This window comes from Homalodisca vitripennis, chromosome 4, assembly GCF_021130785.1.
Source record: "Homalodisca vitripennis isolate AUS2020 chromosome 4, UT_GWSS_2.1, whole genome shotgun sequence".
Lineage (NCBI taxonomy): Eukaryota > Metazoa > Arthropoda > Insecta > Hemiptera > Cicadellidae > Homalodisca > Homalodisca vitripennis.
Window position 1 is genome coordinate 155264569 of NC_060210.1, and position 72089 is coordinate 155336657.

Consider the following 72089-nt stretch of genomic DNA (forward strand, 5'->3'; position numbering starts at 1 on the left):
CCATCCTGAAAAATCTCTCCGGCAGTAACCTGTACTTGTATGACTAAGTATAATTATTGGTTTCCTGAACTTCTTGTCCAAAGTAAACAAAAAAAAGAGAGAAAGACAGTCCATAGTGTTACACAATAAAGGTGCGTTACACGACACATGCAGTATCGCAAACGTTGAGCGGACACTAGGAAAAACTTGTATCGCCATACCCCGCACGCTGGAGCTTATGCGTTTGAATAAAGATAGTATAGAATGTTGATGGAGGGAGAGGTAGTATTATTTTTGCATGTTTAGCCTTGCTTATTTTATGTTTTTACACCAGAAGAAGAACTTGCAGTTTTATTTTTTTAAACATATAATAATTTCAAATGTCCAAAATCCTGACGAAATAATTTTATTTTTAGTACACTCAATGAAACTACGTAGAACTTAAACAGCTGTGTGCCGAATTCTAAAAATATAAGGGAAATGGGCAGTCTTAAATTTTAGACAAATGTGAACACATTTGAATAAGAAAGCAGTAAATATAACAGAATAAACAGATCTGACAGTTACACAAAGGTAACGTAGGGAACACCATTGTACCTTCCACTATTCATCTTTTACTGTGCGCCGCTTTAATAATTGTATGGAATAAGATTTTGCTGGTTTCAGTGGTGAACATAACTAACGCTTTAAGTGTGTTTGTTGCATCAAACCAACAACTCTCCGTACCACATACAGAAATATTCTTAACAGAAATTCTTCAAATAACCCACTATAAATACATGAGAAAGTACATAGGTAAGAGAACAAATTAGCTAGAGTTTCTCATTCATCAACATTTTGTTAATGGACCTGTACTTGAGATTGCGTATGTGATGTGTATGATATCAGTGATGATTTATAGAGAATGAACCTCAGATAGTTGTAAATGAACGAGCATTAATTTAAGAATACACACAGACATACTAACGGATACAGCACTGCATGATAGTAAATAAGTTTAAATGCGTATTAACTAAATCTTCTATATAGCCACAATCAAAAATAAGAGCGTAATATTGTATGTGGTTTATCATTGTTCTTTAAAACTGTTTCACTACAGTCAGTTCTTAAAAAGCGATAACAATTTTAAGAATTAATGTCAGAATTGGTAGAATTATACCGCACTTTCTAAGTCATAATATAGGACAAGTGGACACACAAACCCCGAGACAAGTCTGGTCGTGTCAGGCGAATTGTTGACAGGCGAGGCGGTGCGGTGCGGGAGACAAACTTCCCTGTTGGTTTGCAAAGTTGTGAAGTTGAGTCACTCACCGCACCGTTTCTTCACAGTTACTTATTTATTGCAAAACAGTTACCTCTCACTTCAAACTCGCGATTCAAGAATACTTATGTAATATAGCATATCAGTTAACAGCCAGCTGCAGTAAAACCATCTTTGGGTTTTACCCTATATATTAAATATGTAACATTTACGTCCTAATTGTTAGTTGTAGAGTTATGGAATGTGTTCAATTTTTAAAATTTACTTTATAGCGTTTAAAACATTTTATAATCTTTCTTCTAAGACTTATTCTATTTGAACGTTTAACTGCGAAACTACACCATAATTTGAGATTTTATTTAAGAGTAAGAAATACACATACTGCAATTAAAAAAGCGTTAAGGGGAGAAGGTCTCTACATGGTTTTACATGCGTTTAAATGGAAAAACAATACACATTTCATGTACCTGCTAGGCAACACCTACCAGGTTTATACAGATGAATTTCTTACATGTTGAGAACACTTGAAGTTAAGTAAGTACCCATTTTCATTAAGAAATTTCAAAAAATAAAAAAGTATAAAAATGAATTTATTTTTGGAAAAAAATGAAGTTTTAATGATATACATTTTTTTCGATGATAGTCACTACAAAAATTAACTATTTTGGTTACACAGGTACCTATAAACACATGTAATACAAAAAATGTCAAGCCAGTAGCTTACTACAAAGCTGAAATACAGGTAGGTACATAAGTGCTCAAAATAACAAGTTTCGGAAAAAACTGTACTCTCGGAAAGAAAAGAGTACTTCAAAACTCCATATTGTGACTCTTTCTCCTGCTCCTGGTTTTCTTTCGTCCTTTTAATTTGTCTTTTTTCACTCTAGCTTCTTTGGTAATTTCTTTCGAGGCTTCTCAGCTTTTTTACTCTTATTCCATAAATTTTACGCAATCCATTGCATGTACTTTCTCCTGCTTCTACACTTATGTTCTCACTCTTTTAGGACTTTTCGGCCAAATTACATGATTTAGACTCTCATTTGAATTATTTTGTCGTTCCATGAAGACGTTTTTTAAGAGTTCATCTTTTGAGAGGTCTCTAAATATTTGTTTTATATGGAGCATTACTGCTGCTGGCACTGAGTTTTTGTGTGAATAAACTTCACCAGTTGCCTTTTTCTTTTGGTATTTACACCAAGAATCAAGTCCTATTGGGTACAGTTCATGTTGCAGCTTTTCATCACTTGATAACTTGTGGAAATAAAAGCACCCATATAGATTTTTTCGTAGCTTCTAAATCATTTACATTTCTTCTAATAGCTAAGTCAAAATATGGTTGTAAAAGATAAATTTGGGCATAAGTTAGCCTACCCTTTCCTGATAAGCCCTTTCCATCTTCTAGTACGATGCCTTTAGACTTAGCTTTGAGGCGACGTAGTCTGGAATCCATCCTTTTCTGAATGTGGCCAATGCACTCCAACTTCTCAACTTCTATGTCATCACCATAAGGTTTTGCTTTTTTTACAGTGTCAACAGCAGACACTGTAGACACTATTGACACCCAACTTTTTATAACCCGAGAATTTGACATACTGTACCTTTCTTATGTCTTACGACCTTTTAAAACATATTCAATATGCCTACAGACGTCACTGGAACCTTGGTTACTGTTTACACATCCTGTATGGGCTTTATTGGGATTTTTAATGCATTTCTGGTAGTATATAGATAAAATATCTGTATCTAACACTTTGTGTCAAATGAAGTGGCAGTGACAATTCCGTTTGTCAAGACGTTGAAAAGAGATATCTGACCGCGCTTCTGCCATGTCCCATCAAATATAGCAGCGATTATGTTACTTCCAGAGTTTTCTTCAATTGCTTCTTTGGCAGCTTTGGTCATTGATTCTTCAGCTTCAGGTTGAAGAAAACCAACCAAGGCTTCCATGTGAGTAACAAACTTTAATTGCGGTGCTCGAAGGTTCATAACGGCAGAACAAATGTGTGACCCGGCTAGGCCTACCCCTACGCATCGCGTACACAAATCTAAGGTTTTGAATTTTGGAAGTCATTTGAGACTTCTTTTCCTTACAATTACTAAACTCTAAAACCAAACAAGTGGCTAACTTTTCTTTTCTCTTCCTTTTTTAGAAACTGAAAGAGTATTTTTCACTGTTGCAAAATTTTCATTCAGTAGATAATGAAATTAATTATGTAACAAACTCTAAATCAACAACTATATTCACAGTTGAACCAACATTCACATTTATACTCTCACTAGGCATATCTAAGTAACTAATTTTTTTCTTTGAAGAACTGGATGGTGTGTGTTTGGGTAGGCCTGGAACTTTGAGAGATCGGTGTAATCTTAGTCTTGTTAACAACACGGGAAGAAATTGTACTGATTTCCTGTAAATTATCTTTTCTTCTTATAACTTACTGAACGTGGCATTTTTCTGTCACTAAAACACTATTCACTATCAGTAAATCACTATTTACCACCAAATAAACAAAGTACAAGGTATTTCAAATAAATCAGTTAGGATACGAGAGTAAACATAAAAAGAAGTCAAACCAAGACAAAACAGAAGTGTTGTTATACTCACTAGAATACAGCTGTTTAGAACCAAGCAAAAAAGCATAGAGTATAAAATATTTTATTAGTAATGTTACAGAAGACCATAACTAAACACTTTGTAGCGCTGATTAGTTTACCACTTCCAAACTCAGTGTAAGACGTTACAAAAAAATTAAGTAAAAATCAGTCGGTAATATTTATGTACTGTGTTATATATCATTGTTTTCGTGAAGAAAAAAGAAATTTATTAGTGTAAACAAAATAAAAAAGTTTATTTTTCAGGTTTTTGAAGACCTTCTTCCCTTAAAACATCATATTTTTAATGAGTCATCTTTCTAAACTCTATGAACAAATACGCGTTGGAGGTTTAACATTCTTCTAATAGCACTAAAATGAAGATAAAACACAGAACAGCCAAAAGAGGTGGCGCTAGTAAGCTGCGGCCGCGCATCAGAGCCTGCAGTGTAAAATTGGGCTAACTCTGTAATTCGTCTTAACTCCGTAAATGTGTTACAATACAGAGTATAAACCTAAGCTCTGCATACCTTTATGTCGTGTTATAAAGTACCTTTTTCTCATAACTACTTCTTCGAACACAAACCCAAATGGAGGACTTTGGAGGCAACTCAAAACTGTCAATCGGTAAGCACCGACTCTTCGTTTGAAAATCACTGATAAAAGAAAAGTAACAACGCAAACTAAACCCAATAAAAATCGCAGTCAATTGAAATTTTTATAAGTCAGAATTAACTACTTACTAACTAACCATAAGTAACCTTTTAGAGCAGCTGAAGTTTTTTAATTTTAAGGACCACTCAGTGACTTCTCACCTTTAAGGTAATCATAAAAGGTTACAAACTAGGAAAAGTGAGATTATATAATATTGTAACCCGCATTTATTATTGCTACCAATTAAGGAATAGAAAAGATATCTCATAAAAATGTCCTAAAAATGTTATGAATTAATTCTTGAAGTAGGTAGGCTGACTTTCCTTACCAGCAACACGTTTAACAAGAAATGTTCAAATTGCTTGAACTCGGGTGATCCGAGGTCGACTTCCTGCGACTTTGGTCTTATCTGGTGGACCAATATAAATATTTAGAAGTAATAATTAATAGATCATAAACTTTCTTGGCGTCCACAGGTTCTAAATGAAATATCGAAACTTAATATACGGGTTCACACAGCTAAGTCAGGTGTTGACCGTGGATCAGTGCAGGCCTGTTTACTTTGCCTACGTGTGGTCAGTGTTGCGGTATGGTATCCTGGCATGGGGAGGAGCGTCAGCTTATGTTTTAGAACCACTTGCGGGCGCACAGATGTCACTTATAAAAACTGTATTAGAGAAATATTGTAGATATTCTACTGCAGCTCTATTTACTGATTACTTATTTACTCTATTAAACTTTGTAACTTGTAAAGTGTATGATTTTTTGAAATTTTTCATTTATTATTATTTATTATCATTTTATTTATAATTTTAATCATTAATCATTTTATTCATTATTAAGTATTATGTATGATCGGTTACGAAAAATCCAAATTTCAGATACGTAAAAATGTAACAAAATGTAATACTAATTTGGAGCTTTTATCCCGGGCTTGGCCGATACTCTCCAATATCAGGAAACGTCGGTCTGTCCAAACATGTCTGCTCATAATAACGGATACTTTTTTGAAGGACAATGAACTTCAAATATCAATAAGAGAATATGGTTTTATCAAAAAGTATATAAAATTTTGTAATATTTGTATAATCCTTTTCTTGATTATTGTTTAAGTACCATAATATTCATATAGCTTGCAAATATTAATATAAAACACGTATTTAAAAACTTAAATATCAACAAACATTTCATTTTTATAAAGTAGGGTTTTAAATTGCTTATTTTATGTTGGCTGAGCGTTAACGGAACATATAAACCCGTGTGGCAAAATATCTTGTCTGTTCAGGTGATATTTCAAGAATCCCTTGAGAGAGAATGGAAATTTAGACTAGACATATTTATTTACCATAATGTATGAAGAAACCCATTCATTTGCAACATTATTATAGATACGCCAAAGCAGGTAAGAACATTGCAAACGGTGCTTGAGTAGAATACGAATGTAAACATCTTAACTTTTATATTCTGAACAGTAATATCAAGACAATGAAAAGATAGAGAATTGCATACAAGTAAGACAGTATCACTCTAAAAATCTCATCATCTATTACAATATGAGAAAGTTTAAAATTCACCTCTTTGGTAGGAGTTGATTTGCCATCTTCTTTCTTACATTCATTTTACAACTAGAATAAAATGTTCAATGAATAACAAATCCCATATATCTATACCATACGAAGCAAAATTGTTTGAGAGATGGTTTTAAATAATAGGCTAATAACAAAAATAATATTAATTTCTTTTAATTATATTAATCTAGGTAGCAGGTATTAAGTAATTTAATAGATTGCCCTGAGCTATTTTAAAGCCAGTCATCGAATAATTCATTACCCTGTACATTAGTTTTCCTCAGTATCGGGGGTATATCAACTCATTATTGATTAAATGTTATCTGCCATGGGCATTGATAATTTATTCACCAAGTTATCCTCAGTTATTATACTACAGTCTTTCGAATTGTAATATCCATATCCTGGGAAATAGACTCTTTTATTTCAATTCTAACCAGTTTTTCAGACTTATGTTATTAGCAATGTACCTAATGCTTTATTAAACGGAAAAATTTATTTTATAACTTTTAATAATGTTAGGTGATTTAAGGATAAAATTACAAAAAACCCATTTTTTTTCTTGAAACCAATGGAGATATAACATAACTTAAATACAAATAAGTTTGTTTTAAATTTACTTTTAATTGTGTGTTTAACAAGGTACAGAAAATGTTTACTTTATAATTTTTAGAAAGGAATGTCGTTAAAGGTTCCTTCAATGAACGATGGAGTTACAGTAAAATATGGTATAAAAGTGTTCCTTTAAATTTGTAGCAAAACATAAGGGTTCAAATATCTTCAAAATGAGGTGTAACACGAGCTATTTTAACATTTGACAATTTTCCATAAATCGACACTTTTCCAAATGCATTAAATGAAAATTATTTGAAAAAACTGAGTTGTTTGAGGTCGAACATGACGTGAAGTTAGATTTGAAACTGGGTATATTTTAGTTTGTTTGGCCGATACAGAGTATTAACCGTATGTCCCCTATATTGTATAGTCTAGTTGAATAAAAGTAGACATTAAAATGTTATTATTGGAAATATAATATTTTTGGTTGAATGTATTGATGTGTAGCAAGACAAGCGTGTTAACCTTTCCATAATAATAATAATTGTATTGACTTTTCTATACTGAAAGACATTTTTGTCAGACAGCCAAGGTTGAACCCTGGAAAACCTTTTTCTGTAAATTAGAATGACTACATAAGATTTGGATCTCGTCTAATTTTATTAAGAGTTACAACTAAGAAAAAATTATTATACAGAGTATTCAGCCTGTTCGACGAGAATAACAATACTCTCTGTTTTTTGAGAAGTCGTTCCTATATAACTACATAATTTAGAGACATTCCAAATATTAAATTAAAAATCTCATCAGATCTGACTTATTCTACACTACAATACATGTAATCTTGTGTGGTTAAACACAGAAGTTGTGTATGCGTATATGATGTGTTGATACAAAAAGTGTCATTCTTTACAAATTCATAATACAGTTTCCATGTAAGCCTTTCAACATTAACAAAGAGCCTGTTTTAGCGTGGTTCCGCATTGTGTTTCGGATATCATTGTTTACAGCCTGCAATTTTATTGATTCTATTATGGAACTAATGGGAAAACGAGAGGATGATAGTTGAGCAGTTTGCCACTAGATGCCAGCAGCTACCACGCCCTTGTCGCACTGATTAGTACTGCACTCATGCGGGCGTTTCATGAACAACGTATTGCCGATGTAAAAACCGCATTAAAATAAGGAAAAGTGTTATATGTAAATTCAGAGCATTGCATTCAAGAAAGTTAGTAAGGAAACATAATTTCAGAATATTTTCCGTTCAATAAATTCTTGTCGTCACTAATCCGTCTAACTCGACGCAATAATAATTTTAAAAAGGTTTTATTTATTTTATAAGGTTTTCAAAGTAGTTTCGCTGAACAAAATAGGTACAGTTGGAACAAACGTAAATGGTTACGTATGTTTATATGGTGTATCTTAATGTGAATAGTTCGGATAAATATGTTTACTAAAAATATCACAGATTTAAAAATGCAAAAATCATTCATTACACATAAATAAATAAAATAAAATTTGTTGGTTTTATTTGAGTGATAATCTCCAACATCACTAAACATGCCAATTACTTGTATTTAAAACCTTTTTCAAGGTGTGTTTATTGCTGCAAGTTTGCTTTCTAATAGACATAATCATTAAGCCTTTATGCAGTAAAATAGCATTTATTATTTGGTACCTTAAGGAGATAAGGACCTCTCTAAAATAATCTACAGAAGTTAATTAGGCATATTCATTAAGATGAGATGTTTTGCGAAAATTTTTATTTAAAAAAACTAATTATAGACATAAGCGGTTCACGCAGATAACTGATGTAGAAGAAAAGAAATTCTACAAGACTTAGTTTGATTTTCTGGTTGTTGATTGGTTTATTAGAAACCTATATTAAAATAACAGTATAATGTCTTTGATTGACTATGATTACACAAACATGTCACTACTTAAGTACTGAATAAATTTAACTTATGGCAAAATTATATAGATAATACTTATTTTTTGTGTGGATCTTTCTAAAGTGGCATATAAGATAATCATGATTATTCCTGTTAAATCAATCCTAAACTGAACGAGTCTTTCGGTAAATTTCGGATCCGTTAGTCTATTCGATCCCAGATTTCAACTTTTATCTCAGAGGCTATCTAAAAAAGATTCGCTTCTTTACATTTTGAGATTTTTATATATATATATATTATATTTTTTATTCATAGCCCCTAGCCGAATAAAATACAAAATATTTTTGAGAACACACACTATTTCATGCTCCGCAGGTACAAGTTGTTTTTACAACTTTTAATCTTTTTGATAGGTTTGTGGACTGTACTAAATGCTTGTAGTCTTTATCCATAGTTACACTTATACAGATCAACATCAATTGTATCAGAATTTTTAATTTTTTAACCTTTAAAACATATTGTTCTGGAATGCTTAAGTTTCAAATCCTGAATTGGTATGTAACTTTTAAGTACGTTTCATGTTATTCTTTTATTATTTCACGGTTATGAATCGGTCATAAAATGTGATTAGTAATAACATGTAGGCCAGACTCTTTCTTTGTGTCAAGTAATTTGGGTCCTGGATTGTTATTGTATAAATTATCTGGGCTAACTTTTTTAATAAATAATGGATGTACTTTAGATTTTGTTTCGTTTTAAACTTTAATTTTTGGCTCTAATACTATTATATTTTCTTTTGATCGATAATCTAAATCTGGGAATGTCCCTTTTGCTATAAGTTTGGTAACACATTATGTTACATCAAGTTTATTCTCTACGTTAAGATCAGAACTACACGGCTTATATTTCTATCATTAACCGGTAGTTATACATGGTTTTCCACGCAATTTCCAAAATCGAAAAACGTAGCCTTCTTAGTAAAAGCATTTTTGTTGTAATATGAATATATGATGGAGGCCTATGCTATTTCCAAACATAATTAGGCAATAATTTACCAGGTATACACGGTTATAAGATTAAATGGTTAAATAAATTTATTGGTTCACATTTCAGATTGTATGCGTGTGGTGCAACGAATTTCTGATTTGAAGTAATTTCTTATGTGTTTGCCTTGTTGCCCCGATCAAGAAAACGTATACCAATAAAAAACCAACTTCGATCAAAAAATTTCTTTCGGCTCTTGTAATTTACTTCCGGTTTAAGGTATTTCCAGCTCTATGAATAGAGTTTGCCTTGTTGTCCCGATAAAGAAAATATACACCTACGTCTTTTTAACTATACCTTGAAAGTGTCTTAATCCGGCCGTTTCTATTCCTTTCCGGTTTAATTTATCCACAGTTCTACAGCTGAGTTCCCGTTGTCTCACCTAACAAGAAAATACATACCGGTACTTACAATGTACAAACATACAAATATACAAAATACAATAATAAATTATATAATTATATATATATATACATGCATATTGTATATTGTAATATGTATACAATATGTATTTGTATGTTATACAAATATGTGTGTTTTTTTTACATGGGAAATTCATACTTATGTAGGTATCGGAAACAAACATGCATTTAAAAATTATCTACTACTGGTCTACATTTTTTTTGTGGTATAATTAATTTTGGATATAACCCGATCAAGAAAGTATATGAAAGTTTTAAAAGCCTATTGAGGTGAAAAAACATTTATTTGCTACACTGTATTCTGCTTCCGGTATAAAGGAAAAGTGAAAAATCTTCGATTATAAGTTCATTTAACATGTCAAAATAATCGTTTTGAAACATTTGGTTTACATAGTATTACTTCTTGGTCTGTAGTCTGATAAATAATGGATCGGTCCGGCATGTTATTATTCATCCCCCTCTTTTTCTTAAGCTGCTAAAAATACCTAACCAGTTTCGCGTACCTTATGTACACATAGCAGGTACAGTACGCCCTGGCGGTCGTGAGGTAGTCCTCATATATGCAATGCTAATTTTAATCGGTCGTCCTGAAACTATTTTTAATCGGATTTGCACAATCTTTGTATCATTTTACTCTGTAGGTAATTTCTTATGAATCCAGTGATTACTTTTTAAAGTGGACTTACATAATATTTTTTCACCTATGGAGCGGGTCAGGCGACAACGAAAAATCTAAGCTGGATGGAGCACCCGCCCCCTTTATAACAGCGCTTAAATGGCATTTCCAGATCATTAGGCGGATTAAATCCGACCTTTACGAAAGTAATTTTGTATACAGTAACTTTGAAATTTGCATTATACTACTGATCCATCTATGTATATTTCATATTTTTTTAACTTATTTTTTGAAAATATTAACAAATATTGTGTTCCTGGCCCTTAAGTGAACTTAACTGAAAGTAACACCAGCTGTTTAGTATAGGTGAAATTCGAAGTGATTTATAAATATATTATTTATTTTCCGACTTTTAAATATACCAGGAAACTTTTCAGATTTTTTCTCTTCGTGAAAAGCTTACTCGTACTTCAAGCAGTAGTAAAACAAAGAATTAGTCGAATTGGTTCCAGCATTTATCGAAATTAGTGCTCATAAACACATTTTACGCTTAATTTTTTAGTTATAAGATTACTAAAGTTGCATATTAAAACTGCATCATTAGTAAATTTTCACCACTTCGAAATAAATTATAAATTACTTGTTTACTAAAAAGCTGTTTTTTTACAGTTTTGTGACGTATCAATTATCCGCCACTGTAATCAGGTTAGTTGGTGCAACTATGTGGACTTAGGTAGCCAACAATGACAAAATCAACAAGGACAGTGTGACGTATATATTATGTATGGTTCGGTCGTTAAGACGACCCTAAGTGGTTTTCAACTGACTTGTCAAGTTCTATAAAAGTAAAAAGCGTTAAGCATATAACAAGTTAAGGTGCAATCTATTTTTGTCTGGGAAATGGTGTTTTATTCAAACTCATAATTCTTTTAAAATATTTTCTCTGAAGAGTAAAACGTTTTATCACTTCATGAGGAATGACAGCCATTTAAAAAAAAAATTTAGGCAACTGTTTAGTCAAGCAAAAAAATGGCTAAAGATAAAAAAAAAGAATTTTTCCCGTGTAAATAATAGCTACAGAGAATGTCATATTTTTTATGAATGTATAACTTAAGGAAAACTATATTTTTTTACTTAATAAAATCAAAAAAGTTAGAAACGTTGAATATTTTTTTTTTTGAATAATTTGTATAAATAAGTAACATTTATACGTAGGTATTTTTAAAAGTTCACTGCCTCATCTTCAGCAGTTTATCCGTGGGTCTGATTATGAGATTGCCCCTGAATTATGCTTCGAGGAATTCCAAACAAGTGACCGTGCGCAACGAAAATACGGTAATATTAGTATTATTATTGTACATTACAGATATAGCTGGCCCGTTTCAATACTTGGCTACATTCGTTAGGTACAAATCACTCAATGCCACTCACTATTTAAGTGTCAAATAAAAACACAGATCGCCGCTTCATTGGCAAACTAAATTGGAGAACAACGCCATCAATGTTGAACTACCGTTCTATGTTTTACTGCCAGTCCTGCCAACATCGGAGATGTGCATGAAACCACCGCCACTGCGTCACAAGTATGTTGAACTGACGATCATACTGCTTTTAGCACTGAGACGGGAATTTTATACTTCAGCACGCTTTAACATTGTTTATTTTTGGTAGTAGAATAATGTGAAATATCTCTTTTTTTGGCTGTGCCTATCACTCAAGGAGCTTAAAATGCTATTTTTGTATGTCTCTAATATGATTGCCCGCTCAATGTCTGGGAAACAAACTGACCTTTAGACAGAAATTTTCATGAAGCTTCATTTCTATTTGAGGAATATTTAGTTCAATGGTGGTATATGTAACTCCATGAGTTTTGGTTGAGCGTTAGCGAACATTTTTCACATTGATCTTACGGATAACTACGGTGGCAACGAATAAATCAACATGTGATATTTGGTTGGGTAGTCTTAAGGATTTTGATTTCGGTTCCTTCGATATTCCGTAGTATCAGTTTATTTGTTTAGAGACGATATAGAGTTCGATGATGGTGCATGCTCCTCTGATCATGGTAGGATTAGGGTAAGTGTTAGCAAAGTCTATAACTCAGGGTGATATTTTTAGAATTAATGAGCTATACGATTAAAATTATATATATTTCCTTACGCTATCACTAAGGATTCTGTAAAAATTACCCTCTTCTGTTTATTTGCCTGTATATCTGCCTATGTGCCTATTTTCTGCTCGATATCGAATACATTGAACTGAGGACGTCATTTCTACTCAGGTGACGCGACATCGTGTTTCATAATGGGCATGTCTTTCTATGGAATTCACGCTGGATATCTCGAGAACGAAACTTCATTTCTACATAAACAAGAATGGGTTCGATGAAGTTGCATGTATATCCGTGTTACTTCACTAAGCGTCAGTGAAGTCATTACAATTTTGCATAACATTTACGTAGACAAGACACAATTATATGATGGTGAATGTCCAACCCTTGAATTTGGCTGCCTATTACTTGGTAGTCTGACAGATTTATCTTCTTTCTGCTTGGGGGCTGTAAATATTTTCTTTCTCTATGGTTACCTGTCTGTTCCTAGGACATCGTGAGTATGAAGTGAACTATAGACTTGAAATATACTATTACTTGGTAGTCTGACAAATTTATCTTCTTTCTGCTTGGGGGCTGTAAATATTTTCTTTCTCTATGGTTACCTGTCTGTTCCTAGGACATCGTGAGTATGAAGTGAACTATAGACTTGAAATATACTATTACTTGGTAGTCTGACAGATTTATCTTCTTTCTGCTTGGGGGCTGTAAATATTTTCTTTCTCTATGGTTACCTGTCTGTTCCCAGGACATCGTGAGTATGAAGTGAACTATAGACTTGAAATTTTGCGTGCAACTTCAGCGAAGCTTGTTATACGACACGTAATTTGACTGCATTGTATAAATTGTAAAAACGCTTTTTCATTTTTCAACACTTTTAGTAGTTAATTATATAACAAAATCAACCAAATATTTATTTTTTTATTGCTTTTTATGTAAGAATTACAAAAGATTGACCCTAAGCCAAAAAAAGGTATGCAGTGTAACATTATTCTTATTAATTTGGCGCATAACTTGTTCTGTTGTAAAATTACTTTGCGTATTTTTCACCATATACTGATTTCTATTTGCTAAACCTAATATATTAAGTTTCTGGAACCTGAGGAAGAGGATATATTTAAATTCTCGAAACGTTGTGCTATATTCTTACGAAGTATGACAAATATGCGTAATCATGTAACCTTTCAAATCAATCACCTTCAAATTAAACGTTATACACAATATTCCTGTTGTTTTCCAACGCTGATTCTTTGGCTAACCGATGAGGCCAGTTTAATATTATCTATATTGATATCCCAAAGGCATTTTCCAGCCCTTCTCAACCCTTTTTTTTGAATTTCCAGATAATGGAATTTTTCTGGTCTTGTTCTCAGAAAATCTTTCTCTGGCTTATTCCTTGTTAAGGGCTGTTACCTACGGTTAAATGGTATTCTGAGAATTTTTCAACTAGGTAGGATAGTTCTTCAGCAGCGTCGCATCATGTATACATTTCTAGTTGGACAACTCTTGTGCAAACTTCCTCAGTCTTTTATATTATCAATAGCTGAATCAATAGTATTACTTGTTTCGTTTGGGTTTTGAAATTTCATTTCTAATGTGTGAACTTATGCATACAATGCTTATTGCCTTGTTATCTTTTGTTCTCAATGGCACGACATCAGTCTCGTGATGCTGATGACGCTATGATATGTTCTATAACCGAAGCTGAAGATTGCACTACAATCAACTATTTAATCTGGGGTAAGCTGAATAATATTAATTCTCTGATTATCGGAAAAATTTTCATAGCTATCTTTATTTCTAAAAGTAATACCTTCACCTTTCCCACGTTTGGAGTGTGAAGGAATAATGAAAACTATATCCTCCAGATTGGTCCTGCCTCCAAGAATTCCAAGCAGATCTTCTCTGAATATGGTACTCAAAATCGAAGAAATTAACTATGGAAGAATGTTAAGGAGTTATCTGGAAATATATTGAATGCTAGGTTCTCAACAATACAGATTATTCTCTGATACCTCACACGATCTGGGATTATACAATTTTTAAAATTTATACTTTACAGAAGCTCAAAAGTTTACAGAATTGTTTGAGTAGATCCGTAATAAGATTACTTTATTCTTTCAGTCATTCATCTCGATCATGAATTTATGTAATTTTTTCTTCAGTCACTATTTTCCTTTTTTACTGTTTTCGCAATGATAAAACCACATTGGTTCGCTTATCTTGCTGTTGTTCTGATTTTTTATCAGAAAGAATAATTTTACCACTAACCTAGGTTTGACCTAATCTTGGAATATCTCCCAACTTATTCAAATCCTGAATTCTCTATCCGGCGTTATATCGGTAGAATGCTCCTCAATAAGTAACCGTTATAACTCATTTTTCCAGTTTTTTTGAGCATGTAGTTTACGGCTTGATATCTATTCTGGTCTTGTGCATTAGCCACTGGGCAGTTATATGGGGTGTAGATTCTCGTCACCCTAACGTCGCCCCCCTTTAAGTAAGTCAACTTGTTTATAAAGATTTAAGTCTTCGCGTTGTACCTAAGGATTAAAATAAATTTTCATGTTTACAAGCAGGACTTATACCTTAATTCTAATATGACGAATTAAATGTAACTGTAATAGTGCCATTTAATACGGTAATTTCCTTTTTTTTAATTTAAATCTTAAACCGGTTTATATGAAGGAGGAGAGGGAGGAAAGCAGAGCATTTTTATGCAAAAACCACTTGCACGTTATCATTATTTTAGTAGATACCGTGTATTTAAGGTAACCGAATAAATGAGATCGGTACCCAGCATGAGTCAGTAGTGTCAAGATGAGACGTAATTAAAATAATAAAAGTCAAATAAAGTAGATAGGGCAGTTTTTATCTCTGATAACTAAATACTAATACGACAGTTTGAGTAGAGCAGAGTTTTTGAAAGCCAAACCTTTGGAACTAAAAGATATGGAACTGAGCCGACAAAGTGATGCCCCATCCGTCCACCCACTAGAACAGAACACCACCATGTACAATAAAATTAAAATAACATATTAAACTTTTATAGTCTCGTTTAACGTGTTTTTCAAAATAACTTATTTGTCAATACTAATCGGCAAATCAAAATCGTGAGTTTAAGCTGATGTTAAAATGATTATTTCGCTTTCAACTCAGGGCTAGCACGTAAACGCAACTCGCCACACAGATAGCGTTTATTTGTTGAAAGGGTAGTATTTGGGTTCCGCGCGCTCAGCTAAATTCCTCCGTCTGTACAAGGGCTACCATTGACGAGGAGTAGGGGCTGGCTTACTACTGCTGAATGAGACAGGTTAAGAAAACTTTGACGGCGTTTACAAACAATTTATTTAATTTATCTTTTATAAATAGTAATTGCTGCTGCCTCAGATAAGTACCCTCTCTTTCCTCTATAGTACACTGGATTATAACAAGAAGGTTGACCAGCTCATCCCTAGTTCACTTAATATTATTTGCGTTTGGAACTGGTTTAATTTAGAAGATGAATGCCATATCACACCCGTTATTCTGTAACGTAAGATGCTTGTAATGAAAAAAGAACATGGATTTAATCAATACAGAGAATGGTTGTTACTGAAGGTAGGTTTTTATCATTCAAGAAGATTTTTATAGAAGGGAAATTTTCAATAAATAGGATGAAGTGAGTACAGATGTTGCTGGGGTACACACAGAAACTTTATTTGATGGTGCGAGTGATCAGTTTTGGCATTATCTAGGGTATAAACGTTGACTGTCTACAGTGAACAATCTAAATAGTAGTGAGTCTGAGAGTGAGAAAAATATATGACTTCATAATAAAGAAAATCTCCAGAAACGGATTTAATTACGGGAATAAAATATCTACCCTCACCGGAACTGTATATTATGTATTTAACTTAAGTAAACTGTTACATTAGGGCTGTAAATCTGAGTATAAGGATTGTGAGGGGAGTAATAAGCATTATAAATAAGTGTGATTAACCACTCTGTAGAGTGAAAGCTGGCAAAGAATGTGAACAATATTTAATCATCAGCCGTAAAAGTACAAAACGCTTGTACTGTATATAGGGTTCAACAACGTGACAAAGAGAGTAAAATAGAAAATTTATATCATTTATTGCATGGACGTAATGAGCCAAAGAGAATTAAGCTAAAAACAATAATTAATGTATTGCTGAGATAAAAAGACATTTGTAGAAAGCACGTTAATATATCTGCGTTAATATACAAGGCATATAATATTTAAGATACTACGTATATCTTTGCCTATACTATTTATTTGTAAAATTACTAGAACAGCTCAAGAATGTTGGAACAGTGGTAGTGTTAGGTAGGTGTTATGCAGATGTTGTAGTATGCTTAGCTCATGAACGTTGGAACAATGCTAGTGTCAGGTAAGAGTTATGCAGATGTTGTAGTAAGCTTGTGCCTTCATTAAATTATAATTGGTAATTGTATACCGCACTTCATTAATATTAAATATAATATGTCATATAAGTGCTTTGTTTGAAGGTTATTTTTGACAATGGAAGGATTTTGAAAGAAACAGGATTTTTTCGGGGTGAAGTAGAGATCAGATTGCAGATCTCGAAAAGTAGTGTTACTGATTTCTTGTTTCACTGAACGATGGCAAACGTCCGGAAAAATCCTGTTTCTTTCATATAAGTGGCATGTGCTTGAGTGCGGAACATCTAAGCTAATGCGAGTAATGCCAGAGATCTACAGGAATAACGCCTAAAACTATAAACTGAAATTTAATTTCATCTTGAAATATTTCTCCTAACCAAAAGAATCAAATCCTTAACTTGAATAACAAACTTATTCACAACAACGCAACAATTAAAGTATACTTTAGTAGAAGCTACTGCAGAGTAGATTCCCAGTTTTATTTAAGGAAAATCTTCTTTTGTGTAGATTTAATTTCCTGAGGCAATTTCTAAACGAGTTGGCAGCAGTATTGTAGTCGACAGGAAGCTCACTGCTGGTGATAAGTAGGTTATACATAGGTCGACCCGCATGCGGTTATACATATGTTATACATGGACTGCGGCTCCATCCATTACCCCACTCCGGCTGAAACTGGTGGAAACACCATCTTTAGAGTTGTACTACGTAAGTTCCAGTACTAGACATTTCCGCATAAGTTGCCCTGCATAGTGCTACTGCGTGTGATGCACTGTTAAGTGGTGCTGCAAAATATTGCTGGTAATACATGGTGTTGATAATGTGATACTGCATGAGTTGCTCTGCAGGGTGCTACTGCGTGTGATGCACTGTTAAGTGGTGCTGCATAATATTACTGGTAATACATGGTGTTGATAATGTGATACTGGATGAGTTGCCCTTCAGAGTGCTACTGCGTGTGATGCACTGTTAAGTGGTGCTGCATAATATTGCTGGTAATACATGGTGTCGATAATGTGATACTACATGAGTTGCCCTGCAGAGTGCTACTGCGTGTGATGCACTGTTAAGTGGTGCTGCATAATATTGCTGGTAATACATGGTGTTGATAATGTGATACTGCATGAATTTCCCTGCAGAGTGCTACTGCGTGTGATGCACTGTTAAGTAGTATTGCATAATATTGCTGGTAATACATGGTGTTGATAATGTGATACTGCATGGGTTGCCCTGCAGAGTGCTATTGCGTGTGATGCACTGTTAAGTAGTACTGCATAATATTGCTGGTAATACATGGTGTTGGTAATGTGATACTACATGAGTTGCCCTGCAGAGTGCTACTGCGTGTGATGCACTGTTAAGTAGTACTGCATAATATTGCTGGTAATACATGGTGTTGATAATGTGATACTGGATGAGTTGCACTGCAGAGTGCTACTGCGTGTGATGCACTGTTAAATAGTACTGCATAATATTGCTGGTAATACATGGTGTTCATAATGTGATACTACATGAGTTGCCCTGCAGAGTGCTACTGCGTGTGATGCACTGTTAAGTAGTACTGCATAATATTGCTGGTAATACATGGTGTTGATAATGTGATACTGCATGGGTTGCCCTGCAGAGTGCTACTGCGTGTGATGCACTGTTAAGTAGTACTGCATAATATTGCTGGTAATACATGGTGTTGATAATGTGATACTACATGAGTTGCCCTGCAGAGTGCTACTGCGTGTGATGCACTGTTAAGTGGTGCTGCATAATATTGCTGGTAATACATGGTGTTGATAATGTGATACTGCATGAGTTGCGACGATAAAGACTTCTAAATGTGAACAATGATTTTGATAGAGCATATAGTAAATCCCCGTTGTCACGTCCTGTCATGTGCATTATAGAGGAGTTGTCATATATATTCTTAAGTTTATGAATAATAAATATAGACTGTTTGGACTCGTTGCAACCTATAGTGTCGCGGTAATCTCATCGTACCAGCGATCAGTGCAGAATCCGTGCAACGGTTGCATTGTTGCGAGAGTTCCAGTGGTACCTGCTACTTTGCAGTTCCAGACTACGAGCGTCACGTCGTGACGAGGCAGTTACAATTGCAACATCCTAATCATACTTTTTTAATGGTTTAATTCTACTTAAGTAATACCATGACTTAACAACCTTGATCAATAACCACCAACAAACAAAGGAAACCAATTGTTGACTACTCTATCAAAAATGGGTTACGTTTTAACAAACATACAGTTCGAACTTCAATTCGAGGCTAGAGGCTATGTTTGATAAGTCTATTTAACGACCTAAAGTTTTCACCGTCATTTTTTTCGACACTTTGAAAACTATGTGTTACTAGATGAGATTATTAACAAAAACCTTTTATTCGTCTCCTACAAATCCTAATTTTTGTGGAGTACTATTAAAATTACAATTAAACAGCTAAAATTACAGGCCTTAAGTTAAACTCATGCAACATAATGCCCAATATTAAAATGAAAATTTTAGCTTAATATAAATGATTCCTACTTTGGAAAAAGTGGTAGAAACTGATTTTCTTTTTGTGGCGTTAGTTTTGTATTATATTAAAATGCTTAATTTGAGGCATTTCTCGATGGTGCATTCCATTATATTTATCTAAGTTATCGTCACTCCCAATTTATGATGAAAGTGAGGTTATGTAAAAGGCATCTTAAACAACCTTAAGTCACATTATACATATCTGAAAAGACATTTTGAAAATTTTCAGCCATTAAAAACTAATCTGGGAATGGGGTTTTTGGCTTACCTCGCATTTACTAATTAATAGTGCAATACTAGATTAGTTATGTGAAGGCTATTCTGATTATATTTGAAAGAACATATAAGCGTGACAAAAGAACAATAAATACCGACAAATTAAGATCAATATAACAAACATTTGTGCAATAGTAGTAAAGTAAAAATTAAATGCAAATAACTATTAACATAGTTTATTAATAGTTAAGAGCATCTCACACATTCAAAACATTAGCAAATTATGAAGAAGCTAAAACATCTTAAAGGTGAAACAATTTATTATTACATTGTAAGATTATGTAGCAAGATAGTACGAGAGTCTACGAGGAGTTAACAGATGTGAACTGCGTGAACCAGGGCAGAAGACCGCACTGCATAGTAATTGATAAAGCAAACTAGAAAAGTAAATTACCTCCTTCACTAGTTTCTGCAGGGAGAACAAACCATTCATCTTAAACCGTTTTGTTGGAAGAAGTTCTAAGACATCCAACAGTCTATAGTAGGCTAATATGGTTTATATATTAAAGTGTCGATAAACTATTTTATATCACATGTGGTTACGTAACATATCTTCTATATTCAAGTATAAATGATGTTGAATATAAAAATAATAGTATTAGAGCTTTTATACAACAAACTTTACTCCGGAATAATATTAGGGTGAAGCCTTTTGTAACAATTCTATTAGCAGGGCTTTGTGTGTCTGCCTTAGCGTCAATAAATGTATTCGAAAAGTAATTGTTTAAAGGTTTCATAATAAAATTCACCCTTCTTTGCGTTCAGTTCCTCGTACCATCCTTGGGTATCTCTACTCCAGTGATATGCAGTGTGTGTGTGTGTGTGTGTGTGTGTGTGTGTGTGTGTGTGTGTGTGTGTGTGTATGTGTGCGCGCGCGCGTGCGTGCGTGCGTGCGTGCGTGCGTGCGTGCGTGCGTGCGTGCGTGCGTGCGTGCGTGCGTGCGTGCGTGCGTGCGTGCGTGCGTGCGTGCGTGCGTGCGTGCGTGCGTGCGTGCGTGCGCGTGTGTGTGTGTGTGTGTGTGTGTGTGTGTGTGTGTGTGTGTGTGTGTGTGTGTGTGTGTGTGTGTGTGTGTGTGTGTGTGTGTGTGTGTGTGTGTGTGTGTGTGTGTGTGTGTGTGTGTGTGTGTGAACTTTACTGCAGTGGTATCTCACTGTATTTCTGAATACATTGGCAACTCTAACATGTAACGTCAAGGTGAAAAATCAACTAAGTGGCAGAAATTCTGCATGTGGTCAGTCAAGCCTCCAAATTTCTTAATTCTTTTCTGTTGTGTATATATCTTTAAAAAGTATGTTTCTTTTACTATATATTAAAATGAGTTTTTACGTAATTAATTTTCTTAAGTGAATGTAGGGTCCCAATGTAATTGAGCAGAGGTTAAAATTATAATCAACAGAAAAAATCATTATCTTGCAGGATTAAATTACATTATGGCTTATTAGCTGGAAAAGATCTAATCTAATGTATTAAAGTTAACATAGCTACTAATAGCATAGTATGAATTCATTTGTTTTAACTTTATATATATATATATATAATAAATTCACCGCTGATATGACAATCTCAGATCTCTAAGTGGAAATATTAAAAACTTAGCATTTACATCGAATGGTTGGGTGAACGTCAAAAGATGAGAGATCAGATGAAAAAGATAGATAGTAAATGAAAGATTTATATACGTATATAAATACGCTGAATTAAATCTTCTCTCCCCAAATCTTTCACGTATTATCTATCACTTTCTCTATCTGCTCTCTCATCTTTTGACGTTCACCCAACCATTCGATGTAAATGCTCAGTTTTTTAATGTTTCCACTTAGACATATGAGATTTTCATATCAGCAGTGAATTTATTAAACCATGTTTACTGATCGTAAACATATGCGGTGTGTTCAAGGGAATTGTTAAGTTTCGCGGGTTTCGAGAGTACAATTTTCAAGATTTTTCTTATTAGATATATTAGGTATATAAGATTTTTCTTATACTCATGCTCCTGAAGTATAGTAACATTTCCAGCTGTATTCATTGTTTACTTTTTCAGTGGCAGCTGCTAATGTTAAATGTTTTAATGAAGCCAGTGATTTTCGTTTTTTATGGATCAAAGAATTTGTATCAAGTTTTGTGTGAAATATACAATAAAGTGTAACAAAGTGAAGGAAATGTTAACAAAAGCCTAAGGTAAGTCTGCTATGACTAAAACAAGGGTTTACAGGGGTATAAGCATTTCAAATATGGCCGTGAAAATATTGAAGGTGACGAAGGCTCCGGAAGCCCCAGCACATCAACAACCGATGGAAATGTGAAAAAATTAAAGAAATGGTTATGAACGACCGTTGTATTACGATCAGAGAAGTCGCTAATAGTTTTGGAATATTAACTGGCTCATTAAAATAACTTGTTTGAATGTTTTTTTGTATGAAATTTATGGCAGCAATATTTGTTCCAAAATTATTGGATTTTGAACAAAACAGCGGCACATGGAAGTTGCTCAGGAATCACTTAATGCAGTCAACGGTGATGCAGACTTACTGAAACGTGTCATAACAGATTACGAAACATCGGTTTACAGATATGACATCGAAACTAAGGCTTAATAATCCAGCATTCAGGATCACAAACACCAAAAAAGGCTCAGCAAGTGCAGTCGAACATGAAAGTTATGCTCACTACGTTCTTCGTTTTAAATGGCATGAATTCTTGCCACAAGGTCAAACGGTCAATAAGGTGTATTGCCTGCAAGTTCAAAGCCGTGCGTGATGCAATCCGAAAAAATATCCAGATTTGTGGCAAAATAATTCATGCTTCTTATACCATGACAATGCACCTGTTCATACTTCATTGCTTGTTCTTGAATTGTTTACCTAAAACAGTACTATAACGATGTGAACCCTATCCTACATATTCTTCAGATATGGCTTCGTGTGACTTTTTTATTTCAAAAAATAAACAGGGCCGTTGTTTTACAAGCATAAACGACATAAAAAGTCTATCACTGAAAGAGATAAAGGTTCTCCCAAAGGTCGAGTGTGACAAATTTGTCGAGTATTGGATGGAGCGCTGGCACAAATGCATAATATCTAATGGGACCATTTTGAAGGTGACGACATAATTGTAGAAGAATAAATAAATATTTGTTTCAAAAAACTAAAATTTCCGTTACTTTTAGAACATACCTTGTACTTTGAAATTAAATCTTAAAATACAGATAAATTTTAGCTTAACATCGGAAGACACCACTGCTTCCTTAGGAAATACTGAATCAACCCATTTACATTTATCTCATTTAACTATGTAGCGCCGCTGAGCTGCCAACATTGTCTAAGGACCTGACCTTTAACAAGAAAGTTCTTGTTGCTTTATATTGGCTGGCTGATTCTACTAACCATAGTAATCTTGTAGAATTTAGCACGTGGAACTGCACATTAATATTTCATAACTTTTCTGCTGCTCTCTAATCGTCCACAATTCCGATTGAATATTCGTCAAATTAGTAATATATAATTTCCCAGTTAATATCAATGCTAAATTGCCATTTCACTTCCTAGTTGTAACTTTCCTGGTGGTAAATATGTGGTGGTAGGTAGTGGTAGCATAGTGACTTCCTTCTCCAACATCCTAACGCACCCGGCCTCCCAGCTTCATTCCTACGATGAAAAAAACACTTCTAGTAAAAAACACTCTCTCGTGGAGTATCCTTCTTAATTCTGTCACTTTGGTCTCAAAGCTGCACGGTCAAATCATAACCAGAAATGCTACAACAACATTCTCAATAATTTATTAGCACTTAACCTCGTCAAATCCTTATTCTTGTTTCCAGCATATAAACGCATAACATTTCACAAAGGAACTTATTCTGTTCCTAGATCGTCTCAAAAGCAATCAAGTAGTAAATATGAAAATGTAACATTTTATAACCATCCTATATGCACATAACGTAGCTATGATGGGAAGAGTTGATTTAATACGAAATTGAATTTAGCTCCCCGTTTCACCAGGTTTCCAGGCTAAATAAACATAGAGAAGGCCACACGTCAACATGTGTTCTGTTCCTATATTGTCTCGAAAGCGATCAAGTAGCGAATATGATGTGAACACTGAACATTTTATTACCATCCCACACATACATAACTCAGCTATGGTGGGAAGGGTTGATTCAATACGAATGTTGAGTTCGGCTCCATTTCACCTTCCTCTCAGTGCAGTGTCTGAACTCTTATTCTCTCAGACTTCCCATATAACTCCAAATAAACAGTTACTTACAATAAACTCCCCTAATTCAATTTCTCATGCTGTGGTATAATGCATGCCATTATGGTACGTAATCGCATTAATCTAAAACGCCTAATCCACTTCCCAAAACAAGTGCTCTATAACGTATTCCTCTCAACAGAGCTAATACGGATCATCAAATCCTACTGAAACTTATTTAAAACATTCAAGTGATAATCACACCTTAAAGCATATCTCTCCCAGGCTCAACCATAGCGTACATTTAAACAACTTTGATACAGATATGAGTTTCTACCATACAAAGGAAAGTGTATGTATAACTTTGCTCTCTCCCTCCAACCAAACAATGTTGTATTAGAGGCCTTACTCCCTTTTGCTGTTAGGTACCACACTCAACCCATCCACCTGGTCATTACTGTTTAGTAAAGAAAACATACATTAGTATAGTAAATTTAGTGTACATCCCGAACTAAACATATAATATTTTATTAACAAGTGTTAAATGGCATCTAATAATTACCATAAAAGTACTTAATTCTATATAATTTTGCATTTATCTGTCTCCCAGGTTTACTGCGCATCTTGTTCAATAATTTGTTCAAGTGATAGATCCTTTATTTTCTAATTTAAGATTCTGACATAACACGCCTTCAATTATTATTTTCTCTGTTTTATTTCACTCCTATTTCGGTAGCAACAATGTAATTTTTTTCTCCTTCGGCCTAACTGTTGCTTTTTTACAAATATTCCTCGTAGTCTCAGTGGCCTAATTTCGGTACTCCCTAAGTGGTACATGTTTCTAAAACCAGTAAACACTTTTACGGTCGGTGGCCAGGTCCCGATATACTACTACTTGAATATTTATTTAAAACAAAACACTCCAATAATATCTATATATATATAAAAATGAAACTGTTCGTGTGTAACAGCATCACTCACAAACGGCTGGAACGGATTCGCCTAATTTTTTTTTTAATTTGTTCGTCTTGATCTGTAGAAGGTTATAGGATACTTTTTATCCCTTTCCCGATTCAGGATTCCGCCCCACTGGTTACAGAAATACCCGTAAGAAATGCATTGCAGCAAACATATGTTATTAAGTGAAAGAGTCTTTTCAAATTTTAATCAGCTGTTCTTTGTAAACATATATAATGCGACAAAAAATTGTTGTTATTTTTGACAGTAAACTAAGTAAACATAAATATTTTTGACGTTTCTATGTAAAACAAACATTTTTTGACATTTACAACGTGTCACAAATGTCAAATTTTTGATAAACGTGATTTGATGTCTTTTTTACAATTTCCAAAGAACAGTGTTATTTTCCATCAGTAAAGAGGTTTAAAAAAATAGGCAAGTATTTTTTGTTTTCTCATGTAAATATTCTTTGAAAGAATGTTTTTCTCAACATTTTTTTTTACAGAATTCCTTTGAGCAGTTTTTTTGACGAATTTTATTGGAAAATAACATAATGCCGCCAAGAAAAAAAAGTGCTTTAAGCCGTCACACAGCGCACGTGCGATAGCAACAAAACGAATTCGTAATAATCAAAAGCAACGACCAGCGCGCAAAGGGTAAACGAATTGAATCGAATACGAACATCAGCATCAAGAATGATGCTGTCGCAAGAAGAAAGAGAAACATCAAATTTGAATGATTAGATTGAGAAATGCAAAGTAATCGAGCGGTTGCAAACAGATCAGGCGATGCACGACTTCAACATGACATGTATAAACAAGCTTTTAATTACGATCCTTCAGCAGACTACAATCAACACCCAAAAAATGAATATCGGTCACATGAATGTAACTTGCCCACATTGCCATGCACGGAAATTTCCAAACGAGGCACTAGGAATGTGTTGCAGCAACGGGAAGGGTATCTGCTACCACTTCAAGAACCTCCTGAGCCACTTTTGTCTTTAACATCGGAACAACTCCCGACTCTAAACGTTTTCTACAGGATATACGAAAGTACAACTCTTGCTTTCAGATGACATCTTTTGGGGCAACCAAAGTAAAACACATGCGGGATACATGCCTACGTTTAAAATTCAAGGACAGGTTTATCATCAAGCCGGGTCATTATTACCTGAACCCAATCAAGATCCACGATTTTTTACAAATATATTTTACGGAAATAACGACATTCAATTGATCAACGGTGTGGAAATATTCCAGGAGTCGACCGCAAAATCGTAGATTCATTACAACAGATGCTACAAGAAAAAAACAATTTGGTTAGAATGTTCAAAAATGCTTTACAACGAATGCCAAGCGATGAATATTAAATTGTTATCAGAGCAGACAAAACACCAACAGGAGAGCACGAAAGACGTTTTAATGCCCCAATCTGATGAGTTGCAGTTATAATTGTCGGCAATGAATTTGATAAACGGGATATTGTTCTCTAACAAAAACGGAGTAATTTGTTGCAGCGCATTTCAGAAACTCACCGTTCTTATGATGCTCTACAATACCCGTTACTTTTTGGGAAGGCGAAGATGGATACTTTCAACAATTTCTTCAGATTGAATGCAGTGACACAATGCCGCTACAAATAAAAGGTTTCAAGCAATGAATTACTACGCTTATCGTATAATGGGAGAGAGGGGAATATACTCATCGGTACGGTTGCGGACGACTGTTTCACAACAATTCTTGGTGGACATGTATGCAAAAATTGAAAGTGAACGTTTATCATTTCTGCGATGGAATCAGAAAAGACTGCAGAAGAATATATTTCACCTTAGGACGCAATATCGAGATGCAAATGCAGAAGATATTGGAAAAATCGTCATTTTACCTTCGTCATTTACCGGCAGTCCTAGACATATGAATATACAATGCTATGACGTATGTCAGAAGTTACGGTCGCCGGATTTATTTATAACTTTCACGTGGGCAATCCAAAATGGGTTGGAAATTGAGTCCCTCTGCTTCCTGGACAGACTGCGGGAGACACAGCATGATCTGACAGCAAGAGTTTTTAAACAAAAACTAACAAAACTGATGGATGCAATAGTCAAATTGAGAATATACGGGGAAGTTAGATGCTTCATGTATACTATTGAATGGCAAAAAGAAAGTAGGTTTACCACATGCACACATTCTATTCTATTTGGTTGAAAGAAAAAATTCATCCGGACCAATCATAGACAAGATTATATCAGCCGAAATACCAGACAAAGAAGAAGATCCTCTTTTATTTAACATAATCACTTCAAGCATGAATTCACGGCCCTTGCGGAAATTTAAATCCACATCCCTCCTGCATGAAAGATCGACAGTGCACGAAAGATAATCCACGCTCTTTTTTGCCGAAACTCAAACTTGCGACAATTGTCTATCCACAGTATAAAAGAAGAAACCAGAAGACGGAGGACGATGTATGCAAGGCAAGATCAAACAAAGAGAAGTGCAAATTGACAAAACCGTTGGGTGGTACCATACACTCCCTTTCAAAAACCTTCCAGGCACATACTAAACGTAGAATAGCAACTCTGTCAAATCGATCAAATACATATGCAAATATAAACAAAGGCAGCAGCGATATGGCAATGTTTGGAGTCAGTAACGACAATGATGAAATAAGTTTATATCAGATGGGACGATACATTTTCAAGTAATGAGGCAGTTTGGAGAATTCTGAGTTTTCCAATACACGATCGCCATCCCACAGTTGTCCACCTCGCAGTGCATCTGGAAAACGGCCCAAAGAATTACGTTTACACCCCAGAATGCGGCTTCAATTGGCAGCCGATCCGCCACATAACTACCTTGACTGCCTTCTTCAAATTATGCACCGAAGACCCCGTTCGCAAAGACACTGTTATATCCTGAAGGTTCCACAATACTATACGTGGAACATATCGAAAAAACAATTTTATCAAAGGAAACAAGGTGTTAAAGTACCTGGAACAACGCAACGAAGCTCAATTGATGCTCTAGCCGAGTATACACAGTACATCCTAACAAACGCCGAAATTTTTTACTTGCGAATGCTTTTGCATGTTGTAAAAAGGGCCGACATCTTTCGAACATATACGCACTGTTGAACAAACGATAAGGTTTGTTCCACATATCGACAAGCGTGCCAGAAATTGACTTCTACTTGCGAATGATGATCAACATTGGGATACGGCATTGTTCCGAAGCAGCCTGCAATATCTATGCCCTGTCAGATGCGTCTTCTATTCTCAATTATTTTAACAACCTGTGCTCCTCCGATCCAATGGCTTTGTGGGAAAAAACATCGCGATTCTCTTAGCGAAGATTATTTATTGCAACTGCGTAGAACTGCGAACAACTTCGATTTGAAATGTCAGATATTCTTTACAACAAGAAGCGTTAAAAATACTTCGAGCAATGTCTGTCCATCGTCAACAAACCTCTTCAGGAATTAGGACTCCTTTCACCACCAAGAGACGACATTGACATAGTGGATACTGAATGTTGTACGCGAGAACCAACTACAATCGATATGAACTACATAGATTTTGTAGAGACTAACGTACCTCTTTGGTAGGACAGCAAAGAACGTCATATAACATAATGTATGCGATCGAATTTCAACTCAAAAAGGGAGGGTATATTCCTTTCTCGTACCTCAGGGGGAACAGGAAAAACGTTCCTCATTAACTCATACTTGCACAAGTGCGAAAGAATGGCGATATTCGCAACTCACTTGCTGTTGCGTCCTCTGGAATAGCCGCAACTCTTTTTGGCAGGAGGAAAAACTGCGCATTCACAGCGCTAAAATTACCGTTGGATTTTGTGTGCAAATGATACGCCAATTTGCAACATCAAGAAAAATTCTTGGACAAGCCACTGTTCTAAAAAACATGCAAGGTTATAATTTTGGGACGAAATGCACGATGGCAAACAAATGTAGCTCTGCAACATCAAGCTTCTGGTTTGGATGCAAGGTTATAGGACTCTGCAATGGCAACCCTGAGGGGAGTCAAGAAGAAGCAACAATGGGAGGAGCACTCTTGCTACTAGCTGGAGACTTTCGTCAAACTCTTCCTGTTATTCCAAGAGGAACTCCAGCAGATGAACTTAATGCGTGTCTCAAGTTATCATATTTATGGAGGCGAGTTCAGATATTGACGCTCACAACAAACATGCGGTGTTCGCCTCCAAAGTGATGCGCGCCTCAGCAAGAATTTTCGGAACGGCTTTTGCAAATTGGAAATGGAACCTTCATGAATTCGCCAGGCAATTACTCCATAACATTTCCAGAGGACTTTCTGCAATTTGGCTGAATCAATCAATGATGTTGTTAACAGTGTTTTTCAAGACATTGCCACTAATTACAAAAATCACGGATGGCTTAGAGAAGAGCGATTCTAGCACCACGGACCAACAAACGATCAAGTAACTAAATCTAAAAACATATCTATTCAAGACAAGCTACCGGGAGCTGTGACGACGTACAAGTCCATCGACACCGTCATTGATCCAGAACAAGCTGTACACTACCTGTGGAGTTTTTTAAACTCACTTGAACCATCAGGAATGCCGTCACATCAATTACTCTTGAAAGTAGGATCACCGATAATGATGTTGAGAAACTTACGACCACCAAAATTGTGCAAACGGCACTCGACTAACCGTCCAAAAATTTACATCCAAATATCATTTGAAGCAACGATTTTGTCGGGAACATCTGCCGGGGAAGATGTCTTCATCCCTCGCATCCCCTTTAATTCCATCCGACTTGCCATTTGAATTTAAGAGACTTCAGTTCCCCGTTCGACTTGCGTTCGCAATGAACGATTAATAAGGCACAAGGACAATCACTTAACGTCGCAGGAATCCATCTGGAACCCTCATGTTTCTCGCCACGGTCAATTATACGGTCGCTTGCTCAAGAGAAAACCCGAAGAACCTTTATATTTATGCTCCAAATAATACAACTACATAACGTTGTTTACCAAAACGCATTAAAATAAACAAAATAAACTAATAATATATCATTTTATGATATGCTACGATGTATTAGTAGAGCAATAAATTAATTGGAAAAACGTATAATAAAATTAGTATTTCTTTTCGATGCTTGATTGATGTAGCCCTCTCTACTGCCACGCGAGCGGAGCCGCGGGTTTAGGCTAGGAGGTTTAATATTTCTGTGAGGCCTTTCGTACTCAATGAGCACATCATCAGACCCTCATAGGGCCTTACAGAAATAAAAACGTATATTATTGGAGTGTTTGTTTTAAATTAATAACTAATCTCCAATAAGATGAGAGCTTCTAGAATATATCTACTACTTGAAATTTCAGGTTTTACTAAAATACTTTGTTTAGATCACTGATATTAACATCAGAACATATGTTTACAAAATATGTAACCGCGTTATAATTACTCGTTTTAAACTACTTAGGGCATTATTATTTTACCGATTGTATTTTTAGCTCAGACAAAAAAATAAATAATTGATTAAGGGATAAATAAAACATACATGTAACAGTAAGTATTTTCATAAAATCGAAGTTCAAAAGGAAACATTGCCAAATTTAATATCAAATGAGATTACAATACCTTGCGTGTATTGTATTGTGTTATCATACACTAGCTTTACATACTTGAATTTAGTTTTCAATTAAATTGTGATTCGAGCTCGAATTACCAGATATTTCAAAGGTATGAAGGTATTTAATATAGACTAATTAAATTAGTCTTATAGTTTACATAAATAACCATTCGGCTGTTCTATGAACGTAATTATAATGTATTTGAATATTTAACACTCACAGTTTATGATAACCATTGCTAAAAAAGTGTACTATATGTATATTTATGTATAATATGTATAATGATATACAACATGTATTTTAATTCATACGGTTTATATAGGTATAGGTGTTGTATAGTATAATCCACGAAATAAAATTGTACAAAACTTTTAAAATGTTAGTCTGCTTCACGCTACTTCCGCAGTTCTTGTGCTCAAAGTGCTCAGAATATGTTTGAAGTTATCAATCGCTCGAGTAGTCCGCTCCGTTCCCACAGCTGTTGTAGTTTATGAATGACAGTGATCCTGTGTGCGCGTGCGCGTGTGCGCCAGCTGATAGTCTCGCTACTGCTGTCACCGTCAGTCTAGTGCGCGCCCCGGCCCGACAGTGTGCTAGCATGTCGTCTACATAGTGCCCTCTGCCACGACCACGACACTCGCGATCTTGCTGGACGCACGATGTTGTCTGAGGTACTAACACTCCTGGATTCGTGCACATCACGTTCAAAATTAAAAGAGCCCTAGGGCTTATTATAAGTCAAAATATTTAGATATTTTAGTGCATTAATTTCAAAACAATCCAAAACATAAATTAGGCTACTATGCATTAAAGGCAATAAGTGCAAGTCAATACTTTTAACTGTCTTGTTTAATAGTGCGCTTACATCATTGTCTCTACAGATCACTAACAATGGTCTTAATGTTAAAAATAAGTTAAATACATAGATATTGCCAAAATGTTTACTACGAATTTTGTAATATTAATAAATTATAATGAATTATGAAGTGTTTAAAAATCAGTATGCAATCACTGTCTAAACTTAGATATCTTGTGATCAATCCAATTTTTGTAATAATTTATTATGCATAGTACAAATTTGAAACGTGTTGTTAGTAGAGGATAACAAACGTAGTTAACTACTAATATAGTAGGTACCGATATATTGTATAATTTAATTTAACAGATGTTTGTTACACTTATATTATATAGATACCTTCGAATCAGGTACAAATAGTCCGCTCCGCTACAAAAACCTTGGTTAATTTCGATTTGGAGGCGTCCTAGTATCTAAGCCAAAAAGATAAATGAAGACTAAAACTGCTTTCGTCGCTTAACTGCACGAAATGCGTGGGAAATAATTAAATTAAATGCATTAAATTAGGATTTCATTGACAGATTGTTTGTTTACGTTAAGCCATACACATTTTAGATATCTAATTCGGCTTTTGCGGTGTACAGTACTTTAGTGCTGCAGGTCCGGTCAACTCTCAACAAACAGACTTACCAGTGCCGCATAACTAATCCTCAAGTCACAAACAATACGGCTTCGTAACAACCACGCCGTGCCAAGTGTACATTACTGATAGTGGAGACATCTAACAACTACTTTAGTGCTGCAGGTCCGGTCAACTCTCAACAAACAGACTTACCAGTGCCGCATAACTAATCCTCAAGTCACAAACAATACGGCTTCGTAACAACCACGCCGTGCCAAGTGTACATTACCTGATAGTGGAGACATCTAACAACTACTTTAGTGCTGCAGGTCCGGTCAACTCTCAACAAACAGACTTACCACTGCCGCATAACTAATCCTCAAGTCACAAACAATACGGCTTCGTAACAACCACGCCGTGCCAAGTGTACATTACTGATAGTGGAGACATCTAACAACTACTTTAGTGCTGCAGGTCCGGTCAACTCTCAACAAACAGACTTACCACTGCCGCATAACTAATCCTCAAGTCACAAACAATACGGCTTCGTAACAACCACGCCGTGCCAAGTGTACATTACTGATAGTGGAGACATCTAACAACTACTTTAGTGCTGCAGGTCCGGTCAACTCTCAACAAACAGACTTACCACTGCCGCATAACTAATCCTCAAGTCACAAACAATACGGCTTCGTAACAACCACGCCGTGCCAAGTGTACATTACTGATAGTGGAGACATCTAACAACTACTTTAGTGCTGCAGGTCCGGTCAACTCTCAACAAACAGACTTACCAGTGCCGCATAACTAATCCTCAAGTCACAAACAATACGGCTCCGTAACAACCACGCCGTGCCAAGTGTACATTACTGATAGTGGAGACATCTAACAACTACTTTAGTGCTGCAGGTCCGGTCAACTCTCAACAAACAGACTTACCACTGCCGCATAACTAATCCTCAAGTCACAAACAATACGGCTCCGTAACAACCACGCCGTGCCAAGTGTACATTACTGATAGTGGAGACATCTAACAACTACTTTAGTGCTGCAGGTCCGGTCAACTCTCAACAAACAGACTTACCACTGCCGCATAACTAATCCTCAAGTCACAAACAATACGGCTTCGTAACAACCACGCCGTGCCAAGTGTACATTACTGATAGTGGAGACATCTAACAACTACTTTAGTGCTGCAGGTCCGGTCAACTCTCAACAAACAGACTTACCACTGCCGCATAACTAATCCTCAAGTCACAAACAATACGGCTTCGTAACAACCACGCCGTGCCAAGTGTACATTACTGATAGTGGAGACATCTAACAACTACTTTAGTGCTGCAGGTCCGGTCAACTCTCAACAAACAGACTTACCACTGCCGCATAACTAATCCTCAAGTCACAAACAATACGGCTTCGTAACAACCACGCCGTGCCAAGTGTACATTACTGATAGTGGAGACATCTAACAACTACTTTACTTAAATATACAAATCATAAAATAAAAATGACGTCATCGATTTTCAAATTAATTCACATAATACACCACATTTTCGTAATAAGTGTTATCTATATGTGACAAAAAATATAATATATTCCTAATAAATTATTAAAATAGTTTTAAAACTGTGCTTGCATATAGTGTGTTTGGTTTATTAAAATATATTACAATTATAAATTTGGAGGTTACCAGTATATATCATGTCTGAAGAACTGAACAAATGTTTTCAATTACAATTCATGGAAAATAATGTTGAATCTCCAGAAAACGGTATCGATTTCTCGTTAGCGAATACTCGATCAATGTGTTTTAAAATTAAGCCCGAACAATTCAGTTGGCAGCCGCTGCACTGCTACCCTCGAACCGCATAAATCAAGTTGCTGACGCACGACTTAGAGAGCAGGTGTGCCGGCACAAGGGACAATAAAAGCTCCATAAAAAGCTGTCACTGGTTCTTCGCAGATCGCTATAAACTGTCCCCGCAGATCGACAATATTTCACTCTTTCTCGCTAGATTCAGTATCCACATTACGTTCTACGTGGTACGTGTACCAAGGCCTGTTCTGAGATCTGGAATAATGTTACAGTTAATATTTAAAGAACCTGTCATCTGAAATTACTTCTACGAGTTTCCTAAGTCCGATTAGTTTTGTCCCAATCATACGACTATGGGTCAAAGAACACTGATGCAAGTCTATCTTTTCATTCTTATTCTCTGAAAATCTTAATTTGTTTTATAAAGCTGGAGTGATTAAGACAGCACTTTAATTCTTAGGTAGTTCACACACCGCTAGACCATAGATGGGCGTTTTAAACCTCCTAGCCGCTATATTTCAATATATAAGCTAAACTTTACCAATATAAAAAAGAGACCTTTGAAATTGCTCAATCAATAAATGCATATAACGTAGTATGCAGTGATACTTTAATTTTTGAAGTGAGGCAAACAATAAGAAAGTTACAATACGTTGCATCTCATTTTGAGTGTTTTACATCCTTAGTAAACAAAATAAAACAGTGTAAAATTGTACAAGCTGTATTTCAATTAAAACACTCTCTGTAATTAAACACCTTTTAGACCTTTATATGAACAATATAGACCAAAAAACTGATACTTTACTATGAATAAATATTAATAAACATAAATCCAAATCAGTTTTAATTTTGTCACAGTTAACTAATTATCTGCTTTTAAGTTATGAAAATCAACTAATAATGGTTAATCTTTATATTACTGCTATTATTATATATGCCTTGCTCATTATCAGGTTTTACCTGTACTTGTTTGGAATCTTTTATTGGTTTCAAAATAAAATTAGATATTTTAAACTAATAGTTTTTTATTCTTTTCACGCGCCCAACATGATAGCTAGACAAAAACAAAAACAAGAAAATTAACGCTCATTTGTATTTTTTTATAAATTTGGATTAAGACGCTTTAAATATAGGACTAGAATTCCAAAACAATATATAACGGAAAACTTTGATTTTCTCAAAACGGAAACTTTGTTAACCTCGTCAAAGAAGAGCATTAATAATAGCATTCTTGCTACGTCACGTTCTAAGTTCAGTGAAGACGATAACAATATTAGTTACATGCCTACTAACTCGGGTTGGCATCTTCTCGAACCATCGCTTTTATACTCGTTTCACCTGAGCTTACACTAATGAAAGAGGCGAAATATCGGTTGCTATGCCGACTGTAAAATCCTATTTTACAATGAAAACATTCTTGCAACTAAATACGTTTTTATCTGTTTCTTGTTTTTCCATGTTTACAAATATACAGACAATGGGCGTCGTCCTCATCCAGTGATACTATCTATGGGGAATGTTTCTTAAACTACATCTGATTTCGTGGAATCAATTAAACAATCAATTCGTTCTTTCTTCCTTCAATTTGAAACAATGTAAATTACTGTTAAATCAATTGTTTAAACATTTACGTATATGCATATTTTCCAAGTAGTAGATCCTACTGACATTGGTCATGTCACTTATACAATGGATTTTATGTTTTTTTAAACGCAATATGTTATGCTGAGACTATATGTATTATCTAGTGAATACAGAAATGTTCCTTAAAAATGTCCAGGAAATGTCCAGGAATTCCCCACAAAAAAACGTAAAATTCCGAGTTAGAGTAAATATTAGCAGACAACAACGACTCGTTGCGTTGCTTTATATGTTTGAAATTTGAAACTAATACAGCTGCGAAATACGACAACTGGCTTCATATTAGTGACATAGTCAACTTAGTTCAGCGGTGAGATAAGGCAGACCACCGCATGCAGCCAACAGCCAACATGGCAGTAACACTAGACAGGTTCACCTAGCTAGCTGCTTTAGACACATTGTCGCCACACTGTAACCAAGGAATTCAAGTTGGGTTCGGAAGTTTAAGAGGATTAAACAAAGTTTATATCTTATTATATCAAAAATAACAAATTAGGATTAACCATCCATCCACTGCTAATTCAAGTATTTACAACTTATTTAGGTCAAAATCAAATCTTGTGGTTTCTTTTGGTGAAAAACTAATTTTTACCTTTTTATACTTTAAAAACATCCATATACATTATTTATCATTTCTATTCATTGGCTCATTGCAGTAAAGGGCAGCTTAGTGAGCGAAAAGAAAAAAAATTATTAATGTAACAAAAATGCGTCAGTGGATGTTTAAGAAATCACAAGTTTCCATCGAAAGAATTCAAAAGTAATATTATACAAAATAATCAATGTTTTATTCAAGGAGAGGCCGATCCCCTTTTAAGCCTTATTCTGCCCTCATGGGCCGCTGGCCTGTGCGAGGATCTTATCAAACAGGATAAGGGGGAGATTCGATACAGTACGAGGTCAATGGTACTGATACAGAGTACAACGATTACAGGCAGGATTTGAACCTGCGCTATCTCTAACACAGACAGACACAAAGTCCAGCGTTTTAGACCGCTCGGCCATCGGCGCTCCCAATTTAAATTTGTGGTAATGTAATATCAGATTAATATTAATCAATGGCTGACATTGATGTACTTTTCTACAAAACATATTAATAGTAGCATTAGCAATAATATTATTTGTAAACTATACGGTATAAAATAAATAAATAACATTGTGTACAAAAGACCGCGAATACTTGTAGCTGAGAAGAAGTAAACAGCTGCCCGCTTCACTCTGTAACCTTTCTGCCAACACGTACCTATTAAACACGTGTCAACTTGATTGGCGCAATTAAAAATTAATCAAGGCTTTATTTACTCTGCAGCGGCAGACCCTGTTACACCCTTCCCACACTACTGGATCATTACATTTTAAAATCCATCTTACCTGTCGGAACCAATAAGGAAAACAAATTTTAGAGATTTCAGTAATTAATATTCTTGTATTTTTTTTTTAATCCTACATAAGTGTGTGTTTGATGAAACGCGTGTTTGTGAGCTCATAACTTGGCAATATGACTTTCCTGACAGGGAGAACGGTATTACACAAATTAAAATCGGTCTTGACCGTTTTAACTCGCTAACCGTTTTAGAAACGTTCTTAGTTAAGGCTACGCATGAGTACGTCCAGGAGTGTTAGAACAAGTGTGTGTATGTCAGCTGATGTCTCGGTTGCGCGGGGACAAAGCTAAGCGCCTGGAGGAGGAGCGCCTTGCAGCCCTAGCTGCGGTCCGTGACCGCTCCAAGTCGTTGTGTGTGACGTCACTACTGAGACCCGGCTACGACCCCGCTACCATCGCCGCCAGAGATCTCAATCTACACGCGCTGCAGAGAAGAAGAGCTTCGTCTGCTATGTGAGTACCTAGTGTTGGCCTTCGGGTTTGAACACTGTTGTCGTGTTTGTTTGTTTTTTTGTTCTCTCAGGTCAAGAAACTTATAAATTGCACTTAGTCCTATAAGAACGTTAGCGCTGCTTCCGGAGTGACAGGATATTCAGGATAGGTAATGTTAGGGGGTAGGGGCCGCCTTCTATCGAGATCCATGAGGAATAATTAGGGCACTAAATCTCAAAGTTTTGTCTCCCCGAAAGAAGGGGAGGCCAGCTCTGAACCAGCCTCTCCAGTAAAAGTAGGCAGGGGGTGGCATACCCTTGTTGAGATTAGCAAGAACCTCTGAGATTAAGGAACAAACCCCACCAACTCAACTGTCATCTCCCGCAGTAGAGTAGACCTACCGAATTGCCCGTGAACCCCAGAATCTCGATATTTGTGGTTAGTGATGTGCGGCTCCTACACATTCATAAGGTTGCCCAGATTTAAGTGACACGTCGGTTTTTGCTATGCCCAGTGGCAGGTTCAACTGGAAGGTATAAACCAGCCAGAATTGATCCCTTCTGGGTTCTGTTATCGTGTTATATAAAATACAAAAATCAGCTGTCGATTTTCGTTATGAACTGCTAGATCCTAAAACTGTTTCTATTAATTATTCTATATTGTTACACTTTTACAGATTTATCAAAGGAACTACCCATGTCAAACGTCTTTCAGATATACGGACTTGAAAGTGGTCAACCGGGCTTGGAACTTTTATTACAGAAACTACATAATTATATGCAAATGAGTTTCTAATATTTGATCGCTCTCTCAGGCATTTCTGATCAGATCTCGAGAGATGTTTTTCGCTCGTCTCCCCGTCCTGATGGCCGGAGTCATTAGTGTCAGGCTGTTCGGAAAGAAATACTTTCCAATATTGTGCAAACAATCATAAAGACTGTTTTTCTTGCATAGTTATTTCGCGAGTTAATTTATCATAGCAAAAATGTTCGGGAAAGCTAACAGATTTTTACCAGAACAACAGTATTATACACATCTAAAATTATTGTTTTAACAAAATTATATATTGATATTGGTTTTACCATAAATAAATATATATATATATATATATATATATATATATATATATACCAGTTGCTTAATTTATGAACAAACACTCCAATAATTGAGAAATTTTTATTTTTGTGAGGCCTTTCGTGTGCAAAGAACACATCATCAGACCCACATAACTGAAATAAAGTAAAGTATATATAAAATTTATATATAGCAAGTTATATTCCCCCCCCACCCACCCCCACTATTAACTTTGTTATGAATAGAGGTGGATTGATTTACTTTTGGGGATGGATGTTTATATGACCAACTGAGGAGTTTTTAATGTACTGTATGAACATTTTTGACCCCCCCCCCCCCCTCCCAAATTTGAATGTGTCTCACATACTAACTGGTAAGCAACAAGAGATAATATGGGAAATACATTTATAGGTATTCCCAGACTTCCTACTGGGCTTCGGCCAGACAAAAAACATAATAAATGCTATATTATTCATGGTTTATGATGTTTGTTGATTCTTGTAGTTACTTGTTTTATGATTTGGTGTCGTAAGTTCTCAAAATAACTAGTGAGTAATGTTTTATCTGCCTTACAATAACTTTAAATGCAACTTGAATTGTGGGGGTTTTATAAAACAATTAAAACTTTAATAGCCCACCAAATAGGATAGAATAACGTTAGAGACCTCTAGATTCTGTCATTCTTTTTTTTATAATACCTTTAAAACAAGGTTGCTAGGGGTTCCCGTTTAAAATTTTTCATTTAACCTCATAATATTCCATTTTGGGGAGAGGAGTTAAAACTTTTCATACCTAACAAAACTCCTCAGTTAGGCACATTAACATCCCCAAAAGTAAATCACTCCATCTGTATTAATAAAAAAGTTAATAGTGGGGGGGGGGAGGAATAGAACTTTTAAGACACCTGTACCTGGTATATTTTAAATATATATATATATATATATATATATATATATATATATATATATATTTCCAATTTTGTTTTTCCCTGTTATTTCAGCTAAAAATTGAATTTCACAAATTCCTTCTTTTAAGGAAACGATAAAAATTTGCAGAAACTGAAAATCTGTTTCACATCGTCGCATCTGGGGGTTGCAGTAGAAATTGGGGTCCGCGGTGGTCGTGTCGGGGGAGTTTATTACGGCTGTAAAATAATATGCCTATAAACCTAAATAGACTCAGAAAGATTAATATTTTGAAGCGTATATACAAGTATACTGCTTTCCAATCTAGGAAGTTGCTAGAAGTAACAAATGACTGAACCTCATTTGATCTCCACTAAAATCAATAGTTAGTGTTAAAAAATAACCACGTTGGCAAGGTTTATGCCAGGATCATGCTTTAAATATAATTTAAGCACAGATACGGTTAACGTAGATATGCTTACAATTGGAGTGAGAGAGAGGGAGTAACAATAAAGTGAAAATATATGAAGAAGAAGCTTGAACTCAATTGTAATATTAAATATTGGTTTTCATTTAGTCGAACCGTGGGCATTAAACTGATCCGATTTCTCATGGAATTCTCTCGTTTCCATTGAAATCCGGTTAAGTACTGAATGTGGTTAATTCAACATAGCCACTCATTTAGGCTGGATACAAACACAACAAATTAGTGACCGAAACCGGTGAAGCATGACGTGGACGTGTTTGTTGAGTGAATTCTTTGATCGTGTATTTTATGTATTGTGATTTTTAATCATAAATTGTACTGGATATTTTTAATTACTGTATAGATCTAGCAATAATATTTGTTGTTAACACCTTCACTATACTAAGTTATCACACGACATGTAGTCTAACACTACAGAGCGCGTACCATAGCGTCTGCCGCAGTGAATGTGTTAAAGCTACAGTATAGTTTATACGAATGAACATAACAAGTGGGATGAAGATGTCTGAAGTCGTAATTAAAAATACTCGAAATTACAAAGTGTACACGCAAGCTTAATTGTGGCAAGAAACATACACGCACCACTTATAAGCCTTAAATAAAAAAAATAACTTTGCCACCATGTAGCAAAATAGAAGAAGGACGAACTCAAATGTTATATTGGGATGAGCCTATTGGATGCAATGTTCTTTAGAATAATGCTTACGGAACGTAAACTTTAGTAATTTACTTCCTTGAACATTGACATCGACACACACTAAGAAGAGGGTAGATTTGGCTCGACATTGACTTTAGACGTCAGAGCCCTGTAGTTAAATTATCAAAATAATCCAAAAGAGAAGATACAAGAAAAGGGAATCGAAACTCTCTAAGAAAGAAATAACTTGCCTAAAACAAAATCGCGACGGAATTAGCCATTTATCGTGACAACTTACAATTACGACAACGTTTTATCGCAAGAAGGACAATACCGCAACGTATATCCATTCAAATCTGGCATATAAAAGATTATAACCTGACATTTACTGTATAATACATTTAAAACAAATGTCTCTCATGAAAGGGCGAAATTGTAACGAACATTTTTAATTTTACTTGCAGATAAGGCGCGTGAGGTCCTTCCCGGTAGACTTATTACGCTCGTACTACGAATGCTAATCAGGTTATCATTCCGCCAAGAATTTAGTTCCAAGAACATCGGAAAAAATAATTTAACAAGTAACGAGTAATAGGGTAGCGAATATATTATGTATTGTACGTAATGTAAATAAATAACTGCACAAACTACTTTTATATGCTAAAACATGTGAAAACGACGCAAAATTTTGAAATCTGTTTCATCTAATTATTACCAGATGATTTGATCTGACAAGAACAGGTGTGCAATCCAAATAATTTATTATCCATATCGATCTAAACGGCCAAATGTCAACAAGGCTATTAACATTTTTTAATTGATTTCTTAGTCCTTTGTGCAGGACTTAATGAGCAGGGTTTAATTTTGGTAGCTTCGACCATAAATATATAATTAGCTCGTTTCCAAACCGTGTTTACATCTTGTATATATAAAGTATTAAAACAATCAAATTATGTAATGTGAACTCGTTTTGACTACGTTGTGAACGGAGAACATTCATTAAAGTATGTTGGCTCTATAACGATGTGTTTTGATTACGCTTTATCAGAGTGATAAACGGATATTAACGCAATAAACCACCCTCTGTTGTAGCGCTATCTTGCTGATTACGTACTGTGGTTTGCAGCGATGAACCAAAATATATATATATATATTCAGAACAGACCATTCTTTTAGAGTGCATTACTGGTAACCCGGAAACCAACTTAAATATTGTTATTTAGGAAACATACATAGAACTTGTTATATTTCGCGACTATCATTATTCAATAAGTATCGTACGTATATACTGCTTTCATCTCATTATTTCCTTTTAAGAATAACAAAAATGTTAAGTGAACGTAATAATAAGTAATGCAGAAATAATTGATTCAGTTTACTTGAAAACCAAGAAATACTTAAGTAGGATACAGATTGGACTCTTATTAAGCTTTACATGTGGAAATGCAATTTTTTAATGATAAAGTCTTTTAATTATTACAAAATGCGTTCAAATTCTCCGGAAACATTGTGTTGATGAATACAGTTGCGGGTTTTCTGAAATGTTCCCATTTATAATTAAAGGTGTTTAGGTTAAGAATATTATGCGTATCTCTCATAAATCGTGAAAAGATATTTTCCGAAACGGTCTTTGGTGAATGACATGGGTAAATAAATACGTGGAGAATGTAACTGTATTCCATACAGCTTAAACACGTTACGTATGTAGCGAGGATTAATCAGTTAGGACCAGCATGCCAGGACATGTCATGACGTCATATGCCCACATGACACAACTTGTTCATGGCCCTAACAGCTGATGTGCGCAATGTTACTCCATCTAACATCGCCCTCATCAACCTAAGTATTGCACAATTACTGTTCTATGTGTCTGTACGTGCCTAAATAACCAGAGTGCTTTAGCTAAAACAATTGATTTTTTGTAAATATTTCGGGCAGAAAATTATTGTAAAATAATAACATTTTTCAAGGTAGAACATTATTGTAATATAAGAACGTGTACGTTAGGTAGTGAAGTATTGTAATATGTCAACGTGTATTTCTAGTAGAAAATTATTGTAATACTAATATATACCCTCTGCGTGGCCCACAATTTATATGCAACATTTCGTGTATTTGACTGAATAGTTGCCACAATGTCAGCAACACGACTTACTTTAGACCAATGTGGAGGAACTCCAAAACCAAAGTTTATAGCTTTCTGAATGAAAGCAGTTATCATATATACGATAGAGTCCTATGAAATTTCTGACTTGGTTTTAGTCATTGTATCATGCATCAGGTATCTATTTTCAGTTTTCCTGGTTAAGAGGATCAGAGGTTAAGCGGGGAAGTAATTCTTATTCCAGATTTTGCGTGTTTAATAGCATTTTTTGTTCGAATTAGTTATATTCCGACGCCAAGTTGGATTTTGCTATTTTATCCAAGAAACTATATTTATAGCACAGAGCAGCTTCTGAAACAAATGTCCCAATCACTGCTGGAGATCGTAAGCATCAGTGTATTACAGCATAAACTTTAGTGCTAGAGGAGAATGGTATAGTGCTGAAGTTTAGTTAATGGAATCAAGCCGATAACATGGAAGTGAACAGTTGCAAATATTTACGTGGTTAGCGGACTTTGAGGATGGACGGCAAGTCTAGTTAAGTGAAGCGCCTAGGAAGGGTCGTCAGTCAATGACCTGGGGCGTCTCAGGTTTTGCAGTGGAGGAGGGCCCTCACGGGAAGACCTGGCCCTGTTGTAGTCATATTTGTAGACTGTTGTATTGTAGACGGTTGTCTAATTGGCCAATCCGAGGAATCAGTTGAGTCAAAGAGGTGCCAAGTTTGTTCCTTGATGTAGTCGCCCAACTTCGGGAGGCCAAGTGAGCGCATTTTTACACTATTCCAAACAAACAAAGGGTACCAGGTTGGTAACAGCAGTTGCTGAAAAGGTTAAAATAAGAAGTATTGTTTCCATAATAAGAAGTATTGTTTCCATAATAAGAAGTATTGTTTCTATCAAACGTACTCTTTGCCTTAACACTACAAATGGAAATAGTGGTTAAATTAATTATTCACATGATCTTGCTGTCTTAAAACAACGTTTACACAAAACAGTGAAATTACATTTATCAGGATCTTTCAAATTCACTTTGCAACTTTAGAGACCATGATGGGACTTTCGCTACTTTAGAGACCGTGCGGCGTAACTCGGAAGGATTTTTGAAATATCCATCCCAGGAACCCTAAATATGTTCATATAAATTTTCAGAACATTCGGTTCAATAATTTACAAGTGAAAGCAAAACAAACAAACGAAGTCACTTTTGCATTTATAATATTAGGATAGCAACGTTTATTCCAGGTAAAAAGTTTTGTAATATAAGAACGTATACTTTAGGTAGTGGCGTAGTTAGTATTGTAATATGACTACATGTATTTCTAGTAGAAAATTATTGTAACATAACAACGTGGATTGCAACGGTGTCTAATTGGTTAATTCAAGGCATTCATTTCCACCTGACACCTCCGCTGACCATTAAGAGCTGTGCATTTTTTACTTTTATTTAGTCATAGTAAATTTACTAATGGCGTTATAGTTATTTTTAATAAAAAGTTAACAACGTAGTCTACCAATTATCTTAGTAATATTTTAAGATAAGCTGTAAAGTATGAAACTTTTTTATTTCGTTTTAGAATTCAAACATGCTACGTTTTTTGTAGTTAATAATTTAACTGAAGTATTGGCTCTTAATACTATCCCATTTTATTAAAACTTGCTTCTGGCAATGGTTGGAAATTTGAAGTGGATAACAACATAAAAGGGGAAAACAAGCCGTGAAATCCTGCCAATAATATAACGAGATAAGTTTATGTCCGCGTGACAAAGAATGATTCACTGACATCTGCACATTTTTCATTGAGTCTAACAACTCCCAGCTGAGCACAGTTGCTTCTATACAGAAGTTTCGTTATTCGGTTTTCTTACTTGAACAAGTTACTTTTCTACGGATATTGTAATATTTAAAATTGTCCTTTCTTATCTGATAAATGTCTGAGTAACATACTTCCTACAATAGTTTATTACATTTACACAAATTCAATATAAACGTAACAAAGACAAAATCAAGCCTATAGAAATACAAATAAATCGTTAATTATTTTGAAACGTAAAAGTACAAAGCACGTTGAGTTTTACATTGTCGAAATCACATTCACAATCACTATTGAACGCCAACGGCACAAACCCAACATCTGATGCTGAAGTGTTCCGTCAAGACCCACTCACCTGTCGAAGCTACTTCTAGAGGAAGCTTAGTATTACAAGTCGTTCCTCTTTGTTGCGTATCGCCAATGCCACATTGTCCATGCCTTGGTTTCATTTTTTTCAGCACTGAATAAATTAATCTGTTTCCCAAAAGAAATTTCCGAAAAATGGAATCCAATTAACTCCCCATATTACTACCAAAGCACCAATATTCCGATGTGTTTCAATTGGCTTTTCACGTTCACATTTCTAAAATCCCTACGGGCGCCAATAGTGGTACACTCCGAACTGCCGAAACTCACGACGTGAGCCATTGGTGGCGCACACTTCTTTACGGCCATATTTATTTTAGAATTACATCGTGATTTATCGTAGTGAATTCAATATCTTAATAACTAAATGGTTAAAAAGTTGTGATCCACCGGTGACGCACGTTCTATATATATAGTGTATGAAAGGTGTGAAGTTAAACCTTTTTTAATTAAAGTATTTAAAGAGTTCTTGATTTAAGCTTCATAAAATGCATTTTTATGTAAAACTGTTCTTTCTACAAAATAACTACCTCGTTTTCAGTATATACCTGTATTATATTGGTGGTAGTTAGTATGATACAATTTTCGAGAATCTACCTTCGGTAGGGTACATCGGAATCAGAGTGGACATGTTAAGATTATGACATTAATGTATAAACAAAGTTTTTGTATAGACAGTATAATAAATACGCATATATTTGTGAATAACAATAATTGTTGAGTAACAATAAAGCTGTAGGTACATATAATTTTAAATTACTCAATGCATTACTGTATATATTTTGTACGTCGTTGAACATCTTGACATATAAAGGCATTTGTACGCTTCAGTTATTTTCTTAACAAAAATATAAAGAAAACGCCGAAATGTTTCATATTTCTCTCCCACAAACATAAGTAACACTACCGTTGCCCAGCAACGGTGTCGAGTCATGTTTTCTCCCTCGTGTTTCTTACGCCTGTTTATTCCTTTTACTTAGGTTACAAAACACACGTCTAATATTCAACACAGTAAACTATGTATTTGGTAACGAGAAAGAAAAGTATGAAGTTTCCATTTTCAATCATACATATTGTAACCAACTATATTATATGACACACAGATGTCTTTCTCTATATAACATCCCATTATGTATGAATTTTTCACCTAATACAGTATTGAAAGCTTGAGAGTGGTCAAACTGACACAGCAACATTACATTTCCTTAGATCCATGGGTAACCGGATATCATCTGTAACTCAATTTCTGTACTGTTATACTGGTGAATGTTGGGAATCCTTTTCGATTGCAGATATATATATATATATATATATATATATATATATATATATATATATATATATATATATATATATATATATATATATATATATATATATATATATCATCAGCATGAGTTGTATTGATAACGAGGCCGTTGACTGCATGCATGTCATCAAACTGCATTATGGCCTAAATTGAAATAGGTGACATGCATGCTTCTTGGCGATCTGGCTCATATTAAAATTAATTACAGGTCATTAATTACTTGTAATTTAATATCCACTGAAATATTTATAATAATAATATTGATTTATTTAAAAAAATAAATATAAATACTCGTAATAAGAAATGTTTACAATTAATTTAATTTTAAATTTAAATAGAGGAATACGGTAATTGTTGTTTTTTGTTCTAAAAGGGGATTTTTGTGTTACAATAAATATTTATTTGTACATTAAAAAGGTTTATAGCACTCAAAATATATGTACATATTTAAAGATTGAGCACCTGAATAAACGTTGTTATCACATAAATTGAATCGTCATTATAAGTTATTTATAATTACAATGTAAAGACAATAGAAGAAAATACCTTTTTAATACACCTCGTTGTTTTCCAATTGATTATGGTGGCCAAAGAGTATAAAAATCGTTTAGTAAGGGGAACAACAGACATGTAAAAGTTGGAGGTTGCGTAACATAAATTCATTTCCTTGACAAACACGTTACCACTGTGCGTGAGTGCGACTCAATAACAGTAGACAATCTGAGAATTGAAGTTTACAGCCTCCCTCTGGAAGAAATGAACAGAGATAAACAACATTATCGGTGTTAAATGTGTCACTGAAATAAGACAGTCAAGAATCGCAGCTATCTGTGATAACGCCTCCCTACGCTTGTTTGTGTTCTACTTCTATACATTCTCTGTATATGTAACACAATGATTGATTGTACACGGAACGAATTTTTATAAAGAAAAGGGTAATGGAGCATTTGAAATATTTATGTCAAAAAATATTATCGTAATTATTTAAAAGTATTGTTTAAAAGTACTTATTGTTTAAAAGTAAGCCAAAGAGAATGCGATATTGAATTTTTAAACGTTTAATTACATTTTATTCAAATCCTTTAAATAGACAGCCATTTATGAATACTGGAAAAATAGGAAAATTATAACAATATTCTACAACAACGTTTTACACTGTTTACATACAATATGGCTAGATTGAACTATTTGTTTTATTTATACAAAGTCTTTACGAAATAATATTAAAAATAATGTTACTTGCTTAAACTATGTTAATTACACGTCATTCCCTGAGGAAATCATGTACATACTATGAATATTTTACAGTTAACTTCTGTAGATTTGATTTACAAAATTACAAAATTGCCTTAATATTTAACCTTTAATACAGGAATTCCTCGAAATGTTATGATCCATGCACTCATTCTCATTAAAACCATCAACAACTCATCTGATTATGGCGAATTAACAATATGTAATTTGATGATGTGTACACAATTTCTATATTCACTAATAATTGAGGGCGGAATTTGTTGGTCAAGTCCCTATTGATGCATGTTATCGATTGCCCATTACATCTAACCGAACAACCAGCGTACCTGGTCAGATGATGACGTCATCAACTGTGTTTCTGGAATCAGTAAGTGCATCAAAATCGTTCCCATACCATATCTCATGATAAACACGTACACCGAGAACATAAAATTCCTAAAATAAGCAACTACATAGAAGATTCCAAACTCATCGCTTCTAACCATTGATCAATATATGTTCATTTTATTTTGGGATGGATTAAATATTTTAATTGACATTTACCATTGAGTACTCTAAAACTTTAATTGGCAATAAAATGAGATTTAATTAAAAAATATATGGTATGGTATTTTCTCTGTAAAGTTTAAGTCTGTAACACCATGTGTAAAGAGTAAAGGAAATTAATTTGTTTGGAGCGATGACACCTCAACTTCTTGCATGGCATCCATATTAATTTACTATCAATAGTATCTATATGAAAATATAATGTAGCTAGTGTATGAAATTTTAGTTTGTCTACATTTGCTTTTTTAATCTCCTTGGTGAAACTAACAAGACATTTTCTCGAATTTACACTGTTCAGTGATAAAAGAAATCACTGAATTACTTAACTCTGATAAATTTCAGAATATATTCTGGTATCCTTCCATTGCAAAAAAAACGAACTTTAAACTGAGAAATATGCATCTTTTACTAAAGTGAATGTTATATTTTCCAATATCCTGCCAGTATTTTTAAATTGTTTGGAATTGTTGTCTTAAAATCAGCATTAACATTGTGATATTCTCTTATGTACCACGTATTATACCCTTGTCACTATGTATCAAGGAAATAACTGTTCAGACCCATTAGGATTAATCTCTGGCTGCTTCATATCTGCCAGTAGAAAATATACTTGGTAGAGTAAAAACGATGAGTGACTTAAATTTTGCCAAATTCAATGGATGCCCAGGAACCATACGTTACCTCACATTAAGGAGCAAATAGCACTAGCTCACATAACTGCGGCTGACGCCTTACGGCGGCGAGCAGTAGGGAGAGCAGACGGTCTCTACTGGGATGCTAAACTTTGGGAATATTATATACCCCAGTCTCCCCTTCCCGCTTGTCTGGAAACAGAGCTGGCCTACTCATCTTCAAAGGAGAAATGACTGGAGGTAGAACCCATAATCTCTCCTCTCGGGATCATGACCGAAGGTGGTCCTTTACTTCAACCTTACGCACCTCGAGGGGCCCCTCAAAAAGGCCTTTTAGAACTAAATGCACAGAGGGGTTTCCTTACGTTCATGTAAAAGGACTCATATTATAATAAATTTCTGTGCGTCATTCAGTTACAATAAACTATATCATATTAATGTGTCAGGATTTCTGGAACAATCATTAAAATTCATTCGTTGTTTCCGATTTGTAAATGCTTTGCTGTCATGCTGTGAAATGTATTGTGATGTGTGGTATTATAATAAAAAGATTGTTTAAAATAGAGTTGATTAATAATAATTATTTATTGTAGAAAAGAGCATGAACGTGTATTTGAAATGTCTGTTAAGTTTTATTTCTGTATCAGCTTTTGTTCATCTTAACCTCAACACATAAAAGTTATTTTTCACACATTTGCTCTTCAACTGACCCGGTTTTAAGTAGCGCATGATACTTGACCCTCCCTTTGTCATGTGGGTTTCCTTAATCTGATCTAAAGTGCATGTTGATTAACAATACAATGCCAGCTCAAGTTAATAAAGATTAGTTAATACTAATAAAGATATTACTCGTATTTTGTTCTCTTTCTCAGGGTAAGTTCATAGCCAAACATAATATTGCAATTTAACTTATTTCTTTGTTATTTCCACAGCTTATCAATTACTATAATTTTCAGTAAAACATTTTTTTACTTTTTAACAAAATTTTAACTAACGATTTTACACAACAATTTCCCTTCATAAAGATTCTAGCCACTTAAATGTTCCTGTGCACGCAGAAATTTTTAGATACTAATTTTAGATCAGTTAAGATGAAAATCATTTATACAAAGGAAAATTGTATCCTAAAGAGAAAAGATTTAGCAACCAATAAAATCTGTCAAATAATAAGAAACTGGACACGTGCCTGTTTTAATAACAGCCCTAGATAATCAGGTTATTACATTTAGATAACGTATTTATGATTATTAAACCAAATTTTAACAAAAAATGAACAGAATAAAGTAAGCACCTAGGTATAAGAAGCTCAATAGATCAACTGGCAACAATTGAACACGTGTCTGTATTGAAAACATGACTACAGCTAGGTACATTTCCATTTCGATAGTGAATGATTATGGATTTAAAACCACTTAAGGAACTATGTGAGCGCACAATGCAAGCAATCAGTCCGGTTTATTCAGGCAAACAGCCAGGAACGTTGGACACGTGTCCACAACAACGACGCGACTCGACCGGACGGTGGTAACGTTAGGCTGTTTGATTTTCGTATCAATGTTTTAGTAACAAGGATATGGCCTAAGCTTGTTACACACAGCTGGCGATTATGTCAGATTGTTATATTTCGTAATGATAGTGTTCAATAATAAGTTAGAAACTACTCAAGGCGTACGTGCAACAGATAAAATGTACATAGGGAAAACAAATAACCACAAATAATCGATATGGTTCAGTCAGGCTAATAGCTAAGAGAATTTAAGACGCGGGCAATAATAATGATGCTAAGGTTAAATTTGTTACATTTTTGTTCTTGTAGTGTTTGACAGATGTTTAATTTGTACTTAAAAAATAAGTACGAGTATAACCTGTCATATAATTTAATCGACAAATGAAAAAGAGTTTTATAATTTAGCAGCATGATGCAAACGTTCAAAATCTTGTTATAAAACATTAAAATTTGTATCATCTATGTTTAATTTATTTCAAACTATGAGAACAATTAAAATGCGCTAAATGAGTTATATAGTACATCAGTAATGGAATTTGAGATATTGAAGATGGCTTTATTCAAACAGCTAAGCCCTGTGTAAAATGCCCTAGTTTCTGTAACACGATGGTCTTGACAGAACATTGAGAAAACAGAATGCTTACCTCTTAAAGAAACTGAACTAACATTCACTGAGAAGACAGATTTTTAAAGAAGGAACCCATAATGCATGCCTTATAAATAATGGAGGAAGGAAGTTGATTCCAAACACACTGCCTTCGTGTCAGTAGGTGTTTGAGGACATCCATTAACTTAAAATAAGTTTGTGCAGGTAACAAACAACTCAAGTTTAAACATTAAGCAAAAAGAAATAATGGTAGTATGTCTTAGACATATAAACAGAAAGTACTACACAATTTTATGAGAATATTCAAAATAATTTCGGACAGCTATGGAAAGAGTTTACATATTGAAATGGGCAAAATATTGCCGTGTGACTTAAAGGTCTCGTAATATTCTGCCTCTAGAGCAAATTTGAGAACACGTAGAGTTGGAGATTTGGTTAGTATTGGTAAACAAATTACCCATAAATGGAGCATAAAGTAGACGATGTACTCATCATTATATCATCCCATTATCTAAACCTAAACATTCCTCCCCTAGTATTTAATCCCTAAGATTAGATAATTTTTCTCTACGATTCAGATCATGAATATTGTTACTGTACATGTAATATAATCCCACGATGTAAACTGGAGTTCGTTTGCCATATTTTCTCAAGACAATTATAAGCGAAGACTGTTGCTGCTATAGGAAAACGTGCATCATCAGGATTTATCGAAGTGACTCGTTTGAAGTTTTGAGATTGACTTCTCTGCAACATGACAATTATTCTTCTGGGAGAATGAATAGATTCTGTACCCAACAGTGGTTTTTAATTTTGCTCGTGAACCAAACCAAGATCGTATTCCATTATAACCCGACCCATGCACTGCAGAGTATATTGTATGTTAAAAACCCGTAAATAAAACTATAATAATAATAATAATATAATAATAATAATTCTTTATTGCAGTAAAACAATTAACAAAATTGCATTGCAAGCGTCATTTCAACATTTGGATTTAAAAATCTATAAACTAAAACCTATCTTAACATAGGCACAGTTAATTCCACATACTAATGTGTGAACCTAACAATATATTGTATTTTGCATGTTTTGGATATCAGAAAAGGATAAATAGAATAATAATAATAAAATATTAATTTTCATCCCAGCGGCCCATCGTAAACTCATCAACGGAGTAAAATGCCTTTGACAACAAAAAGTGTCTTAATCGAGATTTGAATTGTTTGGGTTCATTAATTCGTTTGAGATCTCCAGGGAGCTTATTGATTAACCTGACACCCATTTGAGATGGTAAGTGTTCGAACATAGCCGTTCTATGCTGTTCTGTCCTGAAATTATATATTAACTATTATAAACATTGTAACACAAGAGATACACCAAGGTTAATGAGACTCATATACGTCAGTTACGAATTACATATGTCATTAATTTTGAAAGCAAAAAGTTGTAGTTTTAGTTAATATAATTACATAAGTGTTTCAATTATTTTGTGGGAGAACGTTTTACGTTCATGAAATGAATTCCAGAGTTTCCAATGTCCATGAATTCAATGTATGACTTTATTAATAGCAAGTATTAATAAAAACTCTCGATAACAGGGTTTTGGACATTAGCCATTTTTATATGATACATAAGTAGATCTCAACGTTTTTAGAACTAAAATCTTGCCCTTCTTCAGGTGTCAAAAAGCTCAAAACATGCAACGATAGCAGATGTTCGAAGTCCAGTTTATTGTAAAAGAAGTTTTTACCTCAGAAGTTATACACAAAGAATAACCCATTGTTACGAATGTTTTAAATATTTGGAGTGCAAAAAATACATGTGGTTTGTTATTTTTTAAACATGGGAGATTTTTCACAACGTATACTATTTGTTACAATTGACACGTTTTTTGTTGTTTATAAATACTAAGAGAGCACACAGCACGTGTTTTTAGATACGAGGAGAGAAGACAGGATTGTCTTCCTTTGGTTTACGCGGCACCCTGTTTCCCAGGGGACTGATGCTATTTCCTCGGGATAAGTGTTTAGCTGACCAATTTATTTACACCAAGAAAACAATATAGAAGCTGTACCAATATCTCACGGTCTAACTCAGGCGGTCCGAGTTTAATCGGCTGGTGATAAAAACAGTAAAATACATATTAGATTTAGCAGATCAATTTAGTATTGCAAATTTGATTTTTAAAACAAAAGAAAAATAGCTATATTCAAACTACTATCTTAAGAGAATTTCTATAATAAAATGAGAAAAATTGAAAAAATCACATTACCACACCATTTTTTTTAAATTAGGTATAAACCATCATCCTTCTAAATGACATATGACAGACAGTTCCGTCTACTCACAAAATGCAAAACAGCATTTTTTTACAAATTTGTTTCTAATTTTCATTAATTGTTAAAATTAAAACTTCTTCGTTCTCATACATAATTATTACACCCCTTAGTTGTTAAAAACTGATAAACCAACTAATGAAACATCAGAATCTATAAAATCAAATACCTTAAACCTTTATAAATTAGGACCTGCCACTCTAGCCACGGCGTGGAGAAATTTGAGCTGTTCTTGTTTACACGTTCAAATTTTACAATTCAACCACGTTAGAATTTCTAGATCGTACGAAACATTATTTTAGTTCATATTGTGATATTGTGTGACAAAAACACAGCATTAGTGTTATCGAAAAGGAGCTGTAAAACTAATAATAAGCGTATACATTGATGATAAACAACGAACACATGGCCTCCTATACGATGCAGACATTTTCTCTCAAACCCAAGGTTATTTTTTAGAATATCAAGACAAAACAACTCTGAAAACAAAAACTATCTTAATTAGAATCTTTTCGACTCATTTATATTTCAAAATCGTTTTAGTAGTAATACTCGTATATAAACCTTACTATTTAAAACAAGTAAAATAGAACATTCGATTATAATATAAGTTTTGCTTACATCTATCACAAGGTATGTAAGAGCAATGATTTAGAGATGTTCTCTTACCAAAGACAGCAGACCACAATAAATCAATAAGGAATGCTCAGGAACGCGGCCAAGAAACGGCACGTGGCAATATAATAGCTCTGCAGTATTGTGGGGTATCCAGATTATACATATATTCATGCAATACGAAATGGTGAACTAAAATATGAAAAGGTAAAAGGCAAATGATGAATAAGATATTATTGGCCAACTGATATATGTATGTAGTGATTTGAATGTTCATTTATTACTGCTATGTGATATTTAGGTTATATTGGATATTAGTTTTGAAATTCCAAGTGGCGACTGATATATACTCAATATTGAATACCTCAATATTAAATAATACCTGAAAATTACTACAGTATCACAGATGTACAGGAAGATCTGCCAGATAAAATGGAAAAGTATGAGAACTTATTTTAGAATAGCAATGATTGTTGTAAGGACTCGACAAGCGATAGGGCTTTTCAAAAGAGTGTCATCGTATGTCCATTCATATGATCACTCTTGTCAGTCAGTAGGGTCCTATATATAGACTTGAAACTTAGTACTTAGGTTCCACTTGGCCCAAGGAAGAAATAATTTTTTTAGGCATAAGGTCAAATTTAACATTTTTCACATTGGCGATATGTGTGTAACAACATGATTACAACAAGAAATCGCAGAACAAAGAATTTTGCAAGTAAACTGAGTGGTATCAAATTACATTTTATCATTTGTGACTCTGCATCTCATACGATGAAGTTATTTTGTTGGATTGGCTAGTAAACTGTCGGGTCTCTTGTATCAATGGATTATTTTACACCTAAAGTTTATATTAACTATGTTATACTGCAGCAATATGAAAATTCGTAGGATAACAAGACCAGTATGTTCGATATTCCATTCAGAGTTAAGGTGGCACCACTGAAGCAACTATGAATTTGTATATGTGTATAGCGAGTAATGTTAGTGACTGATGTCGGGCAAACTCTCAAATAGAACACTCATTGTACTGGACAATAATAACCGGAAATTACCGTACCGTTAACCACATTGTTAGTAATAACATTTCGCCACATAGCGGTGGAACTGGTAAATGCAAGGCAGGATGTAGCAATATTGAAATTGTTCGTATACGGTTTATACATACCGTACATGTATACCACGATATAATACGTGGTATTTATGTATATTTTATGCATACTATACCCATGTTTTAAGTGGTATCATATCGGATGTAGTGTGTCTTAGAAAATATTAACACCACGTAACAGTGTCCATGGTTTTACTATGAATGATTCTTCGTACCTTCATGATTCGATACCTGTTTTATCAAAGATAATTAGTAACCCATAAGCCACGAAATGATTATAGTAGAATTTATTTGCTCGGTATTATATTTAATGAAAACATCGTGTGAAATTCGTACACCCTATCAAAAATCTTTGACTATGCATGATCATGATGTGATCAAAACCTGCTCAAATCTGATGTCAAGTGATCATTGTTGGGCATAGTTTTCCCTTTGTTCAAGATTTGCTGGCAAGCATCAAATTCAATCTAATGGTTTGTAAAGACTCGTCAAGTTTGATAACGTAGTTAATTTACAGACGTAAATTTTGATCAACTTTCAAAATTACACTGTACATCCACACAGATGACGTTACGGAATAAGGAATAGGATAAAATGAGCGCTGAAAGAATAGACACATGTGTCACATACATCCAATTTCCGCGAGGGGTTATAAGTACTACCTACACGTATATCTTACTGAAGAAACACCAGGTTCGTATTTATACAGCTGAAAAATCTAGTAGTGAAAGTTTGTAAGCTATATCGTACGAGGAATAAACTTACATCCATCTGACATGATCAGTTACTGCACTAAGCTATCGCATGATAATAATCACTGATACTGGATTTCAAATTACAATTTTGAGACATTGTTACTTTCAAAAACGGATTTTCTTGATATTTTAACAAATTTAAAGCGTACAAATCTCTGAATAAATTGATCGGTGATCACATGGATAAAAGTGACAAGTTATCGCCTATTTTATATACTGTATCGGGCTTATGCATTTGTGTCGAACATCTGCATTGTTCAAAATTTCGGATTGTCCTTCAACCACCGATTATCCTTTATCTGGTAATAGTACACATAGCAAAATTATGTGCCTTAGTGTATTCAACTAATTGGCTGAGTATTAGCAAAGGCAATGGGTCGAGAGACTAAAAACATACCATTTCTGTCTGTATCGCACGATGTCTCGAAAACGAACTGATCTGTAGACATAAAATTTTGCATTAAGCTTCATTTCTATTAGGGAACACAGAGTTCATTCGTGGTGCATGTCACTCCATTTGATTTGCCTGAGCGTTAGCGTATTTCTTATATATGTATTGTGTGCAACCATGATATAAACAATATCATAATAAATCAATTTCAACCATTAATTCATAGAGTATAAATTTGTAAAATCAATAAAAAGGAAGGGTCAATAATAACATTCAAGTAAGAAGCTTTGATTTCAGCGTACTCTAGCGTTGTAGTACCCACCTTGACTTCAACAATTCTCTTATTATATGAACACTCCTATAAAACCTGACTAAATGAACAAAATTATGTGTAACTCATGTCAAGATACCTTAAAAAGTTTAATCTGTAGATTTTAAATTTTGGATGAAACTTAATTTCTACATAGACAAGAATGAGTTCTATGTTGATGCATATCTAAAAATGGAATTCGGCTGAGCGTCATTGAAGCCTCACTGAGTAGTCTGATGTATGTTTTCTTTAATCTGCCGAAGGAATGTAAAATTTATTTTCTGTATAACTGTATCTCTCTGCAGATAACCACGATAATGACATGAGGTTTATATTTGAGATTTTTCAAGAAACCTCATCGAACCCTGTTACGCGACACGTAGGGTGGCGTACTCCTACCTTGTATTTTATCTCAGCTAGGATACAATATCAGTCAGAAAATATCGTCAAAGAGTCCTTGTGTGAAGATATGATGCGGCCCATAATGATAGCCGATTACCTTTTATCTTATGTCATAATCATTATTAGGTTAGACCTGTGAAATGTTTGATACACTTTAAATAACACGAAATAGCGTATCCTTCACATTGCTACTGGCCCATCACTCAAAATCTGAGTTCCCTTCACCTTCTTTCGTATTCGGATGTGAATAGGCTGAACGTAATTACAACCAGATTCCAAGAAAACGGTTAAGATTTTCTTTTAACTTTTGGCTGTCCATTAAGAAGTGTGGTGCGGTAGTCCGTTAGTAATATTAATAAATGAACTTTTACAATTTCCCAAGAAAAAAGAACTTTAGTGATTTTAATTGGATTTATATCGTCAACAACGTAAATTACTAAATATTTTATGGATTACTAGCATCAACGTATGACACGTCTCAATAAAGTAAGTTTTGCAAGTGTTCAGCCTAGAGAAGAGATAATGCCGGATTGTTTTCCTCAGTAATCGATCTACGGTAAAGTAATTATTTAGGTTAACGACGGTTTAAGCGCCGCGCCCCGTCGCGCACCGAGCTTATAGTAATGATGAGCCGAGCACCGATGTCAATTAGATTGGCCGAGATTTAACTTTATCCAGCAGTTCTATATCATTACAGACATGGATGACAATGACGTGGACGCATGGGTGACCCACTGTGCACTTGCTATATATCAGATAACCAGCCCAATCTGGATTTGATTGACCGAGATTTCACTATATCCGGAGTTCGATGTCATTACAGACATGAATAATAATGACGTAGACCCATGAGTAAGTCATTGTGTTATTTGCTATGTATCTGACAATCGACGCAATGTGGCTTTTATTGGATGACATTGAATTATATTCGGCAGTTCTAGATCATTACAGAAATGGATGAGAATGACGTGACGCGTGGGCGAATCATTGTGCTGTTACTTGCTATTATGTCTGATAATCGACCCATGGGTTATTGACGTGGCTCAATACCTTATATTGCGCGTATCTAATGTGGTCGTTTAAAGTATTCATATCAGTCACTATTGATTTCTTTATTTTTATTATTATAAAAAAAGAAATATATTTGTTTTTAAATGTTATATATTTATCGTTTAGTACTACTTAAACTCATTCTAGCACAATAATGTATTTGATCAGATTACTACTTAATGAAAATAAAAGTTGGACCACGTCCCATTGAAAATGTAAATTATATTTAATTTAATTTTGAATCAATGCATTGCTCCTCACATCAACTAGATCAGTTATTAATAAAAGTGAATGAGTATTTATATATTTTCCGGCACGTTATATCTGAAATAAATGAAAGAGCAGAGAATGCAATGGAAATAACTAACCTACTTCTTTCCACTATAATACACCATTGTACGTTCTATTGCCTCTGTATTTATTTATGAACAGATTTAGATTTATACTTGAATTGATTCCTTCAGAAATGTATTGTTTATCAAGTTTTCTCCAATAATTTTATTTTGCCGGGACTCGTGCACCCATGTAAATTCCCTTCCAGTATTCTGATTTTTAAGAATGTTTAATTAAAGGTTCATGTCATATTATTTGTTTCAATAATTCGATTTTGGAAAGGTGTAACAACTGAGGTTGATAAATTATGTATTTTTTAATATTACAGGAGTGCTTATTGAACTATTCAAATATACATTATTAATCATAGAAAATAAATAAATAAATAAATTTAATTGTTATTGTTTTCTAAACATCAAGTATCTATTTTCAATAATTATTTAATGTTCAATTTAGTATGAATCTAAAGTTTCTTATCTTTACCTGAGCTTGATCCCAAATATTCCATCAATGCCGACATGTGAGACTCACAATGCTTCTTTGATGTTAAAACCTTCTTTGCTGTCATTCGGGTCACAATATGATTAAACTACGCACAACTCCCACATTGAACTTGTGCCACGATATTACAGTTAACGGTTGATGAATTTTTTACAAAGGTGACTCATAAAATGATTTTAAATGGTGGAAAAACTTCTTACACACGAATAAATAGATATTTAAGTAACAAGTTATCTAATACCGACCTCACAGACGGAGATGCTGCGCATTGATACAAAGACGAGCACTGTAAACATTTTATGTACTGCAAAGCGTACAAATGAATATATGTAAAAATACGTACGTTACAAAGAACGGACATTTGTCAACGTTATGACTTGCAAACACTACAGTGTTTCAGTTTAGTAAATCATAACGATGGTAATGTCCGTAATCTTGTTATCCTTTCAAATCATCCATCGTCAATAACGAACTTCAAACAGAGAGCGTACAAATTGTTCATGCCATTTCCGTCTCAGCTTACACCTCGAGCGATTAAAATATGTCGAGTTACTAAAATAGCCAAGTAAATGTATGCCTTTTACTCAACACTAGTGGTAATTAACTTTAAAAATTTAAATTTCATTTTAATGGTCTATTCCAAACCTTTGTAGGAATAGCCAAAAATTACAATGAGTGTGTAACATCAATGCAATTCGTTGACTGTATAAGAACATACGTTCTTCGAAATTATCAGTAATTAACCCAGTATCAAGAGAAAGTAATATTAATAGTCCATATTTAACGGGACTCCGTAGATTTAATTTTATTGAATACTTACGCTCTATGAGGCACGATTAACATCACTTAGGACTTCACCTGCTTCTCACTTCTTGTAACAATCTTGGTTTGCCATTTCAAATTAAGTACATAGGTATTGTTACTTTTTTGTACTATTCATTGATGTAATAATTTGTGATAAATATAACAAAATATTTTGTAACTCTTACTGTACATGATTCCGTTCATTCGTTCACTTAGGACAAGCAGATGAGAAAACCACGTCAATTTTATAATATGTTACTTAAAAAAATACAACGAATTTTTTTAAATGTTCTTGATAATAAATTAACATCTAGCAGTAACCACCTCCTGGTGTATTACAAACGTTATTCAAGTATTTTACCACAGGGTGGCACACTGCCAAACAAGACAACACTTTGAACACTTAGTGTAATTGTTAGTACATCTAAAGTGTATTGTCTGTTGTGTAATGTTTTATGAGTCGTTATTGTTTATTCATAGTCGTTTTATTATACTCGCTGCCACCTTTGGATCTGTGGTTTGAGCCATTTAACTTAATGAGACCTTAAAAATAAGGTATGACTCAACCCCATTTAAGATTTATATGCCATCCTCCAAGGTCGTCTCCCCAAAGTTTTCATGTGATTGTTATTCCATAATAACGTTGTTAAAATAACCGTGCAACATTTAGCAAAGTTTATAGATTTTATTTTCATTGTTTAAGAAATATTAAGGCGTCTCCATATATTTCCTATCATATTAATACAATACTTCATTGCTTTTATAAAAACAAAATAAGTATTATCGAAGGATAAACGGGTGTTACCTTGTTCACAACATTGCAAACGGCAGATAGCCCCCACCCCCCCCCCCCCCCACCCCCCCCCCCCCCCACCCCCCCCCCCCCCCACCCCCCCCCCCCCCCACCCCCCCCCCCCCCCACCCCCCCCCCCCCCAGCACCCAAAGAACTATACTACTGGAACGCGCACTGCCCATAATCCGCGTGTTGTTTTCCGGTCGCACACAGCTGTGCATTACTGGTGTATTCATGGACTCACAGGCGCTTAAAGTGGGCAAGAGCTTACCGAGTTGGGCAGCGATCTACAGGACGATACGGCATCACGCCTTTTCATATATCATCACGCCGAAACACATATAATTGTTGTTATTTGCATTGTTGGCAACTCTTCCTGTTTATTACGTCAAGACGTCTGATCTGAGCAACTCAATTAGTTTGTTTTCTTTTTATTTGTCAATGTTAGTAATGTTTGTTATTTCGTGACATGGTGAAGAGCTGCTCTGCGTACAACTGCACGTCCAGATGGACTAAAGGGAGCCACATTTCTTACTAGTTCTTACTATATCAACCATGCCAATATTTATTTGCAACTTCAAACATTGAAAAATATTGTTATTTGCTCAAGTTATCTCAAACAAATGCGACCACTTCTGAATTGACATTGAGAGTTTGTAACCAGTTTACTGGTAGTGTTTTCAAGGGACATTTAACTAATAACGAATTCACTGGAAGCCACGAGTTCTTTTTAATTAAAACTGTGACTAAACTGTTTTTTTTTTTAAATAATATCTCATCACATCACAAAACAGAAAAATTTGACTTATAAAAATCCAACTTAGGAATAAGGCAAAAATTGGTCATAATAATTTTATTTTATAACACGTAGATTAAGTATGTCATGTTTGTACATTTTATGCAATTTACTTTGAAATACAATACTTTCAATAAAAAAGTTGTTTTTTTCACCTGGGAAATATTTTAATGTCTGTAATCTTCGTTTCCGACTTTAGAAGTAGAATACCAAATCAAAATCTCAGTTCTATATTGTACAAAAATCTGTTTTTTTTATAAAAATAAAAATCCATGGTAAAAAACAGCTACTAACATTTGTAATAATAAATAAATGGTGGTATCTAACAATATCATTAACCCTAGAAGGCGTTTTAAAGTGATGTTAGATCACTACTATAATGCCTGCCATATGGGCGGAGTGAGTTCTTGCCCATTTCCAGCGCCTGCAGATTCGGAACGCAGCCCAGGATATCGGCTCGGTTTCTCCGGCCCAGAGCGCGTTCCATTAGTAGGCCTATAATTCGTTGGTTACACCTTGTGAATTTTTATATCTTCTGAAAAAACAGATGGTAACTCTCAACAGACGAAGTTGCTACCGGGTAGTGCAACAACACATGGCACGGTTGAAAGGCATCAGCTGTTTAAACATCTCGGGTTGTGAAAGCGTACATTTAAAGTGGTCATGCTACGAGTGGTTTGTTTACGAGTAATAAATAAGTAACTGTGAAGAAACGGTGCGGAGAGTGACTCAACTTCACAACTTTGTAAACCTACAGTGAAGTTTGTCTCCCGCACCGCCTCGCCTGTCAACAACTCGCCTGACACGGCCAGACTTGTCTCGGGGTTTGTGTGTCCACTTGTACTAACTACATTATAAATTAGAAAGTATGACATAATTCTACTAATTTTAACGGTAATTCACAAAATTCTTATCGCTTATTAGAAGCCGACTGTAGACAAACAGTCTCAAAAGAACAATGTTAAACCATATACAATTTTACTTCCTTATTTTTGATCGTGGCTTTATAGAAGATATAGTTATACGCATTTAAAAACTTTGTACAGATTTCTGTAAAATATATAATTTTTATTAATGTAATGAAAATAACTAAAACCCTTTAAATTAAAACTTTTTATTACATACACGTGTTTCGGTTTTTAACCATCTTCAGTGTACATTAACCTCTAAATAAATAAATAAATAATAAACAATTAGATATACACATGTGGACCTTTTAAACATATGTTAAATTTAAATGACACAGTTGTAATTTTCTTATTAGTAATCTGTATTTAATATTTTAATTTTTTCAAAAATTGGATTTGTCTTATTTTTCAGATTACTATTTAAAATGTTATGAGGATCTTTATTATAATTTAGATAAATGTGTAATTCTTCTTTTGTGTTTAATTTCTCTCCTTTCCTTTCGATATCTAAAATTTCCATGTTCTTTTCAATATTTGTGTAGTTATGGTCAGTCTCCAATAGGTGTTCAGCAAAATTTGATTTTATTGTAGACATTACATATTCATTACATTAATATAAATAGATAACCCTATAAGTGAAGTAAATAACATAATATATAAATTTTTATATACTTCAACGATAAAGTGCAAACATTGTGAGACTCTTTTCAAGTATAAGGCCTTTGGATGTTTTTTTTTAATGAGGCATCTACCATAATATTTTGACTAAAATAAAGCAGTAAAAGTATAAGAGATTCAACATTTTTGTTACGGTACTAAAAGCAAGATGGCCGCCGGTACAGTCATCTCTTAAGTAAAATTTCAAGTAACCAGATTATTTTCAACACTAACGGTCAGCAGTGTCATCATAATATTTTAATTTCTATATATGTAATTAATTAATTCTGGGGAATTGTATCCAAACTTCAGAGGCGTGCTACAGTCTGAGTGTATCTTTATGATTGCTTTAATACTCTCTGCAATTACTTTTTAAAGCATTTTCACAAACCAATATTAACCTTATAGTACCATGTATGATATCTATAATTGTAGACAGCGGTAAGTATGCTGTAAATTAGGCAGTACTTCGTAGTATTGGTGGTGGTTCGAAGATCACCTTTAAGCCGTTGGTACCAGTATTTTAGAGTTTATACATTAAATATTTTTCTAGATATCTTGCTACACGATACATATACATTTTGTTTATTGAGTTGAATTTGATAGCAGTGTTTAAATAAAAGAAAGTTGTGGTGAAATAGAGAGGGTACTAAATTGCAGTTACAAGATATAATTTTACCTTCCATAATGAAGTAAAATAATGGAACAGGTACGGATTGCCTTGTGGTTGACTGAGATAATTAGCAATCGATTGTGACTTAACGGCTGTAAAAAACCTAATGTCGTTACAAGACTTACAGTAGGTTTTCAGTCATTTGTCATCGTTAATTTCACGTTAAATGGAATCTAGCCTCTGATTCAGGGTCAAAAACCTAAATGCTTAACCTATTAAGATTTCCTTGTACCTAAAATTATGTTATTTGCTGAATTGTTTTGCAGAGTTTAGATATATGATTTTATGATTAAAATTGTTATTTTTATTGTCATTGAATTGATTTATTTCTTATATATCGTTTACTAAGACGTTTTCAATTTGCATGTCTACGGAGTTAATTTTCAGTTTTTGCGTCGGATATTTCCATCGTAAAATAAACACTAAAACTAAATCATAAAATACCTCAGTACGAGTGACATGCAAAAACACGCGGTAGATGTACGGTATGCACTCTGAGTATAAAGCGAAGTCACTGAGGTGCAAGCACTCAAGACAGAGGACCAAGGTATTGCTAACGTCTAGTAGGAAACGCCAGAGCTAAATGTACGATGCACAATTGTCATAGAGATTCTTGTTGTACAATATTACGGCAGACAACAGGAGCAATATAAAGAAACATAACATTACGTCAGTAGCACAATATTACGGCAGACAACAGGAGCAATATAAAGAAACATAACATTACGTCAGTAGCACAATATTACGGCAGACAACAGGAGCAATATAAAGAAACATAACATTACGTCAGTAGCACAATATTACGGCAGACAACAGGAGCAATATAAAGAAACATAACATTACGTCAGTAGCACAATTTTACGCAATTGCTATGAACGTAATATTACGTCAAAACTCTGGAAGGGATTAATTTTAGGCGTGGATTAGTCTTCACATTATAGTTGTAAGAACGTTACGGGTTATAAAGACTGTCATAAATACATTATTCATCGATTCGGTGGCATTTCTTACAGTTTAAGACAAACTGCATAAAAGAAATTAGAAAGTTTACGACTTATGAAATACTGAACGTTGGCTTATTTATTTATCTTCGGGGCACGATATAATTGCATGCTCAGATAGTGAATTACCTGTTATTGATTCATGTTGTATGCGCCGTTACTATCATGAATTGAATCCGATTCACTATCATTTAAATCAATCATCACGGATTCAATTGTCAAGTTTATTAAACAATTTGATTTGTTTCTATAGTATACTTAAAATGTTTTAAAAGGCTTGATAAATAAATGTATCAGTAATTAATGAGTGACTTAGCTGTAGCAATAAGTATTTGGTTTGTAAAATATGCCTACTGAGATGCGTTCTTAGAAGTTAACGATGAAGTTATTTTTTACTATTCACTCAAATGTTTTGGGGTTTCAGAAGTTTGCAAATGTACAATTACAGTAAAATCATATGACAAGGGCAAATTCTCTGAAACAATATTTAACATTGTATACTACCAGTAGGGTATTCTTGAGTTTTATCACAATGCAAAATAGATTAGAGCAGATAAATAACATGGTAAACTACAGTTAGAGCAGTTTCAATATTTAACGCAGTTCAATATTCCAGTTTTTTTTTATTTTCAAATGCATTACATTGTAACAGTGATGGCATAAAACAATAGTAATAGTGACCATTATATAAAATGTTCATTCCCAGACTGCCAAAATTATATTTATTTACGAACTAATTTTTTATGGCATTATTTATTTAGATTTGTATTGAAAAGTTCTAAAACTTTGTAACTCATAAGATTGAAAAACCTACTGGTTTTTATAAAATACGACTTAAAAATATTATTTTCATTTAGAAATGTTATACAATAGAAAATAATTATTAGAAGTTTTAGAAATGTGAGTTAGCTTTGACATCTGCCAAAATTCATAAACATCATATGAAATAATTGTGGATTAAGGTGAAACTGGTCCAAAAATTAAAAAAAATCGCTTTTAACGTTTTGAATGTGCTTCTGGATAGTCAAGTGAACTTTTATGTGACGCCCTGTGTAGCATCTTCCAATAAACTAAAGTACTCTCGATATATAAATATTCTCTCCCAAGTATTAAATGTACTGATAATACTGCACAACCAAACAATCATCGCTTGTGGGGCAACATTCTTACGTACTGTAATGTTTGCAAGTTCATCGTGATAGAAATTCCCTCCCCTGAAACAAAAAAATACTTTTACCAGAACACATTCGTCAGTTCTTGTATGCAACATAATTGCTCATTTCGCCAAACTAGTGGCTTATAAATACTTCCTATTAGCTCCTTGAATGTTCCTATAACACTCAAAGTTTTGAAAATCCATATGATGAAATGAAACATTCATTATTTTAACAGGTAAAATTAGAATAGAATTGCTCTTTCTTACACTCAATCTGCATTATGTATTGAAATAAAATAACTTGAAATAGTGCTATCTAAAAATAGCTTTGAGTATATATTACCGATAAAAAGTAAACATAAAAAACACAAGCTAAAGATATCTTTTTTATGATATTTATTTAAAAGGATTTATCTCTGAAAATAAACAAAAATATCACTGACACATTCAAATATCTGCCAATGGTACAGCCTAGGGCACTTACGACGGTCCGTTCCCGGTCATCCGGTCTGAATTCAATTTCTTCCTTCTAATTTATATATAAAAGTCTCTCACAAATCCCTCCCTGAAAATAAAGTTAATTCTGGCATGCTTTATTCATATAGTAGTTATGCTATATTAGGTTCTGATACCATGACAAATGGTATATTCATCATTAGTGCCTCAGCTCTGAATTTTTTAATGACTACAATTGAATTCATAAATTTATAAGATACGTTTTATATATATTTTTAAAATATTATTATAATAGTTTAAGAAGTAGTGCTTTAGTTATTTAAATAAATCAGGTAAATTTTTCTAGGTGTCAATACAAACAATTTTACCGTTGAAGAATCTTTTTAAAGATAAAGGGGAATATCTATGCTTTATTGCCACTATAAAATTACATTGGAAGAAAATTGCATCCAATATTCCTGAAATCACTCTTTCACATCATATAAATATTAAAACATGCTTTATTGTGCTTTCAGAATATTTAAACAATCTTCGGTCTTTTTAAAAGTTTGGCTAAATCCTTTGCATAGCCTGTTTCTATTTAATTTAAAAATATGTTTTTTGAACTCACAATAAACGAAACCATATACAATTTTACTTCCTTATTTTTGATCGTGGCTTTTATAGAAGATATAGTTATAACGCATTTAAAAACTTTGTACAGATTTCTGTAAAATATATAATTTTTATATACTTCAACGATAAAGTGCAAACATTGTGAGACTCTTTTCAAGTATAAGGCCTTTGGGTGTTTTTTTTTTAATGAGGCATCTACCATAATATTGTGACTAAAGTAAAGCAGTAAAAAGTAAAAGTATAAGAGATTCAACATTTTTTGTTACGGTACTAAAAGCAAGATGGCCGCCGGTACAGTCGTCTCTTAAGTAAAATTTCAAGTAACCAGATTTATTTTCAATACTAACGGTCAGCAGTGTCATCATAATATTTTAATTTCTATATATGTAATTAATTAATTTCTGGGGAATTGTATCCAAACTTCCGAGGCGTGCTACAGTCTGAGTGTATCTTTATGATTGCATTAATATTCTCTGCAATTACTTTTTAAAGCATTTTCACAAACCAATATTAACCTTATAGTACCATGTATGATATCTATAATTGTAGACAGCGGTAAGTATGCTGTAAATTAGGCAGTACTTCGTAGTATTGGTGGTGGTTCGAAGATCACCTTTAAGCCGTTGGTACCAGTATTTTAGAGTTTTATACATTAAATATTTTTCTAGATATATTGCCACACGATACATCTACATTTTGTTTATTGAGTTGAATTTGATAACAGTGTTTAAATAAAATAAAGGTTGCGGTGAAATAGAGAGGGTTACTAAATTGCATTCACAAGATATATAAATTTTACCTTCCATAATGGTTGACTGAGATATTTAGCAATCGATTGTGACTTAACGGCTGTAAAAAACCTAATGTCGTTATAAGACTTTTCAGTAGGTTTTTCAGTCATTTGTCATCGTTAATTTTCACGTTAAATGGAATCTAGCCTCTGATTCAGGGTCAAAAACCTAAATACTTAACCTATTAAGATTTCCTTGTACCTAATATTATGTCATTTGCTGAATTGTATTTTTGCAGAGTTTATGTATACCGATTTTGTGATTAAAATTGTTATTTTTATTGTCATTGAATTGATTTATTTCTTATATATCGCCCACTAACACATTTTCAATATGCATGTCTACGGAGTTAATTTTCTGTTTTTGCGTCGGATATTTCCATCATAAAAATAAACACTAAAACTAAATGATAAAATACTTTAGGACGAGTGACATACAAACAACACCGGTAGATGTCTGCACTAAGCGGGTCTAAGTGCAAACACTCAAGACAGAGGACCAAGGTATTGCTGACGTCTAGTAGAAAACGCCAGAACTAAATGTACGACGCACGATTATCATAAAAATTCTTGTTGCACAATATTACGGCAGAAAACAGGAGCAATATAACGAAAAATAACATTACGTCAGTAGCTCACTTTTTTACGCAATCGCTATTGAACGTATTATTACGTCAAAACTCTGGAAGGAATTAATTTTAGGCGTGGAGTAGTCTTCACATTATAGTTTGTAAGAACGTTACGGGTTACCAAGCCTGTATTCTGTGGTATTTCTTACAATTTAAGACAAAACTGCATAAAATAAATTAAAAAAGTTTACGACTTATTAAATACTGAACGTGGGCTTATTTATTTATCTTCGGGGCACGATATAATTGCATGGTCAGATACTAAATTACCTGTTATTGATTCATGTTGTATGCGCCGTTAATATCATCAATTGAATCCGATTCACTATCATTTAAATCAATCATCACGGATTCAATTGTCAAGTTTACTAAACAATATGATTTGTTTTTTATAGTATCTTTCAAATGCTTCACAAAACTTATAAATAAATGTATCAGTAATAAATGAGTGACTTAGCTGTAGCAATAAGTATTGGGTTTGTAAAAATATGCCTACTGAGATACGTTCTTAGAAGTTTACTATGATGTTATTTTTTACTATTCACTCAAATGTTTTGGGGTTTCAGAAGTTTGCAAATGTACAATATTACAGTAAAATCATATGACAAGGGCAAATTTCTCTGAAACAATATTTAACATTGTATACTACCAGTAGGGTATTCTTGAGTTTTATCACAATGCAAAATAGATTCGAGCAGATAAATAACATGGTAAACTACAGTTAGAGCAGTTTCAATATTTAACGCAGTTCAATATTCCAGTTTTTTTTTATTTTCAAATGCATCACATTGTAACAGTGATGGCAATAAAACAATAGTAAATAGTGACATTATATAAAAATGTTTCATTCCCAGACTGCAAAATTATATTTATTTACGAACTAATTTTTTATGGCATTATTTATTTAGATTTGTATTGAAAAGTTCTAAAACTATGTAACTCATAAGATTGAAAAACCTACTGGTTTTTATAAAATACGATTTAAAAATATTATTTTTCATTTAGAAATGTTATACAATAGAAAATAATTATTAGAAGTTTTAGAAATGTGAGTTAGCTTTGACATCTGGGCCAAAATTCATAAACATCATATGAAATAATTGTGGATTAAGGTGAAACTAAATCAAAAATTAAAAAAAAAATCACTTTTAACGTTTTGAATGTGCTTCTGGATAGCCAAGTGAACTTTTATGTGACGCCCTGTGTAGCATCTTCCAATAAACTAAAGTACTCTCGATATATAAATATTCTCTCCCAAGTATTAAATGTACTGATAATACTGCACAACCAAACAATCATCGCTTGTGGGGCAACATTCTTATGTACTGTAATGTTGCAAGTTCATCGTGATAGAAATTCCCTCCCCTGAAACAAAAAAAAAATAAAAACTTTTACCAGAACACATTCGTCAGTTCTTGTATGCAACATAATTGCTCATTTCGCCAAACTAGTGGCTTATAAATACTTCCTATTAGCTCCTTGAATGTTCCTATAACACTCAAAGTTTTGAAAATCCATATGATGAAATGAAACATTCATTATTTTAACAGGTAAAATTAGAATAGAATTGCTCTTTCTTACACTCAATCTGCATTATGTATTGAAATAAAATAACTTGAAATAGTGCTATCTAAAAATAGCTTTGAGTATATATTACCGATAAAAAGTAAACATAAAAAACACAAGCTAAAGATATCTTTTTTATGATATTTATTTAAAAGGGTTTATCTCTGAAAATAAACAAAAATATCACTGACACATTCAAATATCTGCCAATGGTAAAGCCTAGGGCACTTACGACGGTCCGTTCCCGGTCATCCGGTCTGAATTCAATTTCTTTCTTCTAATTTATCTTAAAAAGTCTCTCACAAATCCCTCCCTGAAAATAAAGTTAATTCTAGCATGCTTTATTCATATAGTAGTTATGCTATATTAGGTTCTGATACCATGACAAATGGTATATTCATTATTAGTGCCTCAGCTCTGAATTTTTTAATGACTACAATTGAATTCATAAATTTATAAGATACGTTTTATACATATTTTTTTAAATCTTATTATTATAATAGTTTAAGAAGTAGTGTTTTAGTTATTTAAATAAATCAGGTAAATTTTTCTAGGTGTCAATACAAACAATTTTACCGTTGAAGAATCTTTTTAAAGATAAAGGGGAATATTCTATGCTTTATTGCCACTATAAAATTACATTGGAAGAAAATTGCATCCAATATTCTGAATCACTCTTTCACATCATATTACCAAGTCACAACATGCTTTATTGTGCTTTCAGAATATTTAAACAATCTACGGTCTTTTTAAAAGTTTGGCTAAATCCTTTGCATAGCCTGTTTCTATTTAATTTAAAAATATGTTGTTGAACTCACAATAAACGAAATAAAATTACTGGGAGAAAAATGTCAGCTCTTTAAATAAAATAAAGCATTTCTCATCAAATAATTGAATGAGTACAAATTTAACCCGTTGACTATGTCAGTACTTGTGTGTACTATGGTCTATGAGTACTTGTGATCACTCAGTATAGAGTTGCAGTAAAGGTATTATATAAGAATGAAAACAACTCCCATTAAAATAAACAAATACAGTACTAGCAACTTACACATATACACGTCAATACACAATAATATATTGTCGCTTTTACACAACACGCTTCTATGAATGCTGCTCATTATTGAAATTACATGGAAGCTCATAGTTAGGACAGAACAGTAATTATTAATTAGTATTAATTATAGAGATCTACTCTAACTGTGCACTGACCGTACATAACAATGCTTGATGTCGGTATAAAATAATCCCAATTGGAACAGACTGTACCAATCTCACTTCTCAAGTCTCCTCCGGCAAGTGTAAAGTACTTTTAAATTAAACCAACAAGACAATAAACGTGCACGTTTTGTTGAACCATCACCGCAGCCATTCGAATTAGTCAGTACTTACATTTTTGTTGCAAGAACAATCCCTACGATAGGTTTTTAATAATGTTTTTACTGTTTATCATGAAACTGCAACATTTCGTGCTTAATAACACAATTTATTCGTCAACAAGGAAAACTGCAATTCAGCTATTTTTTTGTCCAAAGAGTATTGTAAAAAGTGGATGATATCATAGGATAACAGGTTTTGGACATATAATGTTATTGTGTTACATAACCGTATCACTAGGTTTTGAAGATGTAAATCTATTTTCTTCATCAGGTGTCATGGAATCGTGAGGCATACGGTTAAGCATAAACAGAAATTAAGAATATGTAGTAAATGTGTGGTGATGAAATTTTCCAGACTCCTGTGAGTTCTGAAAGGTTGTCAAAAGTACATACACATAGGGATGTACTTGAAAGCCCAAGGTGATTGGAGCGAGCACCAACCATGCCACTGCACATAACAATCGTAGTGAATGAAACATCCGTAATATAATATGTCCGTAACCCACCAGCGCATTTCCTGTGGCAGTTAGTCAGAGAGCATATGAAAAAAATGGAGCAGCATGGTTATGATTTTAAGATATGGAATATAGGTAGCCGCTCTACATGTTAGAATTCAATTTCAAAGCCGAATTTGTAGGTGTATGGTTTAGTTTGAAAGTTAAAATTTTCGTTTCGTAAATATTTTTTTAATATTGGTAGTTAAAATGCGGTTGAATTTAATGTAATGAATAATTGTATTATTTTATATTGGTCTGACTATTATCGTTGTGAATTATTTCATGGCATGATTATTTAATTTGGGAATACAACGAAGTCAAAAATTCAGAGATATGTTTATTTTATTTTTTAAAGCGTCAAAATAAAGCAATGATGGATTCAAAGTTCACTGATATATTATTTGACGCACCTCTGCGGGATTTGGATCCATTAATGAGATAATTAGAGAGGCAAGACTTTATACATCAAGTCTATAGAGGAGGGCGTTTATTATATAAAATCCGATAGTATATGAGACTTTTTCTTGATAGTTATATAGTTTCATGGCAGTTTGGAACAAGTTTCTCCGTTAGTCAGGAATAATAATTACCTTTACCCAAGCAGCTTGAGTGGACCAAAAAAACTTTACTGTTCAAAGTTTTCAAGAAGGACATGCTTTTGACGTTGTATTAACGAACTTCATCCAGGTAATTTGAACTTAAATGATAGAATAATATTTTTAACACTTACTAAATTGTTCAAACAGTTATTCAAAACTGTTCTGACTTAAGCAAAGGTTAAAGAATTGAAGTTTTATTTAAGACTGTAAATGCTTAAATATTTATTAAATATCTTATTAAATGCAACTAAATGCATTTTTAACTCTGTAAAAGTAGAGCAGTTGAAATTATACTTACATTTTTTGATTTGATGGTATTTATTAAATTCAGTTTATTTGAAACCTTTATCTAATACAAAAGTATAT